General features: G+C 44.6%; 3 protein-coding genes and 1 long non-coding RNA gene across 8 annotated transcripts; 3 read left to right on the forward strand and 1 right to left on the reverse strand.

Annotated features, from left to right (window-relative positions):
- Positions 1–24,411: 24,411 nt before the first annotated feature.
- Positions 24,412–28,817, forward strand: LOC125521713 (replication protein A 32 kDa subunit C-like). The gene is made up of 10 exons (XM_048686776.1): positions 24,412–24,627; positions 24,723–24,860; positions 24,964–25,061; positions 25,161–25,202; positions 25,300–25,377; positions 26,532–26,610; positions 26,704–27,024; positions 27,279–27,361; positions 28,345–28,413; positions 28,494–28,817. Exons 1-10 carry the CDS (start codon positions 24,520–24,522, stop codon positions 28,576–28,578), a joined length of 1,101 nt encoding a protein of 366 aa, XP_048542733.1. The 5' UTR covers positions 24,412–24,519; the 3' UTR covers positions 28,579–28,817.
- A 1,985-nt stretch (positions 28,818–30,802) lies between these two features.
- LOC125525422 (probable receptor-like serine/threonine-protein kinase At5g57670) lies at positions 30,803–33,732 on the reverse strand. Its single transcript, XM_048690441.1, has 5 exons — positions 32,946–33,732; positions 32,675–32,838; positions 32,375–32,590; positions 32,092–32,253; positions 30,803–31,998 (listed from the first exon to the last, which is right to left on the reverse strand). The coding sequence occupies exons 1-5, from the start codon at positions 33,631–33,633 to the stop codon at positions 31,825–31,827; spliced, it is 1,404 nt and encodes a 467-aa protein (XP_048546398.1). The 5' UTR covers positions 33,634–33,732; the 3' UTR covers positions 30,803–31,824.
- Positions 33,733–39,576: 5,844 nt separating this feature from the next.
- Positions 39,577–44,397, forward strand: LOC125525398. Of its 5 annotated transcripts, none has more exons than XR_007291282.1 (6): positions 39,577–39,876; positions 39,960–40,168; positions 40,676–40,957; positions 41,029–41,215; positions 41,297–43,753; positions 43,831–44,397. It is a non-coding gene; the product is annotated as an uncharacterized LOC125525398 (long non-coding RNA). The 5 variants fall into 5 exon arrangements; XR_007291283.1 differs by having other exon boundaries at positions 41,297–43,727; XR_007291284.1 differs by having other exon boundaries at positions 39,579–39,876; positions 41,297–41,466; positions 42,095–44,397.
- Positions 44,398–57,404: 13,007 nt separating this feature from the next.
- On the forward strand, positions 57,405–62,634 carry LOC125523725 (VIN3-like protein 2). The gene is made up of 4 exons (XM_048688789.1): positions 57,405–57,607; positions 58,894–59,563; positions 60,426–60,733; positions 60,820–62,634. Exons 1-4 carry the CDS (start codon positions 57,586–57,588, stop codon positions 62,274–62,276), a joined length of 2,457 nt encoding a protein of 818 aa, XP_048544746.1. The 5' UTR covers positions 57,405–57,585; the 3' UTR covers positions 62,277–62,634.
- The last annotated feature ends 9,455 nt before the right edge of the window (positions 62,635–72,089 follow it).

The following is a 72,089-nucleotide window of genomic DNA, read 5'->3' on the forward strand; positions in this document are numbered from 1 at the left end:
CAGTCTCGACAAATTTCTATCTTCCGTAGACGACGGTTAGCATGATCGTATTTGAACTCACGTAGAATACACGTGTACTCAACCTTTGGGCAGTCGTCTGAGTTTTTTGGAAGTGGAACCCGGTGACGAGTGTACACATTCACAAGTTCCCACTCGCAGTTGTACCCAATATAAACAACCCAATCTCCGTTTGTGCCTGCCCAAGCCTTGCCCTCAAGTGATGGCATCTTAACATCATATGTATCATTATCAAGCGGCATCTACTTATCAAGCGGCATCAACTTACACAAGGCGATGCTTCCCTCGTCCCTGCGCCAATCAGCAGGGTCATAGGGAAGAAGATAGGGGAGATCAAACCGCTCCTAGACCCTTGGGTTCCTTGTAATGATGTTATTAGTTGAGTCGAGAATGGCCTTGAACGAACCTGCCATGCTAGACGAGGTGATGACGTCGCATCGATTAATGAGTTCCTCCACGGCATCATCATTCAGATCGAGGCAAGAATAATGGGGTCATTTCTGGCCTGTTCCCTCCATGGAGAAGACGATCAAACAATGGCAGAAGGAAGGGTGAAGGCAAATGGAGGAGGGGGAAGAGCTAGTGTGCGGCAGCAATTCCAAATCGAGAGGGAAAGGTGAAGAGTTGGTGGACGGTTGCCACAGTACACGCAGAGGCGCCTAGGGAGTGAACGGTTGCCACAGAGGTCACACACTGACGAAAAGGGCCAAGTGAACCACATGCGTATATCGCACACACCTTGATCTGGCTGACCGTTTCTTTTGTATTGCCTAATCACAAACCGTTCATCCGAGTGAACCGTATGCTGTATATCGCAGACACCTTCATCTGGCTGCCTCTTTCTTTTGAGTTGCCTAATGACAAATAGTTCATCTGAGTGAACCGTATGCTGTGTATCGCACACGCCTTCAGCTAGCTGCCCATTTCTTTTGTTCCTCCTCACAGCAAACAGTTAATTGAACTGAACCATATGCCCTTCATCGCACACGCAACTAAAATTTGAACCACGTTTTATGCATCCATAATTTCAAACGTTTTATACATTTTTGACAGTTTTCACATACCACCGTTTGCGATTATTGCGTCGCACGCAGTTTCTCGAAGGGTCTCTTATCGTAGTGTCGCGTTAGCAGCATCCAGCAGTAGTGTATACATAGTCTAGGACTATCGTAGACAAATCTTTCTTGATATAAATGAAACTAAGATGCAGGCACAATACAAAAAAAGAGGAAGCTCTGTTCTTTTAGAAAATACATATGCAGAACTAATGAATCAGTTTAGATGCCTGCTAAGTAGATTGCTCTGTATGCATATTCAGTACAGACCAAATTAAGGATTCAGATGCAGATGCATCATACATGTTCTAGCAAAATCAATTCATGTCATGCACTCCTATAAGCTACTCAATTGGAGTCTGGTTTGGAATAAAAATCAAGAGCTAGGTGCCTGCCAACAATAGTATCCTTCCCAACCACAACGCCACAGTGGCATTATATACTACAGTTTGATATCACCTTAGTAGTTCCAATCTAATCCCAAGGCTAGGTCACCCAACAAGAATCCAGCCTTGGATAAGACGGCGGGGAGTATAGAAAGATAGTATTTACGATATGTTGCTTCTAGTACTAATCAATTCATGAACCAGCTGATCTATTACCAAGAAAAGTCCACACGCATACACAAGAGAAATCAAGAGATAAGGCGGACATTGACCTGAGCAAGGTGGATGGGGGCGGACGCAGACTTGTGCAAGGCAGATGTAAGATTTCCCTATCAAATCTGATGCGCCTTCAGCTAATCATGGAGGGCAACTTGGGCCAACTCGCTCGATTTATCTCTGCAACTTCGGAGGATTTCGTTGGGATGAGGAAAAATCGGAGGGGAAAGTGGAGGAGTAGGTCGGAGTGGAGAACGTTGATTTAGGTATTTGTTGCAGACGGACTTATCCATCCGGAGAGTTCCGCGTATAATTCTTCGCGTGTTCCGGGTTTGCCGTCGAGGGCGAGCCGAATCGGCTCTCCTCGCGGAGCGAGCATTTTCTATTTGAGTGAGGGTAGCTGCCCCCAAAAGCTAGGATATATTTGCGCTACCAAACCGCAAGCCTAGCCTAGCAAGGCAAAAATGATTTTTGCCAAGGAACCAAACGCACCCGTAATGTCGGTCCGGGCCGCTTCATCCAACAATACCGCTGAATCAAAGTAAGATGTTGGTGCTAAGAAGTATGACTATTATTTCCCACAACTCTTTGTATTCTACTTATGCATATCATCTACGCATAGACCTGGCTCGGATGCCACTGTTGGGGAATGTAGCATGCAATTTCAAAAAAAATCCTACGATCATGCAAGATCTATATAGCAGATGCATAGCAACAAGATGGGGAGAGTGTGTCCACGTACCCTCGTAGACCGAAAGCGGAAGCGTTAGGTTAACGCGGTTGACGTAGTCAAACGTCTTCGCGATCCAACCGATAAAGTACCGAGCGTACGACACCTCCGTGTTCAGCACACGTTCAGCTCGATGATGTCAATCGAACTCTTGATCCAGCAGAGGATCGAGGGAGAGTTATGTCAGCACGACAGCATTGGTGACGGTGATGGTGATGTGATCCGTGCAGGGCTTCGCCTAAGCACTACGACGCTATGACCGGAGGAGTAAACTATGGAGGGGGCACCGCACACGGGTAAGAGAACAATTGATGTGCTTTGGGGTGCCCCCTGCCCCCGTATATAAAGGAGAAGGGGAGGAGGCCGTCCACAAGGGGCGCGGCAAGGAGAGGGGAGCCTACTAGGACTTCACTCCTAGTAGGATTCGCCCCCCCTTTTTTCCCTTCTACCGGAGGGGGAAAAGGGAAGGAGACGGAGTAGGAGAAGGAAAGGGGGTGGCGCCCCCTTCCCTAGTCCAATTCGGCCTCCTCCCTTGTGGGGGGGCGCACCAGCCCCTTGTGGGCTGGTTAGCCTTCCTCCTATGGCCCATATCTTCCATCGGGGGGTTCCGATAACCCCTCCGGTACTCCGGTATGTACCCGATACACTCCAGAACCCTTCCGGTGTCCGAATACTACCTTCCAATATAACAATCTTTACCTCTCGACCATTTCAAGAATCCTGTAATGTCCGTGATCTCATCCAGGACTCCGAACAAACTTCGGTCACCAAAACACATAACTCATAAATACAAATCGTCATCGAACGTTAAGCGTACGAACCCTACGGGTTTGAGAACTATGTAGACATGACCGAGACACCTCTCCAGTCAATAACGAATAGCAGAACCTGGATGCTCATATTGGTTCCCACATATTCTACGAAGATCTTTATCGGTTAAACCGTTATGACAACATACGTTATTCCCTTTGTCATCGGTATGTTACTTGCCCGAGATTTGATCGTCGGTATCTCCATACCTAGTTAAATATCGTTACTGGCGAGTCTATTTAATCGTTCCGTAATGCATCATCCCGTAACTAACCCATTAGTCACATTGCTTGCAAGGCTTATTGTAATGTGTATTACCGAGAGGGCCCAAAGATACCTCTCCGATACTCAGAATGACAAATCCTAATCTCGATCTATGCCAACCCAACAAACACCTCCGGAGACACCTGTAGAGCATCTTTATAATCACCCAGTTACATTGTGACATTTAATAGCACACAAGGTGTTCCTCCGGTATTCGGGAGTTGCATAATCTCATAGTCAAAGCAATATGTATAAGTCATGAAGAAAGCAATAGCAATAAAACTTAACGATCATTATGCTAAGCTAATGGATGGGTCTTTTCCATCACATCATTCTCCTAATGATGTGATCCCGTTCATCAAATGACAACACATGTCCATGGTTAGGAAACTTAACCATCTTTGATTAACGAGCTAGGCTTGTAGAGGCTTTCTAGGGACACTATGTTTTGTCTATGTATCCACACATGTATCAAGTTTCCGGCTAATACAATTCTAGCATGAATAATAAACATTTATCATGATATAAGGAAATATAAATAACAACTTTATTATTGCCTCTAGGGCATATTTCCTTCACGGACCGCCTCTTTGATCTATAAATACCCCCAATATTCCGGAAACCCTAGGGGAGTCGACGAAAAACAATTCCAGCCGCCGCAAAGTTCCAGAAACACCAGATCCAATCTAGACACCATCATAGAGGGGTTCATCAGGTCCATTGGTGCCTCTCCGATGATGCATGAGTAGTCTTTTGTAGACCTCCAGGTCCGTAGTTAGTAGCTAGATGGCTTCCTCACTCTCGTTTGATTCTCAATACAATGGTCTCTTGTAGATCCGTATGATGTAATTCTTTCGCGGTGTGTTTGTTGAGATCCGATGAACTTTGAGTTTATGATCAGATCTATATCTTTTTATCCATGAAAGTTATTTGAGTCTTCTTTGATCTCTTATATGCATGGTTGATTATAGCCTCGTATTTCTTCTCGGATATTTGGGTTTTGTTTGTCCAACTTGATCTATTTATCTTGCAATGGGAAGAGGTGCTTTGTGATGGGTTCGACCTTACGGTGCTTGATCCCAGTGACAGAAGGGGAACCGACACGTATGTATCGTTGCTATTAAAGATAACAAGATGTGGTCGATTTCTATATAAATAGATCTTGTCTACATCATGTCATAGTTCTTATTGCATTACTCTGTTTCTCCATGAACTTAATACACTAGATGCATGCTGGATAGCGGTCGATGTGTGGAGTAATCGTAGTAGATGCAGGCAGGAGTCGGTCTACCAATCTTGGACATGATGCCTATATAATGATCATTGCCGGGATATCGTCATGATTATTTGAAGTTCTATCAATTGCCCAACAGTAATTCGTTTACCCACCGTTTGCTATTTTTCTCGAGAGAAGCCACTAGTGAAACCTACGGCCCCGGGGTCTCTTCTTTATTATATTCGCCTTTGCGATCTATTTTCCTTTGCTTTTATTTTCAGATCTATTAAACCAAAAATACAAAAATAACTGGTTGTACTTTGTTTTATTTGGCGTTCGATCTATCAACTTATTACAACACTCTCACGTCCGTTAGCCAATTTCTGGCGCCGTTACCCAAAAGGGATTGACAAACCCTTCAATACGTTGGGTTGCGAGTATTTTTTAATTGTGTGCAGGTGTTGTTTACGTAGTGTTGCTTGGTTCTCCTACTGGTTCGATAACCTTGGTCTCATCACTGAGGGAAATACCTACCGTTGTTGTGCTGCATCATCCCTTCCTCTTTGGGCAAATACCGATGTTGTTCTAGAAGATATCAATCGCACACATTAGGGTGCGACGGAGGTCGACTGGGAGTTGAGCACCGTTGTGGTGGATCTCCATCAGCCGCGCGCGGTCTATGGCCAGTACCACCAATACCGGAGCCCTATCGGGGTTGAGATGCCACCAGTGTGGTAGATTGACGTCGAACCATGACATTGGCACGCCATGGTCCTAGAAAATAGTGGATTCATGTCCACATACCTTACTTGAGCCTTTATCTCACCAAGATCATTGTTATGCCTCTCATGCTCTTTCTCAAAGTCATGACCATCATCATTCATCGGTGAACCACCCTGAAACTCGTATTGGGGATCCACATTGACATAATCAACTTGTTTGTTCACATGTTGAATATCTTTCATCTCGAATTCATTTGGTTAGCTAACATGCGGTCGGCTTATTGCATTGACGACTTGCACTTCAACTGTTTGGTCAACAAGTGGGCGCACACGTCTAACTGGGCTCATATCATCTAACGAGGTTTGGTCAAGTCAACATGAAAGAGAGGTTGACCTTACTGGGAAACACTTCGAGTGATTTGACTTTCAAGGACGCAACAACCTCCTTATATGCACCCCATTCCAAATTTGATTTGATAGGCATCATCGTCTTAATCTGACACTCATCTCTCGTTCCAACATCATATCTTCCTACTAGTTGAACTTGGTCACTTGGATCCATCCAATCTAATATATTATGTGTTTCTTCCACAACCTTATCGTAATTAGGACTCGCAACAAATCTCAACACTTCCTCACCCCCATCAGCAATCTCGATAAATTGCTATCTTCCATAGACGACAGTTAGCATGATCGTATTTGAACTCACGTAGAATACCGGTGTACTCAACCTCTGGGTAGTCGTCTGAGATTTTTGGAAGTGGAACCCGGTGACGAGTGTATGTTGGAAATATGCCCTAGAGGCAATAATAAAAGTATTATTATTATATTTCTTTGATCATGATAATTGTCTTTATTCATGCTATAACTGTATTATCCGGAAATCGTAATACACGTGTGAATACATAGACCATAATATGTCCCTAGTAAGCCTCTAGTTGACTAGCTCGTTGATCAAAAGATAGTCATGGTTTCCTGGCTATGGACATTGGATGTCATTGATAACGGGATCACATCATTAGGAGAATGATGTGATGGACAAGACCTAATCCTAAGCATAGCACAAGATCGTGTAGTTCGTTTGCTAGAGCTTTTCCAATGTCAAGTATCTTTTCCTTTGACCATGAGATCGTGTAACTCCCGGATACCGTAAGAGTGCTTTGGGTGTATCAAACGTCACAACGTAACTGGGTGACTATAAAGGTGCACTACAGGTATTTCCGAAAGTGTCTGTTGGGTTGACACGGATCGAGACTGGGATTTGTCACTCCGAATAACGGAGAGGTATCACTGGGCCCACTCGGTAATGCATCATCATTATGAGCTCAAGGTGACCAAGTGGTTGATCACGGGATCATGCATTACGGTACGAGTAAAGTGACTTGCCGGTAACGAGACTGAACAAGGTATTGGGATACCAACGATCGAGTCTCGGGCAAGTAACATACCGATTGACAAAGGGAATTGTATACGGGGTTGATTAAATCCTCGACATCGTGGTTCATCTGATGAGATCATCATGGAGCATGTGGGAGCCAACATGGGTATCCAGATCCCGCTGTTGGTTATTGATCGGAGAGTCGTCCCGGTCATGTCTGCATGTCTCCCGAACCCGTAGGGTCTACACACTTAAGGTTCGGTGACGCTAGGGTTATGAAGATATGTATATGCAGTAACCTGAATCTTGTTCGGAGTCCCGGATGAGATCCCGGATGTCACGAGGAGTTCCGGAATGGTCCGGAGGTAAAGAATTATATATAGGAAGTGCAGTATCGGCCATCGGGACAAGTTTCGGGGTTATCGGTATTGTACCGGGACCACCGGAAGGGTCCCGGAGGTCCACCGGGTGGGGCCACCTGTCCCGGGGGGCCACATGGGCTGTAGGAGGTGCGCCTTGGCCTGCATGGGCCAAGGGCACCAGCCCCAAAAGCCCATGCGCCTAGGTTTCCACAAAAGGGAAGAGTCCCAATGGTGGAAGGCACCTCTAGGTGCCTTGGGGGGAAGGGAAACCTCCCCTTTGGCCGCCGCACCTAGGAGATTGGATCTCCTAGGCTGGCGCACCCCCCCCTTGGCCCTCCTATATATAGTTGAGGAGAGGGAGGACTTCATACCTCAGCCTTTGGTGCTTCCCTCTCCCCCGTTACGTCTCTCTCTCGTAGTATAGGCGAAGCCCTGCTACTGTGACGCCCTGCATCCACCACCACGCCGTCGTGCTGCTGGATCTTCATCAACCTCTCCCCCCCTTGCTGGATCAAGAAAGGAGGAGACGTCATCCGTTCCGTACGTGTGTTGAACGCGGAGGTGCCGTCCGTTCGGCGCTTGGTCATCGGTGATTTGGATCACGTCGTGTTCGACTACATCATCCCCGTTCTTTGAACGCTTCCGCTCGCGATCTACAAAGGTATGTAGATGCATCCGATCACTCGTTGCTAGATGAACTCCTAGATGGATCTTGGTGAAACGAGTAGGAAATTTTTTGTTTTCTGCAACGTTCCCTAACAGTGTACACATTCACAAGTTCCCACTCGCAGTTGTACCAAATATAAACAACCCAATCACCATTTGCGCCTGCCCAAGCCTTGCCCTCAAGCGATGGCATCTTAACATCATACGTATCATTATCAAGCGGCATCAACTTACACAAGGCGATGCTTCCCTCGTCCATGCGCCAGTCAGCAGGGTCACAGCGAAGAAGATAAGGGAGATCAAACCACTCCTGGACCCTTGGGTTCCTTGTAATGATGTTATTAGTTGAGTCGAGAATGGCCTTGAACAAACCTGCCATGCTAGCCGAGGTGATGACGTCACACCGATCAATGAGTTCCTCCACGACGTCATCATTCAGATCGGGGCAAGAATAATGGGGTCATTTTCGCCCTGTTCCCTCCATGGAGAAGACGATCGAACAATGGCAGAAGGAAGGGTGAAGGCAAATGGAGGAGGGAGGAAGAGCTAGCGTGTGGCAGCAGTTCCAAATCGAGAGGGAAAGGTGAAGACTCGGTGGACGGTTGCCACGGTACACGCAGAGGCGCCTGGGGAGCGAACAGTTGCCACAGAGGTCACACACTGACGACAAGGGCCAAGTGAACCACATGCGTATATCGCACACACCTTGATCTGGCTGACCGTTTCTTTTGGGTTGCCTAATCACAAATCGTTCATCCGAGTGAACCATATGTTGTATATCACACACACCTTCATCTGGTTGCCCGTTTCTTTTGTGTTGCCTAATCACGAACAGTTCATCCGAGTGAACCGTATGTTGTGTATCGCACACGCCTTCATCTGGCTGCCCATTTCTTTTGTTCCTCCTCACCGCAAACAGTTAATTGAACTGAACTGTATGCCCTTCATCGCACACGCAACTAAAATCTGAACCGTGTTTGATGCATCCGTCATCACAAACGTTTTATACATTTTTGACAGTTTTCACACACCACCGTTTGCGATTATTGCATCGCACACAGTTTCTCGAAGGGTCTCTGATTGTAGTGTCGCGTTAGCAGCATCCTGCAGTAGTGTATACACAGTCTAGGACTATCGTAGACAAATCTTTCTTGATATAAATGAAACAAAGATGTAGGCACAAGACAAAAAAAGAGGAAGCTCTGTTCTTTTAGAAAATACATATGCAGAACTAATGAATGAGTTTAGATGCCTGCTAAGTAGATTACTCTGTATGCATATTCAGTACAGACCAAATTAAGGATTTAAATGCAGATCAATCATACATGTCCCAGCAAAATCAATTCATGTCATGCACTCCTATAAGCTACTCAATTGGAGTCTGGTTTGGAATAAAAATCAAGAGCTGGGTGCCTGCCAACAATAGTATCCTTCCCAACCCCAACGCCACAGTGGCATTATATACTACAGTTTGATATCACCTTAGCGGTTCCAATCTAATCCCAAGGCTAGGTCACCCACAAGAATCCAGCCTTGGATAAGACGACGGGGAGTATACAAAGATAGTATTTACGACTTGTTGCTTCTAGTACTAATCAATTCCTGAACCAGGTGATCTATTGCCAAGAAAAGTGCACACGCATACACAGGAGAAATCAAGAGATGAGGCAGACACAGACCTGAGCAAGGTGGATGGGGGCGGACGCAGACTTGTGCAAGGCGGATGTAAGCTTTCCCTGTCAAATCTGATGCGCCTTCAGCTAATCATGGAGGGCAACTTGGGCCAACTCGCTTGATTTATCTCTGCAACTTCGAAGGATTTCGTTGGGATGAGGAAAAATCGGAGGGGAAAGTGGAGGAGGAGGTCGGGGTGGAGAACGTTGATTTAGGGATTTGTTGCCGACGGACTTATCCATCCGGAGAGTTCCACGTAGAATTCTTCGCGCGTTCCGGCTTTTCCATCGAGGGCGAGCCGAATCGACTCTTCTCCAGGAGCGAGGGTTTTCTGGCTGAGTGAGGCTAGCTGCCCCCAAAAGCTAGGATATATTTGCGCTACCAAACGACAAGCCTAGCCTAGCAAGGCAAAACGGTTTTTGCCAAGGAATCAAACGCACCCGTAATGTCGGTCCGGGCCGCTTCATCCAACAATACCGCTGAATCAAAGTAAGACGTTGGTGGTAAGCAGTATGACTATTATTGCCCACAACTCTTTGTGTTCTACTCGTGCATATGATCTACGCATAGACCTGGCTCGGATGCCATTGTTGGGGAATGTAGCATGCAATTTCAAAAAAAATCCTACGATAACGCAAGGTCTATATAGGAGATGCATAGCAACGAGACGGGTAGAGTGTGTCCACGTACCCTCGTAGACCGAAAGTGGAAGCGTTAGGTTAACACGGTTGATGTAGTCGAACGTCTTCGCTATCCAACTGATAAACTACCGAACGTACGACACCTCCGTGTTCAGCACACGTTCAGCTCGATGACGTCCCTCGAACTATTGATCCAACAGAGGATCGAGGGAGAGTTCTGTCAGCACGACGACATTTGTGACGGTGATGGTGATGTGATCTGCGCAGGGCTTCGCCTAAGCACTACGACGCTATGATCGGAGGAGTAAACTGTGGAGGGGGGCACCGCACACGGGTAAGAGAACAATTGATGTGCTTTGGGGTGCCCCCTGCCCCCGTATATAAAGGAGGAGGGGAGGAGGCCGGCCACAAGGGGCGTGCCAAGGAGAGGGGAGTCGTACTAGGACTCTAGTCCTAGTAGGATTCGGCCCCCCTTTTTTTCTTCTACCGGAGGGGGGAAAAGGGAAGGAGAGGGAGTAGGAGAAGGAAAGGGGGTGGCGCCCCCTTCCCTAGTCCAATTTGGCCTCCTCCCTTGTGGGGGGCGCACCAGCCCCTTGTGGGGTGGTTAGCCTCCCTCCTATGGCCCATATGGCCCATATCTTCCACCAGGGGGTTCCGGTAACCCCTCCGGTACTCCGGTATGTACCCGATACACTCCGGAACCCTTCCGATGTCCGAATACTACCTTCCAATATACCAATCTTTACCTCTCGACCATTTCAAGAATCCTTGTCATGTCCGTGATCTCATCCGGGACTCCTAACAAACTTCGGTCACCAAAACACATAACTCATAAATACAAATCGTCATCGAACGTTAAGCGTGCGAACCCTACAGGTTCGAGAACTATGTAGACATGACCACGACACCTCTCCGGTCAATAACCAATAGCGGAACATGGATGCTCATATTGGTTCCCACATATTCTACGAAGATCTTTATCAGTCAAACCGTTATGACAACATACGTTATTCCCTTTGTCATCGGTATGTTACTTGCCCGAGATTTGATCGTCAGTATCTCCATACACTACAAGAAATATGTCAACTTATGACCTTCTGTCAGTGACCCTCGAAGAAATGGTCATAAATTTATGACAATTTTAGACCAATTGGTCAAAAGCTGTTCAGGGGGCTCCAAACCCTAAACCATTGCGACCATTTTGGTCAGAAAGGTCGTAATTTCCTTACACGAAATGGTCACAAAGCAAACAGTGCTAGTCCGCTGCCTTATTTCTAGTTGTTAATGACCAATATAGATGGTCATAGCCTTGTAGATTGTGGTGGGTTCTGATGACTAGGCGCCATCTCATCAGTTTTGCCTATGTGTCATGTCCATGTGGCAGTTTTTGCCTTAGGTTGTGAAGCAACCTATATTTCTATCATTCCCAAAATTTCCAAAAAAATCTCATAAATTATTTGGGGCATATATTCATCAAATATGTAAAAATCCTTCCTTGCCTAGTTCAAAACTAATTAAACAATATTCATTTTCCTATTCTGTTCACAACAACACTTTATGAAGGAAGTGCTATTTATATATTCTTGATTGCCCTCGGAATTTTTTGGCACTCTTTCCTATCCAAATCATTACCGCATGACAAAATTAAGCTCCATTTTCCTAGCAAATCTTCCTCGGCAAATTTCCAAAGTTTTTGTCCACCTAGAAGCATTGTGAAGGAAGTACCTTTTTATATCTCTAAATGACATGAAATTTATACAATTCCTTCATATGCCCAAATTATCACCCTCCTCCAAATTGCAGCTCAGTCAAATCATCTATGTGAGCCCAGGTTCAATTTATATTTTATGGCCAAATTGGCACGTTGCAAAGCAAGTGTTATATAAACTCCTCCTATTACCCTCAAACTTTTCGGGCACTCTTCCATACCCAAATCATTGCCACATGATAATATTTAGCTCAATTTTCCTAGTAAATCTTTCTCGGGAAATTTCCAAAGTTTCTACCTCGAGAGAAGCTTTGTGAAGTAAGTACTAGCTAGGCTTACCCAAATGATCTGAAAATTTACCAGCGCATGACCATACCTAAGTAACTTACCTACACCAATTTTGAGCTCATTTCATTCATCCAATCTCTCTCACTAGTTTTCCCAAGTTTCTGTCCATAGAAGAGCATTGTGAAGGAAGTACTACTTTGGCATGTCCAAATGGTATCAATTTTCTACAATGCTTTCCTATGCCCAAATAACCATCCTCCACAAAATTTCAACTCACTCCATTCATTATTTTGAGCCCAGCTTCAACATTCATATTTTTGTCCAGCGTGGTACTTTGCAAAGCAAGTACCACCTAGGATCCTCCTTTTGAGCTAAAAATTTGTGAAGACATTCTCCTTAGTAGATGATCATCCTCAGCCAAAACTCACGCCCATTGGCCATGGGCATTTCCCGTACCGCTAATCAAACACTTGGCTACTAATTCATGTTTGAGCATCGATCGGTCTCCTCGTGAGAATCTTATGTTGTAATTTTCTTCCTAGCACCAACCTGGGGAGTGCCCAACCCACTAGACATGCCTAGGCCGCCCAGAACACATGGCAACATTACGGTCACACGGTGACCACGCGACGGGCATGCGAGTTTACGCGCTCTAGAGTTGGGGCCCTCGGCCACCGCCAAAACCTCGACGTATCGCCACCAAACCATGTATTTATGATTAAATAGGTCCTTATGTAACTAGAAATGATTTTTGGAAAAAATAAATAGCAAACTATGAGGCAGCTGCAGTTCAAATTTGACCCGCTTCCAACTGAATCGGTGGAAATTTGTCTTTTTCACGAGAGGTGGATCAAAACATTTTACACCCAACCATTTTGTCAACTGTGCATTAAATATGGCCTAGTATTTTATAAAAATGATTAGGTCCAATTTTGCAACAATTATTTGGTAGTTCCTTCACAAAAAACCTCCTTTCGGGCACTCGAAAAATGGAAAATGGTTTTTTCGTCCAACGAAAATGAAAACTTCCTTAGGCAACATTGTTTGCCATTCCAATATGCACCCTTGTGCACAATATGAGATCATTTGAACAAACTATGCCATGAATGTGGCCATAAGATTGATCATTTGGCTTGAAAGCCATTGATCTCCACACGTGATAGCTCGTTTCTGAGAACACTTTTTTAAAATAATTGTCGTATTATAAGTTTGTTATTTTTCCCGGGAACTTGGCCACATATAATGACACAATGCGAAGGTTTCCCAATTTTTTGATTTTTTTTGAATTTTTTATGCCCGTTTCAAAATGCGGTCAAAATGGCGGGAATGACCGTTCCTAGCTAGTGGTTGAATCTTGGATTTTTTTTGGAATTTCTCTGATTAAATAGGTACTTATGTACCTAGAAATGATTTTTGTAAAAAATAAATAGCAAACTATGATGCAGCTGCAGTTCAAATTCGACCCGCTTCCTATTGAATCGGCGGAAATTTGTCTTTTTCACGAGAGGTGGATCAAAACTTTGTACACCCAACCATTTTGTAAATTGTGCATTAAATATGGCCTAGTATTTTAGAAAAATTATTTGGTCCAATTTTGCAACAATTATTTGGGAGGTCCTTCACAAAAAAACCTCCTTTTGGGCACTCAAAAAATGGAAAATGGTTTTTTCGTCCAAAGAAAATGAAAACTTCCTTAGGCAACATTGTTTGCCATTCTAATATGCACCCTTGTGCACAATATGAGATCATTTGAACAAACTATGCCATGAATGTGGCCATAAGATTGATCATTTGGCTTGAAAGCCATTGATCTCCACACGTGATAGCTTGTTTCTGGGAACACTTTTTTAAAACAATTGCCGTATTACAAGTTTGTTATTTTTCCTAGGAACTTGGCCACATATAATGACACAATGCGAAGGTTTCCCAATTTTTTTATTTTTTTTTGAATTTTTTATGCCCGTTTCAAAATGCGGTCAAAACGGCGGGAATGACCGTTCCTAGCTAGTGGTTGAATCTTGGAATTTTTTTGGTTTTTCTCTGATTAAATAGGTACTTATGTACCTAAAAATGATTTTTGTAAAAAATAAATAGCAAACTATGATGCAGCTGCAGTTCAAATTTGACCCGCTTCCTGCTGAATCGACGGAAATTTGTCTTTTTCACGAGAGGAGGATCAAAACTTTTTACACCCAACCATTTGGTCAATTGTGCATTAAATATGGCCTAATATTTTAGAAAAATGATTTGGTCCAATTTTGCAACAATTATTTGGGAGGTCCTTCACAAAAAAACCCCTTTTAGGCACTCGAAAAATTGAAAATGGTTTTTCCGTCCAAGGAAAATGAAAACTTCCTTAGGCAATATTGTTTGTCATTCCAATATGCACCCTTGTGCACAATATGAGATCATTTGAACAAACTATGCCATGAATGTGGCCATAAGACTGATCATTTGGCTTGAAAGCCATTGATCTCCACACATGATAGTTCGTTTCTGAGAACACTTTTTTTAAAATAATTACCGTATTACAAGTTTGTTATTTTTCCTAGGAACTTGGCCACATATAATGACACAATGCGAAGGTTTCCCAATTTTTTGATTTTTTTTGAATTTTTTATGCCCGTTTCAAAATGCGGTCAAAACGGCGGGAATGACCGTTCCTAGCTAGGGGCTAGTGGTTGAATCTTGGAATTTTTTTGGTGTTTCTCTGATTAAATAGATACTTATGTACCTAGAAATGAGTTTTCTAAAAAATAAAGAGGAAACTATAAGGCAACTACAGTTCAAATTTGACCCGCTTCCAGCTGAATCGGCAAAAATTTGTCTTTTTCACGAGAGGAGGATCAAAACTCTTTACACCCAACCATTTGGTCAATTGTGCATTAAATATGGCATAGCATTTTAGAAAAATGATTTGGTCCAATTTCGCAACAATTATTTGGTAGGTTCTTCACAAAAAAAAACCCCTTTTGGACACTCGAAAAATGAAAAATGGGCACTTGAAAAACCTCCTCAATTATTGACGAGAGGTGGATAGACAGCTATTGAGACACAAGCATTTGGTCAATTGTACCTAAAATATGATCTAATATTATTGAAAAATAGAGTGGTGCCATTTTGCAACAAATATTGGTAGGTGCTTCAAAAAATATATACCATTTTCGACACTCCAAAGGTTGAAAATGTTTTTTTTGCAAATAAAACTCATTTTTGAGATCAATTTTTAAAGATATTTGTATTATTCCAGGTTTGTTATTTTTCTGAAAAACAAGTCTCACTTGTGACACGATGCTATTGTTCTTATTTTTTTTCTAATTCTATGATGTTATAAAATAGGTGACATGATTTAGCATATTATTTAATTGATTACGACCAATTTAGATGGTTATAAAATCATCAAAGTGTGTACTACACTGTGATTGGTGGAACCGTTTGTGGCACGGATCGATGAGATGGCAGACATCCTACCATCCATTGCTAGCAATCCAACGTCCATCCATCTGTCCATGCAAAGAAAGGAAAAAACCCACCGCACCAAACCCTACCTCTCTCTCACCTCTCGTCCCTTCCTTCCGCCCGCCGCCTCCCTCTCTCTGTCCCTGATCCAGATCGGCCTCTCCCCCACCCCTCGCGCCACGCCCTCCTTCCCTCGCGCTGGCACCGGCGGTGCCCTCCTTCCTTTCTATCACCGGCGGTGCCCTCCTTCCTTTCTGTCACCGGCGGCGCCCTCCTTCCCTCGCGCTGCACCCGAACCTCGCTCCCGCTCCCAGCTCTTCTTCCTCCTCCGCTGCAGCTAGGGTTTCGTCTCCCCGATCCCCAATCCCCGAAGCTCGGATCCAACAGCAGCATCAGCGATGGCGGCCGCGGGAGATCCTCTCCAAGGTCAAGCATGTCCAGGCCAAGCCTGTCGGTCGCCCTCGCGGGTGACTGCCTCCGCGGTGACGATGGCGGCCTCGTCGTCCCCAGAGGCCACGACGCCCCTCAAGGCCGACCTCCGCCACGTGAGTGATCCGTCGATCTCGTCCCTCCAACAGTTCGGTTCTCGCCGCTTCGATTTCTTTCGATTCCACAAGATATTGTGTACCACTTTAGTACATGCGTGCGTGTGAGCTGACTCTTCTTCTGCGTGGTTCGTAGGTGTTCCGGATGCACGCACGAGTTCGACCTGCACAAGCCACCGGTGCTGCAGGAGGTGGCGGATTTCTTCAGTGGCCACGGAATCGAGGACTTCACCTTCAGCAGGGGCAGGATGAAGGTGACCCATCTGAGTTACCTTAAGCCTGTGTATCATCTATATGAAATAATATGTCTATTAGTCACCAATAATAGGTCTATTAGTCACCAATCAAGGTGACTAATGTGCCACTGCTGACACACCACACATTCCAGTAAAATTGCACACAGATTTATCACCATAAAGGTATCCATCTCTGTGTCGACTAACATTCTTATTGGCACTATGTTGCAACTTTTTTCATATTGGCAAGCAGTAGCATTAGAAGGTCATCTTCATGACACGGTATTGTTGTTTGCTGAGTGAGTATTTGTGGACGGAGTACACTAATTTTTTTCCGGAACTGTTAGTCAGTAGCTTAGCATCACTGTAGAATATGTTAAGTAACAGTGAGTGAACAAATGCATTGCAGAGATAGCTCGTAGTCGAGACCTATCCTTCCTTTAATTATTTTTTGGGAATACGCACGAGTGTGCGTATCATGCATTAGAGAAGGAGCCTTCCTTTAATTCTTGAACACTAACATCTTACTCTATTCTATCTGTTATGCAGGTACGGCTCATGCAATGTTCACTTGCTTCGCCGTCAGTTGTCAAGGGTTGCTCATATCTGACAGCCCCGTAAATATTGTTAACGCCCATGTGGGCGCTCTCTTGTCTGGGATCTCTATGTGGAACTGATTTAAACACTGGTGTGTGATATGACTAGTTATTCCGAATCGGAGTGTGATATTGATATTATGAGTCAGTAATAATATATGGGCTTGAGAACATCCTTTTGTTGCTGCATTTGAATTTTTTTTCCTTCTGCATCTGCTTGTCTAGCCTGGGGTATATTTTTGTGCAACGCCGGTGCGACCATGTTGTCTCAGTTCCTTGTGGTATGCCATGTTTGCTGAGCTATCATTCGGCGTCATGTTAAGGGTTGTTGACAACTTATGCTTCCATAAGCTGAGGCACGCTTGCTGGATATCTGGTTTCTTTTTTGTCATACCAATGTGGCTTTATGAGCCAATAAGGTGCACTTGGTTACAGCTTGTGCTGCTGTAAGAACATGAATGTGCTTAGGTTGGATCTATTTTTTTGCGGGGTTGGATCTATTTGTTTTACCTGAGCTCGGGCAGTGGGCATACTTGTGCGATGATGGTCATGTGTATATGCGAAATAATAGGTCTATTAGTTACATTTATGGTGACCCATCTGTATGAAATAATAGGTCTATTAGTCACCAATACTTGAGTTAAGCTAACTCTTTACCTGCTATGCTATAGTAGGCCTTGTTCATATTTATTAGTGAAGTTTGCTTGTCCACAGTGATCCATATACATGCCATTTGTGTTTAACGTTCTCTGAAATGAAATAATAAGATTCACACTCCATGGACCAGGACGACCACCGGGACCTCCACGGCGATGATGAAGCCTGCACATGGTCGAGCTCGATGGAACAACAGTGCCTCGGTGTGGTGCAGTTGGGCCACTCCAGTGCATCGGGAACTCTACATGCTGCTGTCCTTTGTCTCATCATCTTAACTACTACAGTAGTAGGAGTATTTTATATGATGTTCATTTCTTGGCCACCCAGCATGTTTGCTAATCATCCATCTGCCTCATGTTATATGATCCCTACCTAGTAACTTCATTGTATGCAGACTTGTGGTGTTGGTTCAGTTTAGTCAAATTAATATATATACTGCTATGCTACTACTACTACTGTTGTTGTCTGCATTTAATCCTGATTAGTAGCTTCATCAATAAGTGGCAAACAAAACAATGTTGATTTTCATCTTATCTCCATGACAACCAATGGAGTTGAATTGCAGCATGCATGTCAAAGTTGGGTTCAATTCTTGGGCAATATATGGTAGTTTCCACTCTTCATGCCCAAGATTAGTATGCTGCAGCTCTCCCTCCTCACTCCGTACATCCAGGTACTAGTTACCCAACGAGCAGCCCTGCACCTCGCTGGATCTCGCCCAAACCCCGCTCATCTTGCTGCTTGTGGCAGGGAATACTCTCTGTTGAGTATTTTGAGGAATGAATATCTGTTAAGTATGGAGTTAGGATTATCTAATAATTTTTTTGCTATATATATATATATAACTGAGATTGCTAGCATCATTTACACAAGATACACCCTTTGAATTGAATTGATTGGTTCAGTTTCGTATATTCTTCACCCAGCCTTCTATCATGCTTGTAACTAGTGCTCTGCTCATGTTGTTAGACAGGATTTTCACTTCCTGCCATGCCAGCCTTCTATCATGCTTACAAGATTTTTCTTTGCACGGCAGTAGCACCAGTACCTTGCTACTGTTGGGAACGGAAGGGAGCTGTTCCATGCACTGAATCTGGGGAGAAAATCACCTTCGGCATGTACACCATCACCTTGGGCATGCTTGTGGCGCTACTGCTCGGCCTCAACATGTCCTGGAGTGCCATTAGCGTCGCCCTCACGCTCATATTCCTCGACTTCAAGGACGCTCGCCCCTGCCTCGAGAAGGTAATTGTCTGTCCATCCGTCTGTAGTTAAATAAGTTGTGCCCCATTGATGTCCTACTACTGTTAATTGTTACTACCATGGTGCTGATGCTGTTCAGAATATGATATGTGCCTTAATTCTAAGTTCTGATCTCTCTTAAGAGACACTTCTAGCTTTTCTGACTCAAAGTTGTTAACTTGGTACTGCATGAGTTTTACTACTGCTAACACAGAGAGTATTTACTACTGCCAACACAGAGATTTTGTATGCATGCTACCTGATGAGTGCTTTCTTTGTAATATTTCACCTTTATATGCATAGGTTTATTCGGTTTGAATATTGCATGACATGAAATAGATATTTACAGTGTTTTTCTCAACATGTTTTCACTGTCACTTGATATATACTTGCTTGTACTTGAAGCTGTGGGTTAATGTTGGTGGTTTTGTTCTACTTGGATGCATTGGTACCCATCATCGAGCGAACGGATGCAACAGCGGCAAGAAGCTCATGGATGTGTGCATCTAAAGCACACCATGGACACCATCCACTTCCTCATCAATGCTAACTCAATCCAGATCATCGTCGACACTATCATCCACAGGTATCTTCCTTGGTTCCCTTTATTCTCTCCTGCCTTTGTGATGTTAGTATGCGTGTGCTGACGAGTATTGTTAGATCTTGCCAGTTGAATGTATGGTCGTGATAGTAGAATGGTATTTTGTTTCAGGCGCAATGTGTTGTAGGGCAGTTTTTTGCACAACCTGCATATGTGCCATGCATATTCATATTGTGTCTCTGTTTCTTATATGAACTACTATCTCATTTTAACTAGCTCGACAACAAAAAGCATGGTACTAGCTGAATTTGTGTTATCATTCTAAATACATGTCCTTTTCTTGAATGGTCTATTCATAATATATTTGCCCCAGTTTTTCTCATTCTTCTCTGATTCATGTAACAGGATGACAGATGAAGCCATGTTGCTGTTTTGTTTGGTCTCAGCCCTGACTATCGCCGTCGAGCGAGTCCGGCGTTTTGTTCATCTGACTATGGTTCCAGCCCTGACTATCGAAGTTTTTGTCCTGTTGAAGTTGCATAGAAATATGAGAGAGTCCAGCGAGTCCAGGAGCTTGTGAAGTAGTACTATATTACACTTGTAGAGCTTGTAAAGTATTGTATTATACATGGCCGTTTGTAATGGCACGGATAGAGCTTGTATTATGTGATCTGGTTGCTCTTGTTTAAGTATTGTGTGTGTTTTTGTCTCCGCCAATCTAAATACTGCTTGAAATATGAAGAATATGAGTCTGATAGATGGGACCCACTTACCTGACAAATGGAAACCTGTTACCAGAACCTAACAATTGGGACACATCTGACTAGTGGACCCACTTATCTGACTAGTGGACCCTTCTTTTGGGAAAAAAAAGAAAAACTAAATTCGTTTAGACAAAAAGGCCACAACCCAACAATAAAAAAGGCTGCAATGTTGGGCTTGGCCCATGAAGCTGATCAAAAATTGATAGAAAAAATACATTAAAAAGGCCAAATTGTTGGGCTAGGCCCATGTAGAAAATCGAATTGGACCGGGCTGAATCTTGTGGCCTGGGGAGGTTGCTAGTGACCAAAACGCCACAGTAGACGTATTTTGGTCATAAACGTCTTCGACCATTCCAGAAGAAAGGTCGCTATAGTCAGTTTATGACGGCCAGCTTTTGACCTTATGTTTTTGGTCACAAAAAGGTCACAAATGGAAATTTGTGACCATTCAGTGACCAATAGTGGTGGTCACAAGTTGACATATTTCTTGTAGTGATACCTAGTTAAATATTGTTACTCGCAAGTCTCTTTAATCGTTCGTAATGCATCATCCCGTAACTAACCATTAGTCACATTGCTTGCAAGGCTTATTGTGACGTGTATTACCGAGAGGGCCCAGAGATACCTCTCCGATACTCAGAGTGACAAATCCTAATCTCGATCTATGCCAACCCAACAAACACCTTCAGAGACACCTGTAGAGCATCTTTATAATCACCTAGTTACGTTGTGATGTTTGATAGCACACAAGGTGTTCCTCCGGTATTCGGGAGTTGCATAATCTCATAGTCAAAGCAATATGTATAAGTCATGAAGAAAGCATTAGCAATAAGACTTAACGATCATTATGCTAAGCTAATGGATGGGTCTTGTCCATCACATCATTCTCCTAATGATGTGATCTCGTTCATCAAATGACAACACATGTCCATGGTTAGGAAACCTAACCATCTTTGATTAACGAGCTAGTCTAGTAGAGGCTTTCTAGGGACACTATGTTTTGTCTATGTATCCACACATGTATCAAGTTTCCGGTTAATACAATTCTAGCATGAATAATAAACATTTATCATGATATAAGGAAATATAAATAACAACTTTATTATTGCCTCTAGGGCATATTTCCTTCACGGACCGCCTCTTTGCTCTATAAATACCCCAATATTCCAGAAACCCTAGGGGAGTCGACGAAAAACAATTCTAGCTACTGCAAAGTTCCGGAAACACCAGATCCAATCTAGACACCATCACGGAGGGGTTCATCAGGTCCATTGGTGCCTCTCTGATGATGCGTGAGTAGTCTTTTGTAGACCTCCGGGTCTGTAGTTAGTAGCTAGATGGCTTCCTCACTCTCGTTTGATTCTCAATACAATGGTCTCTTGGAGATCCGTATGATGTAATTCTTTCGCGGTGTGTTTGGTGGGATCCGATGAACTTTTATTTTATGCTCAGATCTATCTCTTTTTATCCATGGAAGTTATTTGAGTCTTCTTTGATCTCTTATATGCATGATTGATTATAGCTCGTATTTTGTATCCAATATTTGGGTTTTGTTTGGCCAACGTGATCTATTTATCTTGCAATGGGAAGAGGTGCTTTGTGATGGGTTCAGTCTTACGGTGCTTGATGCCAGTGACAGAAGGGGAACCGGCACGTATGTATCGTTGCTATTAAGGATAACAAAATGTGGTCTATTTGTACATAAATAGATATTGTCTACATCATGTGATAGTTCTTATTGCATTAATCTGTTTCTCCACGAACTTAATACACTAGATGCATGCTGGATAGCGGTCGATGTGTGGAGTAATAGTAGTAGATGCAGGCAGGAGTCGGTCTACCAATCTTGGACGTGATGCCTATATAATGATCATTGTTGGGATATCGTCATGATTATTTGAAGTTCTATCAATTTCCCAATAGTAATTAGTTTACCCACCGTTTGCTATTTTTCTCGAGAGAAGCCACTAGTGAAACCTATGACCCTCGGGTCTCTTCTTTATTATATTTGCCTTTGCGATCTATTTTTCTTTACTTTTATTTTCAGATCTATTAAACCAAAAATACCTTGCTGCACTTTATTTTATTTGGTGTTTGATCTATCAACTTATTACAACTCTCTCACATCCGTTTGCCAATTTCTGGTGCTGTTACCCGAAAGGGATTAACAACCCCTTTAATACGCCGGCTTGCGAGTATTTGTTATTTGTGTGCAGGTGTTGTTTACGTGGTGTTGCTTGGTTCTCCTACTGGTTCAATAACCTTGGTCTCATCACTGAGGGAAATACCTACCGTTGTTGTGTTGCATCATCCCTTCCTCTTTGGGCAAATACCGACGTTGTTCTAGAAGACATCAATCGCACGCATTAGGGTGCGGCGGAGGTCGACCGCGAGTTGAGCACCGTGGTGGTGGATCTCCATCAGCCGCGCGCGGTCTGTGGCCTGTACCACCGATACCGGAGCCCTATCGGGGTTGAGATGCCACCCGTGTGGTAGATTGACGTCGAACCATGACATTGGCACGCCATGGTCCCAGAAAATAGTGGATTCATGTCCTCATGCCTTACTTGAGCCTTTATGTCACCAAGATCATTGTTACGCTTCTCATGCTCTTGCTCAAAGTCATGACCATCATCATACATCGGTGAACCACCCTCAAACTCATATTGGGGATCCACATTGACATAATCAACTTGTTTGTTCACATGTTGAATATCTTTCATCTCGAATTCATTTGGTTAGCTAACATGAGGTCAGCTTATTGCATTGGCGACTTGCACTTCAACTGTTTGGTCAACATGTGGGCGCACACGTCTAACTGGGCTCATATCATCTAACAGGGTTTGGTCAAGTCAACATCAAAGAGAGGTTGACCTTACTGGGAAACACTTCGAGTGATTTGACTTTCAAGGACGCAACAACCTCCTTATATGCACCCATTCCAAATTTGATTTGATAGGCATCATCGTCTTGATCCGACACTCGTCTCCCGTTCCAACATCATATCTTCCTACTAGTTGAGCTTGGTCACTTGGATCCATCCAATCTAATATATTCTATGTTTCTTCCACAACCTTATCGTAACTAGGACTCGTAACAAATCTCAACACTTCCTCACCCCTATCAGCAAGCTCGACATTCATAAATGCCTCCTTGTCAACATAATGAACATTCACAATCCTCTCCATCTAAAAAACAATGGAGCAATGACAAATGTACCATATGGCATCAAAATAAAGTTAGAATAATTTCTAATCCTAAGATTAACCCGAACGCAACCCTAAGCCCATCCACATCATAAATCACCACTATTTGACCAACCCTAAGCCCATATTCATTACTAAACATCACAAACTTCATATTATTTGAGGGAGAACCTTCATAACTAGGGTTAGGAGCACATCCATTCAAATACACAAACCCAACCAATCAAAACTTGAGAGATGAAGGAGGATACCTCAAGGGAAGGAAAAAAACACCGGATCCATGAACAAATGCCACCGATCTGGAAGGATTTAAAGGAGGATTGAGTGAAGGAGATAATGGGGAAGAGGGCTTGAACTCGGGATGGCCAGTGAGAAGGAGGAAGGAGAGGGGGGTGAGTGGTCAGTGGGGGCCTCACCAAGACCCCGCGACCACTTACCTATTCAGGCAAAAACGCCACGGTCCTTGGCGTGTGTGAAACGCCCGATGGTTTGGCGTTTCTAGCCACCACGTAAGCAGACGCCTCCACATTAGCCTGAAGGTGGGCCAGGCTAGAAACGCCACGAGCCATGACATGTCTAAAAAGAATTAAATCGTGAAATAATTTCTAAGAGAGGTCATTTTTGGTACTAAAGATCTATGAGCCTATTTGGTTCCAATAAGTCACCTGACTTATAAGTCAGATGACTTAAAATCAGTGACTTATAAGTCACGCCTATTTGATTGTCATCTAACTTATAAGTCACCTGACCACACCTTTCCACCTTGTTTTTTAATGTAAAGATGACGGGACCCACGTAAAAGGGGGTGACTTGTAAATTTTAAGTTGGGGTGGAGCGACTTATGACTTATAAGTTAGGGTGACTTAAAAGTTGAGTCCGTTTGGCAAAATAAGTCATTTTTTATATTTTTCGACTTATAAGTTGGTAACTTATTTGAAATCAAACAGGGCCTATATAAGGTCATAAGAGTGATTTTGGCCTAAAATCTTGCCACGACCTCATTTCTACCGCTCCACCTCACCACGAACGGTGTTCCCAATTTTTTATTCTTCCCGCTCAAACAACCGCCTCGATCCATTTCCCGTTCCTCCTCCGAAGCCGTCCCCCAACCCACGCCGACGCGGCGCCATCGTCCATCCATGGCCGCCGCCGCGTCCTACTTCTCCGGCACGGCGCTGATGCCGTCGCAGCGCGCGGGGGCGCCCGACTACTCCGCCGCCGGTGCGGCCACCCCTTCCCCCTCCAAGGTTCGTCCCGCGACCCTCTCGTGGTACTAGCCCTTCCGCGCGCCGTCTCCGCCTCCCCCTAGCATTAACTCCGTCCATCCGCGTGTCCTACGCAGGCGCGCAACCCCCGCTACTCCGGCTGCGTCCCCGCCACCGTCCTCCACATCTCCCGCTCCCTCGCCGCCGCCGCGGCGAACCACGGCGGTGGCGGTGGCGACCCCGTCTTCTCCATCGACGGCGTCGAGACCAGCAACGTGATTCCCCTTCGCGCCCTCAGAACGTCTCCTGGGACTTCATATCTGCTTGGCTTCGCCTAATTTTGTGTTCGTCTGGAAACCCCCAAACTCGTGCGCGCAGGTTAGGGTTTTGGGGAGGGTTGTGAGCATGTCGAGCAGGGAGACCGACGTGTCGTTCACGCTCGACGACGGCACCGGGAAGATCGATCTCGTGCGGTGGTGAGTTGCGATTTCTTTTACCCTTCATGTTTCAACTTTCAACTAGATCCGGTACTGCTGATGTGGTGCGGTGTGGTTGACGATTTTCTGGTATTGTAGGATCAATGACGAGACAGATGCTCGAGAAGCGGCTTTCATCCAGTATGTGATGTGTGATACGCTCTGATATGTGTTCAATTTTAGCTTGTTGGAAGTGTTCTGATATCCTAGTATGTTTGTCCGGCTTGTGTTTATGAAGGCATGGAGTGTACGTCAGGGTTCATGTGAACATCATGGGGTTTCAAGCTCAGAAGCATGGATTTGCTCGATCTATCCGGTAAGGGAGCTGGATTCCTTTAGTGTTGCTGTGCTGTGCTGGTACTCATCTATTTGTTGTACTAGAAAAGCTTTTGGTTGCTTCAGTTTTCTTATCTGAGCCATCTGACTGTTACTGATCTGGTTTGCAAAGTATTAAAATTAAAATCTGCAGCTGGTTTGTTTTCACAGTGCGATTCACTGGAACTTAACCTTTGTTTGGTTGTTCAAAATTGTGCTCTTGTTGTCTTCATTATTTGTCCACCTCCACACCAAGTTTTGTTTTGTTCTAAGATATTGACTGTTTCAAAGTTTATCTGTGGATGATATACTTAAATGCAGTTCTTGCAGAGGTTTTGTGACTATAGCATTTGAATGGAACAATGTCTTGTTTGTAATGTATTTATGGTTATTGTGAGTGCTGTGCCAATTAAACATCCTTTGAGGGGAAATGTGTGAGATACCGAGGATAAAGGTTTACATCCTGTGCTTTACTTGTCTATGTATTAGTGCACATGTTGCTCTCTTTTAAAATCTTGATTGAAGATTTTCAATTCTCAGAATAGTTATCTCTGTGTCAGTTTGTTCTAACTAGGTCTCTTGTACATAACTTCATGGATGACTTTGTTTGAAAGTATCATTGTTAAGTTACCGTTGTTTGTGGAAGATAACACTAATTTTACCTTTGGTTCTCTATTTCGTAATTTCAGCTGTGCTTTGGCTAACATGTCCATGGAAAGTGAATCTCAATACTAAGGTTCACCAGTCATGTTATGTTATGGTTACTGAATGATGCATACTGTCAGTAATGTTGTTCTGATTATGTATCCAGTGGTTCTTGTGCGTCTTCTCCCTCTGAGATATTCCTTTTATAAAATCTGAAGTGTACTGCAATCTGAACTACTGGACATATCACACAAGCTGGAAACTGAACTAGTCGATACTTGATACCTGCTTTGCTGTCTGTCCTATATTTCCACTTTCCATGGTTAAAACCCCATGAAGTAACTGTTCTGTGGACAGCTCATGATTGTAATTTTTGTTTATGAATATCTGAGGAAATTATATCTTGTTAATTTTCTGTTCTGGGAGATCTTATGTTTCCACCGGTTATTGTTTACTAACACTTCTTACTTTATTCTAACTCTAATTCTATTAACCTTCTTATATTTCCAGCCCAGTTACCAATTTCAATGAAGTGGTGCTGCATTTCATCGAATGCATGCACGTGCACATGGAAAATACTCAGACGAAGGTACAGAAAGCAAATATTATATTTCAGTCAGTGTTCTAGTATTAATTTGGTATGAGAGACACCATTAATGATCATTCTGTTTCCGTTTTAAAGATGCAAGGGCAACTCCCTCCAGCAGTTCAAACAAACGCTTATACTCATGTGCCTTATTCTGGTGGAATGAGAGAACAGCAAGTCCATTTTACTCCTCAAGTAAACCAACGGCAACTCCCACCTGCAGTTCGAACAAATGCGTCTACTTATGGGCCTTTTACTGGTGGTGCGAGAGAACATCAAGTTCATTTTACTCCTCAAGTAAATCATGGACAATTTCCTCCTCCCAGAGTTCAAACTAATACATCTACTCATGGTCCTTTCTCCGGCGGAGTGAGAGACCATCAAGTTCAGCTTGCTCCTCGACCTCAAATAAACCAAGTACGGAATTTTATGACAATTCAGTTTCATGAATTCCTTGGTAATGGGAAAGCGTACTTGTCTATACTTTTGTTGGTATATTTGATATTAATTTTATTATCGTGAGCTGCCGATTATATACTTGAGATAGCCAATTATCTGGTCTCTTCTGTAGCCTCTTTCTTTAGCGCCTTCTGTTTTATGTACCAGCTTATATCCCTAACTTGCCTTGTCTGTAAGCCTCTTAACTGACTGTGAGATATTTTCTTGCGTAGTTTGCAGCTTACTCAGGCACTGGTGGACAACAGTATGATCTGCAAAGAATGGTTTTGGAAGTTCTGCAAGCACCTGATATCCTGTAAGTTTAGTTTCTCTGCCAGAAGTGGTAAAAGGTTGCATATCATTATGGAACTCTTAGCTTCTGTTGTAATGGTTTGCTTAGTTAGGTGTACGTATGTTCACATTTTCCAAATTCTAATCCTGACCAAAGGTTATAAGCTGGTTCCAGCCTTTCCTTTGTCACATTGTCAGTTTATTTTGTATATTTGTAGGTCTGGTGTCTAGAATTGACCTTTTCATGGTAACGGGGAATGATCAGAAAGAGTAAAAAGGCTTGTTATATTTTTTCCATTGCCTTTTAAGTCCAAGTTGTGCTGCTTCTGCTTGAGTAAAGAAAACTTGATTGGTCTGTTAAAGCGGTGCCAAGTTGTGCTACAGTAGACTAACGGTATTGATAACACAAATATATCATGGAATGGTTCAAAACTCCTAATCATGCATAGAAAAACAAGAGTGCTTACTACTCCTAGTTTTCTGTACAAGCGAATCATTTTTTTTAACGTTCATTATTACTATGTACTCCCTCCGTCCCAAAATAAGTGTCTCAACTTTGTACTAGCTCTAGTACAAATTTATACTAAGCTCAAGACACTTATTTTGGGACGGAGGGAGTATTGCGCTCCTTAAAGAAAATTGTAGCCAGGTTATCGAGACGCACAATGGGTCTACCGATTGCATGATCCCTTTGTTTGAAGTGTTTCAATAAATAATTCAAGTGACAGGTTGAGCTGTGGCTGGATACTTCAGTGGTTTTGTTGTTTGAGGCATTCTGACACTTAATGGATCCCCGTGTAACTTTTCATGGCAATGAGTTCCACTTACACATTGCAGCATTGGGCATCCTTACCGCAATGTAGTATGCATCTGATGTCTTGCCTAAAAATCAGGAGCTCTTTTCTAATAATAGACCTGAAGCTGCCTCAACAACCAGGCTGATCCAGATCAGTATTGAATTGAAGAAAGTTTATTTAGGAGATATGTACTGACTGTTGCTTCCCGCAGACCCCTTGAAAATGGCGTACATGTTGATGAAGTGGCTAGAAGAACTGGAGCGCCAAAAACAAACATCATGTACTACCTCTAACTTTTTGTTTTTTCCAATTGCTGCTTGCATGATCTGAGTTTGACCTGTTTACAATTTTGCTGTACAGGGAGGTTATCAACTTACTTGCTGATACAGGGTTCGTCTGTTGGACCATTGATGACTATCATGTCAAGTCTGTGTGTAATGGTTGACCAACACAGTAATCTTCAGAACTAATCTAGTGAATGTGAGATCAGTTTGGCTATAGTTACTACTAATGATCTACGTGGAACACGATGTAAGTGCACTGTTGCAAACGTTCAGTGGTTTGACTCAGTCTTCCATTTGACAGTCGAGTAGGTGATACCAGTACCACCCCTTATATTGCTAAATACTCACGTTAGTACGTTGCTGTTTTACTGGGATATACTATGCAGTATGTTCATGCTTGTGTGCTTGCGTTATGTTACGTTACAACACTTTTCTAGTTTTTCCTGCTTATGTGACTGATCTTATCCTTCTGTTTACCTCTTCTTTAGCCTCTGCTGTTTCCAACTGATTTTATCCTTCTGTTTACCTCTTCTTTAGCCTCTGCTGTTTCCATGAGCATAGATTATATATGAGTACACTTCTGTTCGATCCCATAAACTTTTGCCTGGTAGTTTGCAGTTGAACTTGCTCCTCAAATGTACTATTCTGTCTTGTCCGATTCATTGCACCATGGAGATAAGAAACAACAGGGACTAAAAATAGGGGTTCGGTCTGACAATTAACACGCCAATTTGTCAGGTCAACCACTATTGGTTTTACTGGTTAGGGTCCTGAGTTCGATGCATTGTCTTCTAGTTTAGCTTATCGTTTCTTTTAGGTTGTCTTCCCAAAAGAAGTCTTATCTGCTTTGACCAATAATTGTGTACAAGAGCTCCTTCAGTTTGCCTACCCGATGTGCATTTCTCAGATGGTGTCTGCTGATCGTAGGCGTACACGTGCTATCCAAAAGCTAGTGTGTCAATAATTCTTAATCCTCCTATCCAACTAACACCAGTTTGCTAGTGCATGGATTAGTGTCCGAACCCTCTACGTGTTATCTTAACCCATCTGTAGTATACTTTTTCTGGAGGTCACCTATAATATTTCTTCATAGATTGAATATAGAGTATAGATGGAACAAGTCAATTACCTGGGTTAGGTATTCTGTGCTTCATGCTCTGCTATGTTTTGATGTTTGTTGGGTCCATAAGGTCTTGTTCTCCTGTCATTTCTTTCCTGTTTTATTATCAAAGGCAAATCGTTTCCTCCATTTTCTCGTCAGATGTTGATGTGCAGCTGTACATGCCTTCTTGCTCGACATGCTAAACCCCATTAAGTAGGCGAAAAATAGAACATGGCAGGTTTTAATCTTAAATTCAGTGAGTTGTATTTTATGCATTACTCTCGTTTGTCACATATTTGCTGAATTAATAAATATAGGACCAGCAACTAACTGGGCATGCTTATCTGGATTTTTGCTGATGATAGACAAAGACAATACTGGTCTATATTTTAATGGGATCCCTATTTTAATTCACGCCGGGAACATCTATAAATTCGCCTTAATGGCCTGCATTATCAACGTGTGGTCCTTGCAGTCAGTGTCTACCTTTCTGGAATCTGGCATTGTCAAACTACTTGCACTTCAGGAGAATGGAACGATACATCAAAAATAAAGAGTTGCGCATTTGATCATCTGTTAGCTCATTTCATTATGAGATGTCGGCACGCAAAATTAGGTAAATGAAAAGTATTTTCCTTGGCACGAAACGCTAAATTGCCCAGCAATTTCATCTACATTTACGCAAAGCATATGTCGCATTCTTTCGTTCTCGTCAGGCATTTTTGCTGGTGGCCTGTCCGCAGCCATCAACCATCGTCAGTTCTTGTCACGCATTTAGTTGGTGCGGCCGTGAACATCGATCATACGCTTTGCATGATGTGATGATTCCCGCAAACTAATCTTTCTTCTTCGTAAGATCGTGTCAAGAAAGAGATGGGCGGATTGATCGTGTCAATGCAGTGTTTGCCAGTGAACGTTTTTCGTGTTTCTGGTGATTAATTAGATTAGAAGAAAAACGGTTGCTGTTTTCTCGCGCCGTGCGTCTCCAGATCGCTACCTGCGCGCACGGGCCAGCCTTACGTTAGCCCACTGCCCAGTGCCCACGGTAGGTTTGACTCTGCTCTACTGAACACGCGCCCGCTGAATCCTTCCCGGAGAGAAGCGAGCAGGTGTGTAGTCAGATTAGGTCGGACTCCGCACGCCTGGATCAGGATTGGCCATGTAGCTGCTCGTCCTTGCTATGATTGGCCTTGGGTCACCTAATCAAAGGCCAATGAGAGGTGGGGTTTTGGCGACATTTTTTTGTGTGTGTTCCCCTTGAGATTCTTTTCGTGAGCAAATCCCTCCCTCGGTCAGTGGCAACAGGTGTAGAAAGAAACCATAGTATTCTGTCAGACGAGAGTTCAGAGCTCAGTCCAGAATGGTTCTGGCGGAGCACCAAAGCCAAGCACCGCACCGACCGAAAGGTGCCGTCCGGTTTGGGTGGACGCCACTACTATTCCTGAATAAACCCTACTATTATACCACCTGGCCAGTATTTAGGAGTGAGGAGCACGCACGCACGCACCAATGATCCGGTGACAGTGCGTGCAGCTACAGGCCAACGCGACTGTATCCCACTTTAGTACTCCCCTTTTCAGCACAGGTTGCTTTCAGTTTTTAATAAAAGAAAGAGAAGGAAGAGGTTGCTTGTCAACCAACCTCGCGTCGATACATGTTACTGATAAGCAAGTTGTCGCAGAAGACGAACACCTTGCATGGGAAGCTGCCCGAGGAGAGAAGAGAACACCTGCTGCACTTGCCCACACTCACGGCCACATGATCGACCGGTCCCTGTTCCCCTCGCCTTTTATGAGGAGCATGCCGCTCCATTCCGGGGTCCGTCCAAGAGGTGTGCAAGGAGCCAGGGCAGGGGCACAGCTCAACCTGTCCCGAACCGCCATGCCACGGCGCTGCACCACGTGTCGTGGCCACGAATGCGCTACCAGAGTAGAGTATACTGAAAGCGGCACGCACACCTGGCAACAACGAACCAACTGCATGCGTCCATACAACTGGAATCCAAGTACCCAACCCAACCCAACCGGAGCAGCCAGGTACCACTCTTGGTAGGGCAGGCAGGTCGGTCGGTCGGTCTCTTTCCCTGAACCGTGCCCGACAAAACCCTCGGTCTGCTTTGCATTACGCATTGCACGCGAGCACCACCATCTTTTCCGTCCGTGTCGTGGTCAGCATACGGGGGTGGTTTTTACTTGCCTCTCACAGATAACCTTTGTATTCACAACCTCGACAACGAACGGGGCAGGTGGGAAGGAGCAAAATTCTCAGCAAGCATCCCGGTCGCCTCACGCAATCTTAGCCCGGGCTAAGCGCTCGAGGCCGAGGACGTTGACAAAGGGGACGGCGTGCCGGATTCCTCCTCGTCGTCGTCGAGGTCGTCGAAGCCCCACATTTCCTCCCCCTCGTCGTCCCCGGCCGCCGGCTCCGGCATCGCCCACCGCTCCTCCGTGATCTCCGCGCCCTCCAGCAGGTCCAGGACCTGTTCGTTGCAATGCATGCCGCCACGATCAGATTGTTCGTCGCATACATTTTCAACTTGTCAACGTTGCTTTTACCCGCAAATTAAGCTTACCTCTGTCATGGACGGCCTCCACGTCGCCGACGCGCGGACGCACAGCGACGCCACGAACGCCAGCCGCCGGGCCTGCTCGGCGTCGTAGCCGCCATTGCCGCCGGCGAGGATCCTCGGGTCCAGCAGCGCCTCCGTCTTGCCCTCGCTCAGCAGGGGCCTCGCCTGCACTCGCATTGTTTGGACAAGATTAATTAATTAATTAACGAACGTGCGCTGCCGTGGAACGGAGGCTGGTACAACGGCCCAGGGCCAAAAATGTTTGGTTGGTCGGTTCGGCGCCCACCCAGCCGAGGAGGCTCCTGTGGGTGCCGTCCACCGGCTTGCGGCCGGCCATGAGCTCCAGCAGGAAGACGCCGAAGGCGAACACGTCCGTCTTCTCGTCCACGATGCCGCGCGTGTAGTACTCCGGCGCCAGGCACCCGAAGGTGCCCTCGATCGGCGCGATCGCCCGGTGCGTCCACTCCGTCGGCAGCCACTTGGCCAGCCCGAAGTCGGAGATCTGTTGTTACATGCGTCAGGGCTGCCGGAGCAGAGCGGAGGATCGATCGATCGACGATGGAGATGCGGCGGCTGAGTGACTGACCTGGGGCTGGAAGTCGTCGGTGAGCAGCACGTTGGAGGCCTTGATGTCCCGGTGGATGATCCGCCGCCGGCAGCCCTTGTGCAGGTACTCCAGCCCCCTCGCCGTGCCCACCGCCACGCCGTACCGCGCCTCCCACCCCATCGCCGGCGCCCCCTCCTCGCCGCCTGAGCATGCATTCATTCATCAATCAATCGACCCACGGTTCATTCAAGAAACATTGTTGGCATTAATGGCCGTGGTGCGTGCGGCGTCCGTTACGGGCGTGACGTACCGTGGAGGTTGGCGGAGACGGAGCCGCGGGCGGAGAAGGCGAAGACGAGGTAGAGGTCGCGGTCGACGCAGCATCCCAGGAGCGGGCACACGTTGGGGTGCCGGGCGTGGCCGACGGTGCCGAGCTCCGCCAGGAAGTCCCGCTCCCGGCGCTCGCAGGCGGACGCGCCCAGGAGCCGCTTCACCGCCACGGCCCGCCCGTCCGCCAGCTCGCCGCGGTACACCTCCGACGACCCGCCCCGGCCCACCAGGTTGGCCGCGCGGAAGCCGCCCGTGGCGCGCCGGACCTCCTCGTACGAGAAGCACTCCCACTCGGGCCTCCGCTCCGGCGGCGGCGGCGACGCTGCCTCCGTCTGCGCGCTGGCGTGCTCTACGTCGGGGGGCGCGTGGACGCGCTTGGCGCGGTGCGGCGAGAGGGAGAGCAGCAGCCTCTTGAAGCTGCCGCTGCCACGCAGGTACAGCGGCTTCATCGGTCGGCGGGCCTCTCCGGGGCAATGCGCGAACGCCGTCGTGCGGCTTCTTGGCTGAGCGGCGCGCGGGCGATCGACGAGGGCGAGCTCTGGTCTCGGGTGAAGAGGGATCGGAAGGAAGTGGAGGGAGGCGAAGTGGTGTAGGAAGTGGCTAGGGGTGCTGGGGATCGGGCATTGATGCGTCAGAGTGCTACGTAACGCCGCGCGCGTCGTGGGCATATGATCGCGACCGGGCGGGGCAGGGGGGCGTTTGGGTCCCGCTCCGGCCCGGCGCCCGTACCGTACGTGGACCGGTGGACGCGACCCTCCATGCACCGCGCCGTTGCAGGCAGCCACACGGCCACACCACCAGCAGCAGCGGTGACGCCTGAGCGTGGCTGTGGGACGAGTCTACCCAGGCCTAGGCGGGCGGGTGAAACGGAACGGGAGGGCAAGGCAGGCAGTTGCTTAGGGAGAAGGGAAGGAAGCGTTGCGTCCGCAGCAGGGGAAGGGAAGGGACTCTGCTTTCTGCTTCCTCTCTCTGTGACTCTGCCGCCGCGGTAGCTGCCGTTTCGCCACCGGCTCCAGTGCGCAAACGCACGCACGGTACGAGCCGCCAGCTCGTCTTACCGCCGCGACGTCCGCGTTGAGGCCGGCGACAAATGGGCATCCAGCCTCGGCCAAAAGATGCAGTGGAAAACGACGCGGTTGATGTTGAGCGCTTGTGCTAGCTGCATCCCTTTGTCAAAGTGCGTCCTTGGCGATCGCCCGTACGTGCTGCTGCGCCGTCGCAACCAAGAAAAGGTTGGCGCGCGTCTGCATGTCTTTTTTTCGAGTTTTAACTTCTAAGGCAGTTTTTTTAGGCAATTTTTTGGTGTGTGGCTGGACTTCGTTGCCCTGAGCCGCATGCGTGCCTGGGCCGGCCCATCTTGCTCGAGGCAGGACTGACGGTGCCTGGGCCCATGGTTTAAATGGGCCAGCGTCAACCGTTCGCTTGAAAGACTTGAATTTTTTTTGTGTGTGTGTGGTATATTTTTTGAATCATGTAGGAGAAAAGTGCACATGCCGTATTACTAAGCGGAAAAAACTATAGTGCAAATATTGAGGAACTGGCAGGTTTTGCTGCCCATATATTAAGGCGGAGAAAATGAAACAAGATGCAAACAGTTACAAGACCAAGGTAAGTGGTGGACATGTACCCCTTGCCTGAAAAAGGAAAAAAATATACAATGTAATCCGGTTCAGAACATTTACAATACAGTTTAGAACGACCTTGGGGAACCACAAAAGTCTTTGGAAAAAACTTGAAAAGAGGGACCAACAACAACTATAAAGAGGCTAATACAACATATAGGCTACTGAAACGTGCGACAGCTCACTCAAGCGGTCAAGCCAAAAGTAAAAAAAAAAAACTACAGCGGCTGATAATAACTCCAATTATAGAAAGAGGGGTTACATGGGTCAAACAACCCAAGCTAGCCATCGCCCATAAGTTAGCATCAGCTTATATCTGAACAAAATATAAATTCGGTTGACCATATCGTCGAAAAGTCTATCGTTCCTTTCTCTCCATATGCTCCACGAGATCATGGAATATTTTTTCTTCTCATGTCCTCATGCATCACGCTTAATGCCATATGGCACCAAGTGATCAGGGACGACCTCTTGCAATCCAACCTGCTGTAGTGCTTAACTCCAAAGTCAAAATTTCCTTCAAATTTATACGTGGCTAGCCAAGCCAACGCTCAGGTTATCAGGAGGTTCGCGGCCACTGACGTGTGGGTCCTCGTGCTGGTGCGTGGATTTGCCGGCGATGAGTTTCACTCAGCTGACTAGGTACGTGGGTACTCTTTTCACTTGGCAAGTGGGCCTGCTGGATGGCAGCGGACTGGCCGTAGCGGGGGTTGATGAACGGTGGGTGTGCGATTTGATTCTTAGGATCAGTTTATGTGTCTGGGCATTTTTTTTTTGAGAATTTGGGCTATGTTTCAACAGGAACTGCACCGCCTCGTCCTCTTGGTGGTTGTACTCTTCTAATTTTTCTCGTATGGAACGGGTACAACACAGTAGCTAGCCCGCCAGCAAGTAGCTATGGGCTGTCCAAGCCAATTTTTTTTATACTAATTCATATAAAACTACTCACAATTTTTAAAAATTCAAATTTATATAATTTTTAAATATAAATAATATTCAATTTTTAAAAGATGTTAAAAATATATAATATATAGCATGATTTTTAAAATTTATGTCATAAATTAATTTTAAAAACAACGTGTGGGTGCGTGCCACAGGCGGAACAGGGTTTGCCCTAAGTTGGTTGTTCGGTGGTCGTTGGTTATTCCTAGTTTGTTTGATTGTTGCAGTCCTTTTTATTCTTTTTTTAACACGGTACAATCGAAGTCGCTACATACACGAGCATATACTTACTCCTATGAACGAACACGCACACACACATCCTACTCTTATGAGCACCTCCGATAGAGTGAGCCGCATCGTAGTCGACGGGAACGTCTCTTCCCACTGAACGAACATTGCCGGAAGCCTGAAACAAATGCAGAAATAATGCGAGCACCAATGTCAAATCTAGGACTTGAACCATTGGGCTGAGGATATCACTGTCTATCTAACCATCCAACCACAGATTGGTTCGCGCAGTTCCCTCTATTCAGAGGAGAGATGTTATATGCACTTGGTTGAAAAAAAGTAAGCCCAACTCAACCATCATCACCGATGCAAGGAACTCACCATCTAAAATCGTATACATCGCATACACATTGCTTGAATGTAGCCATGCACAACGGGGCACACACTTCATCTGGTGTCATATTTATGTATGAGAGACCGTTTTATCTTTTATTTTTGCGAGGGGAGAGACCATTGTATTTGTACACGCATGCTCCTGACGATAGCAAGTTCACCATTCCCTCAAATTTTGGTTTGTAAAAATGTCAGGTACTAACCCAGACTGCAATTCTTAGCATTCAACTTACAGACCACACTACAGTGCGACATCCACATTGTGCAAACACAGCTGGAGTACATTGCATGTTGATTTCATGATTTGATCATGACTATGTGTGCGAGAAGGCGCACACCAAATCATAAGCAAGCATGTAAGTTAGGAAGAGTAATTTTCAGCCGGGATGTGGCGTATATAATGCTGCTGACGCAGCCCCGGCCCGGGAGATCTGCAATTTGACCAATGACACATGTGCGGGGTGATCAGTATTTTAGCACGATCAAAGGATAAAGGAAATTTAGACAGGACCAACTTGGGTTAAACCATCTTTATTCAACTCATATAATGTCTGATCGAACTAAACATGAATAGAAATGAACTAAAAAAGGTCAGGTGCAAAAGGAACATAGCAATTGGATGTTCCAAGGATTCAGCTCAACGACGCAGTTGGATGTTCCAAGGTGCTCTGTCGTGCAACAATTCGTCGATGATGAACGGACCCTCCCATGGCGACTTGAGTTTGTGGTCTGTCTTGTCTTGAATGAGACGTAAGACAAGGTCGCCAATGTTGAACCTCGATGGTGTCTGAAACTAATTGCCACAACCCGGTTACTAATGCCTCCTATTCCCATTGGTCGACCCATAAGACTCTTTGGCTTTTCTCATGTATCATCTATTTTTACATGTGTGACGCGTACTTGATGGACTAACCTAGTTTTGCAAAACAAGTTAAAAGAAAGTGAAACAATTGCACGATGTTATCTATTCCCGTCAAAACAAAGGGGCCTATATAATGGGGGGAGGGTGATTAATATTCACATAGGTGATGGTTGGTGAAGCACTTATTTTTCTTATTTACATGTGATGAGTTCCCCTTAAGTGACAATAGGTTTGTCATTAAATAATGTTGGGTGAAAACATTACAAAATCATGTGATGATGTGGTAAATGGCTAACATGCTACATACTACACCCTACAATGTAACTACATGTACGACTGAAGATTGATTGGACCCAGCTACGTGCAAAACAAGAAGTAAATACATTACCAACAATTGGGCCAATCCCTAGCAACCGATCGAACCAGTATACAACCATTTGATGGAATGTTTGGGTCACTTAGATAAATAGTGACAATCTGAGCCCTCTCTTATCTGCCTTCTTTTCGTCAGGGCTCTCACCCGACCAGATTTGTTTCTAAAAACATTTGCTCTTGTAACCTTTTTTAACAAAGAAGGAGACCCGAATCAGCTTTTCTTGTTCAAGGCTCCTCACCAGAAATGTCATAATAGATATAAGAGAGGTATGGCGCTTTGGTCAATTCCTCTTTGGCATGGCTAGTTCAATAGCCAAAGTTGCTCTACTAAAAGGAAGCGGGATTCAAGGATGTAATTATAGTTTTATTTTTCCCTGCCCTTCAAATTTGGCCATCTCTCATTTGTACAAACAAGATGACCTATATTCTCGATGCTAGTTATGTTGATCACTGCACAGTACTCCATGAACAGGTGACAAATGTTTTCCCGGGTGTGCCATATAAAACACATCGCTCGTTATGGGAAGACCACGTTTAGCAGGTGACCAGCTGTCCAAATCCTCTCATGAGTGACCAACCATAGATTTTTTTGCATCCAAGTGGAGCCCAAGACAACTAGATCACCTTTGTTGCGGGGTTAATGATCGAAGTGTTAAAATATGATGTGTAAACTGACTTTGTCGATAAGACATCCTTGGATTCCTACTTTCATGTCAAAACATCATTGGCCTTAGGATTTAGGTGGATCTTAGACAGAGAATTCCAGAGTTTAAGCACTTGCACAAAAACCCGGATATTTCACCAATCCTAATGTGGTTTGGTAAAACTTGAAATTGCAAGGATGGCTAGCAATGGTCACTAATTGTTTCATTGTTCTTTGAAGCAATCACACCGCCAAAGGTTCTAGTTTCGGCAATGACAAAGATAAAGAGCATGCATCCTAACTGCCCGACATAGTGACCATTACAATGTACGGTAGATGAACACGTCAAGCAAAGTTGGCTGCTAGTTTAAACCTCCACATATCAACTTTCATTGAAAAGATAAACACACCATGATACTGACGAAACAACTTCTAGTATAGATGGGCAAATCTCTAGTTTCGATGCTTGGGAGGTTGTTTTGTTTGGTATTAAAATTGGAAGGTAAACCAATCTAAGAAACAAGTTTCATGAAGTGTAGTTGATTTTCCTGTAAAGAGAGTAAAGTTGATTTTTGGTGTAGTTAACAGGAAAGCAAATAAACCAGACACGAACCCCATGTTCTAAGTTCTAGTCACAAGTTCAAAGTTCTAATCCAAAGAGTCAAATAATCCTAATTATCAACAAATTGAACTCTAACACATTCCTTTTATTTAATTCCTAACTCACTTACTCCTTCTGATCCATATTAATTGCCGCTGATTTTGTACAAAATCAGCGACAATTAATATGGATCGGAGGGAGTACTAAACTTAACTCCCAATAATCCATGTGCATTGAGATGCTCGCAACTAGTCATATCCCTAAGACTACCCACAGTGGGAGTAAACATAGGTAGTAACATCACACATATCTAGATAAAATAGATGATGTGGCAAGCAATAAATGAAGAAAGAGAGGAAAATAGTAACATAGCTAGTTACTAGTAGTATGAGTAAGACTAGCCATAATGGAGAGTAACATACAATAGTAACATACACATATTCCTATACTATGTTACTACATTCATAGTGGGTAGTAACATAAGCGTGGTAACATGCAAAGCTTCATTTATTAGGTTATAGACTCATATTGCATTGGGACATGTGATGTTACAGTAACTAGTAACTAGCTAAGTTACTACAACTACCTCTCTCCTCATTAACTCATTGTCACATAAGAAAATTTGCTGAGTTGACTCGATGTTACTGCTGAAGTTACTCCCACTATGACTAGTCTAACGCCACACATCGCAAGGCAAGATGAGTCTATAGCCTAATAAATGAAGTGTTGCATGTTACTACACATATGCCACTCCCTATTATAGAGGTAGTAATATAGATTAGTAACATATGCATGTTACTAGTCTATGTTACTACGAAAGCGGTGTTTCTGCTCACGAGCACACATGAGCTCGGTATCTGGGCGGTTGAATTGGCTCTGGCGATGCGATGCATTTATGGCATGAGCCAGATACGCGAGCGCTAGAAAAAGGAGTGGGAGGTGGAAATACAAATGAGCTGTGGGCCAGGGAAGGCGGAGGATACGTGGTGGTCGACGGCAGCTGGCCGAGCCATGACTCAGGACGACATTCCTCTTCCTGATCCGTGGATCAGAAAAGTTACTTTCCGTTATCTGCATCGACGGAATGGCTGGTAAGTGGTGGGGTTGGTGTGGTACAGTCGTCTTCTACCTCACCCTTCTGGATTTTGCAAGTAGAGAGAGAGCGCCGAGGCTGTGGAGAAGCGATTCAATCAGGGGGCAAGATCTGCCAGTGGGCATGGAGTTCCTTATGCAACCGATTAAAAGGTACCAAAAGGTCTCCCTTGTTTTTCTTGTTCTTTCTAATCCCATGGAGTTCCTAATGCAAGCTTGGACCGATTTCTTGTCAGATTTATGGTGCCTGAGGAGGTTAATGATTGTGAAATCCCTATGGAGCCCCTCCATTATCCTGTGGCGGCACGGAGCAGAATCAACCCCCATTCTATGGGAAGATTTGTGCGGTAGAGGCAGCCGCTAGAGATCAGAGGGAGGATTCCCCACAGGCCTCGGCACAGTCGGCAGGAAAGATGGATCCAAGAACTTCAGGATGGGCACACAGGTATGTTAGGAATCAAGATATTCAATCCAAAAATTAGTAGTGCAAGTCGGATTCAGCAAGTGCAGACATATGTGATTGACTGCTAATAATCAGAGTACAGACTAGGATGAATAGCAGCCAAGTGTGACGAATGAGGGATTTAGTTAGGTGCAAACTGGAAATTGAAAGATTTTTTTCAGCAACATTGGTAGTGACTGTCAAAAGGGGATTTTTCTGTCGAAATTTGCAGCATTGGTCTGAAAGCGTGGAGATAAGAGTGAGTTTATTTCAGTTCCAAGTGCAATTTGGCGAGGAAATTGTGAGCAAATTCCGAACTTTGATTGTTAACAAAAACTAGATGAATATGAAAGAGATCTAAGGGTTTCATCATCTGTACATTTTCTCCGTGGAATGGGGATATGTGGCGTTGTACTCACATCAGCAGTTGCATGTTGATTGCAGGGTTAGAGTAGGTCCTTCGTCAGCAGCATGAATACCATATCCTAACCATGGTATGCATCGTTGTAGGAGTTTTTTTGGTCGATGGTGAATGTTCCCTTCACAAATGGGGCACGGAAGAATCTATGTGGGAAAATTAGCCATGAGCAAAGCAGAGGACGATGTACGGAAGACGATGGAGGTTTTCGCGGATGTCGGTTCAAAAGATACACACTTCACCTATCGCTATGTTAACAAGGAGCATGATGTTCTTCCTCGCATCAACCTCTTTGATCAGGACAGTCTGTTAGAAGAATGATCAATATGGCTGCTGGCATCGGCAAGGATGTTACATCATACTCAAACTGCAAGGTATGGTTGTAAAAATATTGATAATCCAACTATTACTTTTATCTGAAGCCTTACATAATTCCATGCTACAGTTACACGATACTTTTATCTAAAGCCTTAGACAACCGCGAGACGAGCTCACAGGGCGAAAGTATATCTTCTGCCCTGGTTTCCAGACTAACCCATGCAACAGTGGTGTTGTTCCATACTGACCTGAAGCAAGTGTCTCTGAATTTTGATACATTCTTCAGTTCTGCATCTGGTCAAGAACTATCCAGGGTAGTTACCCCACACATGTACTAAAATACGTCTGCATTTAAACATAACGTGTTGCTAATACTTATTCATATGCTTTTGTAGGAATTCCCTTGTCCACAAAGTTCGTAGGTTTATACGAATATCAGGTGTTGCTCCAAAGGAACAGCTAGCCGGGAACACCCTTATGGATCATGAGTTGATGCCCATAATCCTATGCCGCTACTCCCAGATTGACATGGAATCAGACCTAGAACCCCCTACATCTCATCGAGGTACACAATTGAACCTTTATTCTCGGTGAGGGAGCACCTACATAATATGGTATTGCGAGTCTGTACTCATCAGCCTGATGATAGGACACCGTGTTTCTGATTGCGGGCACACCTGTACTCTTTATCTGGGCGGTTGAGGTGCATATTGGGATGTGGTGCATTAAATGCTGGCATTAGATAGAAGTGCTTCCATAAATAAGGAAATGAAAGAATACACCTGGGTTGTGGGCCAGGATGTAAACGAGGAGACGACGTCGGCGAAGGGTTGCAGAATTAGTCAAGTTAAAGCATGTAGGGTTGTGGAATTAGTCAAACCAAATTGGAAATCTGACAATTAGTGTGAGTGTTGTTACCCTGAACCCATCTTAAAGGACTTAATTTTGTTTGGAAAGATACTAACAACCAGCATTTGAGAGTATATATTCACTAATTCAGAAATATCACTATTGTTGCCTCTGCTTTATTTTTATTTTATTGCGGCAGACAACCAAATTGGAAATCAACCCATTAGCGTGAGTGTTTTTCTTATACTGAACCCATCTTAAGGGACTTAATTTTGTTTGTAAAGATGCCAACACCCAGCAGTTCGTAGAATATATGCACTTATTCAGAAATTTCATTGTTGCAGCTGCTTTATTTGGGGAGATAAAAATTCAGTTGAAGGATCTGATATTATACACAGTAGTGATAAACTTCCGTTGGCTCTCCCAGGATCACAGAATACCACAAAACCAACACCAACATATAAACTCTTGCTGGAGAATTTTTTGGTGACAATGCTCGAGTAATTACTAATTAGGAATGGTCGAATAGATCAACCGATTTTCATGTTTGGTACAAGATTTTAACATGGTGTTTTGTGGAATAGAGCGGTGTGTTTAAATACAACAAATAGAGTATCTTGAATTATCAATGTGTGATTTTAGTGCAAAGAGGTGACATTCTGTGTTTAATGTGACCTGAAAATGTGCCAATCAAACATGGATTACTAAACAGTTGGACAAATTAGTTGCTTAAATTTGCTTTAATTATATTTCCTTTTCTTTTTGAAGAGCTCAGTAACACTTGCTACAAGACCATCAGTTCCTATCAAAGTGGCACATGGTGTGATGGGAGATCCTATATATGACATATGCATATTGAGTACATTTTCGAGAACCATGCCAGCTTACTTAGCAAGGTCTGAAAATAATATAATGATCCAAAGTAAGTTAACACCAGGCGAACAAATTAAATATTATTATAGAACTCTGACCAATTTTTCTCTCTCTTAATGAGTGAAAGGAATGAATATTATCTAGCTAGCACAATGTTACCATAGCAGGAGGCACTTGTTGAGTCAGAGCACTATGACTGTATAGGGGAGGCCCAACTGGCAACGGGCAACAGGATGAGACGTCATGGTTGCACAAACAGAAGTCCAGGAGGAAGGGCAGCCGCTGCAATGACGGCAGAGAAGCAGCGATAAGGAAAGGAGTTGGGCCACAAGCATGATAGATCGTCAGACGAGTGGTAGTGTCCTGCGACTAGTGCACAGTTCCGGAAGAGGTGGTGAAAAGGGAGAGAGAGGGAGGAATTTATCTTTCTGGATCCATGTGAGAGGCACTGGAGGCCGGGATGGTAATTCAAAACAATTGAAACCGGAACACAAATTAGCGAGGACAATTTATTCAGTTTTCAGTAAACTAATCTACTAAAATGATTAAAATCTATCACCATAATCAAGTACTGAAACTATGTTTGCTGCCTTTGGTCAGTTCAAAAACTTATTAGTTCAGCACTTCAGGTAAATGGCCATTTAATTTGATGTGATAAAGAGATATAAACACAATTATACTGTTCAGCAATTATACTCTCAACAGGTTGAGTTTGATTATTTTGAGTAGGTTGGTTATTGTTCGATTTGAAGGGGACCATTCGCATCTATACAGTGTCCATCCTGATTACGGTGCTTGAGGATAAAATAGTTCCATAACAGCAGAGGGTAAAATACTACTTGCAGTGGGAATTTCTATGGGAATTTGTTTTCGTAGCTGATGCTGTCAGTGCCTATGTTGGATGGCTGGTGACTTTATGTCATCGACATGGAAGAAATGACCATGTTAGTGATGGACCCATGCGAGACATCTGAGCCTATTGAGGAGATGTGATATAAGCACGAGAACAATGCAAACCTCATCCTAGATGGCCTTCGGCATTGCATTCATGCAAACATTGCTGGGTGGCATGTGTCTGCTAAGGGCTGGACGATTAACTACAACGTGGGTTTGCATTTTAATTGTGATATGTAAGGCATTTGATGCAATTCACATTTGCCAGCCTTGTTCGACGACCCGGATATGGACTAATACCTTTTTTTCGCAGCAAGGACAGCTCTTCGTTCTGAATTACATCAGGGAAGTCGATCGGCTTTACCTAGAAAATCATCTCACACCGGTAAGCGCGTGGGTAAGGGGAGATGCACATTTCTCATGCCGCAGAAAGATTTTGCTCTATTAAAAAAATGTGCAGAACCGGCTACACTATCTCTGAAGCTCCATTTGCCCATGAGGTGATTTTGATGAGAGGAAACAGGGGTGTGCTGCCGGATTTCATGATCTTGGAAGTGCTGTTATGAGAAGTTAAGAGGTGATAGCAAAGGTAGTTTGGTTCTTGAAGATGCAAGTCTAGATGACAACCCCTAGGTTATATTTTGACACTTCGGGCAGTTGTTAGCTGCCTTGCCAGATGCTGCTGTGGTAGTGCCTGGATTCCGATGTTTGTTCAGCACTAGATACACTCATGTAAAGCAAGACCTATATTTTTGGTCTGGATGTGACCTGTTTAACTTCACCCCACATAGCTGGCGTGGAAGCTCTTGTGCTCACGGTGAACTTAAATTATGAGCCCTAAATGTACGAAGACATATCTTTAGGGCCTCTTTGATTCAAAGGATTTTCATAGGATTTTTTAAGGATTAGAATCCTTAGGAATTTTTCCTACGTTGGTCGTTTGATTCGTAGGATTGAATACTATAGGATTCTTTCCTAAGGATTCATTTGTACTACATTTCACAAGAATTCTAACATCCACTTCAACCTCTTGGAAGAAATCCTTTGTTTTTTCCATGACACAATCAAACAAACTCAAATCCTATAGGGATCCAATGGACATGCCATTCCAATCCTACGTTTTTCCTATTCCTGTGTTTTTGCAATCCAATGAATCAAAGAGGCCCTTATATTATGGTTAAGACTTTAAGTTGAAGCTGTGGATGGTGAGGAGTTTGTATGCAGGATGAGAGTTTGTGTAGGATGGTGATGTTACAATTTGAATGATGTCCTTTCATTACCGTATATTTAACATCATAGCATGGCACGAGGGGTAGTTTTCTTCAAGATTGTGGTTGTTTACTGAAGGAAATATGCCCTAGAGGCAATAATAATGTTATTATTTTATTTCCTTATATCATGATAAATGTTTATTATTCATGCTAGAATTGTATTATCCGGAAACATAATACTTGTGTGAATACATAGACAAACCAAACGTCACTAGTATGCCTCTACTTGACTAGCTCATTAATCAAAGATGGTTATGTTTCCTAACCATAGATATGTGTTGTCATCTGATTAACGGGATCACATTATTAGGAGAATTATGTGATTGACATAACCCATTCCATTAGCTTAGCACCCGATCGTTTAGTATGTTGCTATTGCTTTCTTCATGACTTATACATGTTCCTATGACTATGAGATTATGCAACTCCCGTTTGCCGGAGGAACACTTTGTGTGCTACCAAACGTCACAACGTAACTGGGTGATTATAAAGGAGCTCTACAGGTGTCTCCAAAGGTACATGTTTGGGTTGGCGTATTTCGAGATTAGGATTTGTCACTCCGATTGTCGGAGAGGTATCTCTGGGCCCTCTCGGTAATGCACATCACATAAGCCTTGCAAGCATTGCAACTAATGAGTTAGTTGCGAGATGATGTATTACGAAACGAGTAAAGAGACTTGCCGGTAACGAGATTGAACTAGGTATTGAGATACCGACGATCGAATCTCGGGCAAGTAAAATACCGATGACAAAGGGAACAACGTATGTTGTTATGCGGTCTGACCGATAAAGATCTTCGTAGAATATGTAGGAGCCAATATGAGCATCCAGGTTCCGCTATTGGTTATTGACCGGAGACGTGTCTCGGTCATGTCTACATTGTTCTCGAACCCGTAGGCGCACGCTTAAGGTTTCGATGACAGTTATATTATGAGTTTATGAGTTTTGATTACCGAAGTTAGTTCGGAGTCCCGGATGTGATCACGGACATAACGAGGAGTCTCGAAATGGTCGAGACATAAAGATTGATATATTGGACGGCTATATTCGGACACCGGAAGTGTTCCGGGTGATTCGGAGAAAACCGGAGAGCCGGAGGGTTACCGGAACCCCCCGGGAGAAGTAATGGGCCATATGGGCCTTAGTGGAGAGAGAGAGGGGCAGCCAGGGTGGGCCGCGCGCCTCCTCCCCCCTGGTCCGAATTGGACTAGGAGAGGGGGCGGCGCCCCCCTTTTCCCTCTCCCTCCCCACTTCTTTCCCCCTCCTAGTAGGAGTCCTACTCCTACTAGGAGGAGGACTCCTCCTTGGCGCGCCATAGAGGGCCGGCCGGCCTCCTCCCCTTGATCCTTTATATACGGGGGCAGAGGGGCACCCCTTGGACACACAAGTTGATTCCACGTGAATCATATTCTTAGCCGTGTGCGGTGCCCCCTTCCAGCATAGTCCTCGATAATATTGTAGCGGTGCTTAGGCGAAGCCCTACGACGGTAGAACATCAAGATCATCACCACACCGTCGTGCTGACGGAACTCTTCCCTGATACTTTGCTGGATCGAAGTCCGAGGATCGTCATCGAGCAGAACGTGTGCTAGAACTCGGAGGTGTCGTAGTTTCGGTGCTTGATCGGTCGGGCCGTGAAGACGTACGACTACATCAACCGCGTTGTCATAACGCTTCTGCTGTCGGTCTACGAGGGTACGTAGACAAAACTCTCCCCTCTCGTTGCTATGCATCACCATGATCTTGCGTGTGCGTAGGAATTTTTTTGAAATTACTACGTTCCCCAACAGTGGCATCCGAGCCTAGGTTTTATGTGTTGATGTTATATGCACGAGTAGAACACAAGTGAGTTGTGGGCGATATAAGTCATACTGCTTACCAGCATGTCATACTTTGGTTCGGCGGTATTGTTGGACAAAGCGGCCCGGACCGACATTACGCGTACGCTTACGCGAGACCGGTTCTCCCGACGTGCTTTGCACAAAGGTGGCTAGTGGGTGACAGTTTCTCCAACTTTAGTTGAACCGAGTGTGGCTACGCCCGGTCCTTGCGAAGGTTAAAACAGCACCAACTTGACAAACTATCGTTGTGGTTTTGATGCGTAGGTAAGATTGGTTCTTGCTTAAGCCCGTAGCAGCCACGTAAAACTTGCAACAACAAAGTAGAGGACGTCTAACTTGTTTTTGCAGGGCATGTTGTGATGTGATATGGTCAAGACATGATGCTAAATTTTATTGTATGAGATGATCATGTTTTGTAACCGAGTTATCGGCAACTGGCAGGAGCCATATGGTTGTCGCTTTATTGTATGCAATGCAATCGCGCTGTAATGCTTTACTTTATCACTAAGCGGTAGCGATAGTCGTGGAAGCATAAGATTGGCGAGACGACAACGATGCTACGATGGTGATCAAGGTGTCGCGCCGGTGACGATGGTGATCACGGCGGTGCTTCGAAGATGGAGATCACAAGCACAAGATGATGATGGCCATATCATATCACTTATATTGATTGCATGTGATGTTTATCTTTTATGCATCTTATCTTGCTTTGATTGACGGTAGCATTTTAAGATGATCTCTCACTAATTATCAAGAAGTGTTCTCCCTGAGTATGCACCATTGCGAAAGTTCTTCGTGCTGAGACACCACGTGATGATCGGGTGTGATAGGCTCTACGTTCAAATACAACGGGTGCAAAACAGTTGCACACGCAGAATACTCAGGTTATACTTGACGAGCCAAGCATATACAGATATGGCCTCGGAACACAGAGACCGAAAGGTCGAGCGTGAATCATATAGTAGATATGATCAACATAGCGATGTTCACCAATGAAACTACTCCATCTCACGTGATGATCGGACATGGTTTAGTTGATTTGGATCACGTAATCACTTAGAGGATTAGAGGGATGTCTATCTAAGTGGGAGTTCTTTAGTAATATGATTAATTGAACCTAAATTTATCATGAACTTAGTACCTGATAGTATCTTGCTTGTTTATGTTCGATTGTAGATAGATGGCCCGTGCTATTGTTCCGTTGAATTTTAATGCGTTCCTTGAGAAAGCAAAGTTGAAAGATGATGGTAGCAATTACACGGACTGGGTCCGTAACTTGAGGATTATCCTCATTGCTGCACAGAAGAATTACGTCCTGGAAGCACCGCTGGGTGCCAGACCTGCTGCTGGAGCAACACCAGATGTTATGAATGTCTGGCAGAGCAAAGCTGATGACTACTCGATAGTTCAGTGTGCCATGCTTTACGGCTTAGAATCGGGACTTCAACGATGTTTTAAACGTCATGGAGCATATGAGATGTTCCAGGAGTTGAAGTTAATATTTCAAGCAAATGCCCGGATTGAGAGATATGAAGTCTCCAATAAGTTCTATAGCTGCAAGATGGAGGAGAACAGTTCTGTCAGTGAGCATATACTCAAAATGTCTGGGTATAATAATCACTTGATTCAATTGGGAGTTAATCTTCCAGATGATTGCGTCATTGACAGAATTCTCCAATCACTGCCACCAAGCTACAAGAGCTTCGTGATGAACTATAATATGCAAGGGATGAATAAGACTATTCCCGAGCTCTTCGCAATGCTGAAAGCTACGGAGGTAGAAATCAAAAAGGAGCATCAAGTGTTGATGGTCAATAAGACCACTAGTTTCAAGAAAAAGGGCAAAGGGAAGAAGAAGGGGAACTTCAAAAAGAACAGCAAGCAAGTTGCTACTCAAGAGAAGAAATCCAAACCTGGACCTAAGCCTGAAACTGAGTGCTTCTACTGCAAGCAGACTGGTCACTGGAAGCGGAACTGCCCCAAGTATTTGGTGGATAAGAAGGATGGCAAGGTGAACAAATGTATATGTGATATACATGTTATTAATGTGTACCTTACTAATGCTCGCAGTAGCACCTGGGTATTTGATACTGGTTCTGTTGCTAACATTTGCAACTCGAAACAGGGACTACGGATTAAGCGAAGATTAGCTAAGGACGAGGTGACGATGCGCGTAGGAAATGGTTCCAAAGTCGATGTGATCGCGGTCGGCACGCTACCTCTACATCTACCTTCGGGATTAGTATTAGACCTAAATAATTGTTATTTGGTGCCAGCGTTAAGCATGAACATTATATCTGGATCTTGTTTGATGCGAGACGGTTATTCATTTAAATCAGAGAATAATGGTTGTTCTATTTATATGAGTAATATCGTTTATGGTCATGCACCCTTAAAGAGTGGTCTATTCTTATTAAATCTCGATAGTAGTGACACACATATTCATAATGTTGAAGCAAAAAGATGCAGAGTTGATAATGATAGTGCAACTTATTTGTGGCACTGCCGTTTGGGTCATATCGGTGCAAAGCGCATGAAGAAACTCCATACTGATGGGCTTTTGGAACCACTTGATTATGAATCACTTGGTACTTGCGAACCGTGCCTTATGGGTAAGATGACAAAAATACCATTCTCCGGTACTATGGAGAGAGCAACATATTTGTTGGAAATCATACATACAGATGTATGTGGTCCGATGAATGTTGAGGCTCGTGGCGGATATCGTTATTTTCTCACCTTCACAGATGACTTAAGCAGATATGGGTATATCTACTTAATGAAACATAAGTCTGGAACATTTGAAAAGTTCAAAGAATTTCAGAGTGAAGTTGAAAATCATCGTAACAAGAAAATAAAATTCCTGCGATCTGATCGTGGAGGAGAATATTTGAGTTACGAGTTTGGTGTACATTTGAAACAATGCGGAATAGTTTCGCAACTCACGCCACCCGGAACACCACAGCGTAATGGTGTGTCCGAACGTACTAATCGTACTTTACTAGATATGGTGCGATCTATGATGTCTCTTACTGATTTACCGCTATCGTTTTGGGGTTATGCTCTAGAGACGGCCGCATTCGCGTTAAATAGGGCACCATCAAAATCCGTTGAGACGATGCCTTATGAACTATGGTTTGGCAAGAAACCAAAGTTGTCGTTTCTGAAAGTTTGGGGTTGCGATGCTTATGTGAAAAAGCTTCAACCTGATAAGCCCGAACCCAAATCGGAGAAATGTGTCTTCATAGGATATCCAAAGGAAAGTATTGGATACACCTTCTATCACAGATCCGAAGGCAACACTTTTGTTGCTAAATTCGGAAACTTTCTAGAGAAGGAGTTTCTCTCGAAAGAAGTGAGTGGGAGGAAAGTAGAACTTGATGAGGTAACTGTACCTGCTCCCTTATTGGAAAGTAGTACATCACAGAAACCAGTTTCTGTGACACCTACACCAATTAGTGAGGAAGCTAATGATGATGATCATGAAGCTTCAGAACAAGATACTACTGAACCTCGTAGATCAACCAGAGTAAGATCCGCACCAGAGTGGTACGGTAATCCTGTTCTGGAAGTCATGCTACTAGATCATGATGAACCTACGAACTATGGAGAAGCGATGGTGAACCCAGATTCAGCAAAATGGCTTGAAGCCATGAAATCTGAGATGGGATCCATGTATGAGAACAAAGTATGGACTTAGGTTGACTTGCCCAATGATCGGCAAGCAATTGAGAATAAATGGATCTTTAAGAAGAAGACTGACGCTGACAGTAATGTTACTGTCTACAAAGCTCGACTTGTCGCAAAAGGTTTTCGACAAGTTCAAGGGATTGACTACGATGAGACCTTCTCACCCGTAGCGATGCTTAAGTCTGTCCGAATCATGTTAGCAATTGCCGCATTTTTTGATTATGAAATTTGGCAGATGGATGTCAAAACTGCATTCCTGAATGGATTTCTGTAAGAAGAGTTGTATATGATGCAACCAGAAGGTTTTGTCGATCCAAAGGGAACTAACAAAGTGTGCAAGCTCCAGCGATCTATTTATGGACTGGTGCAAGCCTCTCGGAGTTGGAATAAATGCTTTGATAGTGTGATCAAAGCATTTGGTTTTATACAGACTTTTGGAGAAGCCTGTATTTACAAGAAAGTGAGTGGGAGCTCTGTAGCATTTCTGATATTATATGTGGATGACATATTACTAATTGGAAATGATATAGAATTTCTGGATAGCATAAAGGGATACTTGAATAAGAGTTTTTCAATGAAAGACCTCGGTGAAGCTGCTTACATATTAGGCATTAAGATCTATAGAGATAGATCAAGACGCTTAATTGGACTTTCACAAAGCACATACCTTGACAAAGTTTTGAAGAAGTTCAAAATGGATCAAGCAAAGAAAGGGTTCTTGCCTGTGTTACAAGGTGTGAAGTTGAGTAAGACTCAATGCCCGACCACTGCAGAAGATAGAGAGAAAATGAAAGATGTTCCCTATGCTTCAGCCATAGGCTCTATCATGTATGCAATGCTGTGTACCAGACCTGATGTGTGCCTTGCTATAAGTCTAGCAGGGAGGTACCAAAGTAATCCAGGAGTGGATCACTGGACAGCAGTCAAGAACATCCTGAAATACCTGAAAAGGACTAAGGATATGTTTCTCGTTTATGGAGGTGACAAAGAGCTCATCGTAAATGGTTACGTTGATGCAAGCTTTGACACTGATCCGGACGATTCTAAATCACAAACCGGATACGTGTTTACATTAAACGGTGGAGCTGTCAGTTGGTGCAGTTCTAAACAAAGCGTCGTGGCGGGATCTACGTGTGAAGCTGAATACATATCTGCTTCGGAAGCAGCAAATGAAGGAGTCTGGATGAAGGAGTTCATATCCGATCTAGGTGTCATACCTAGTACATCGGGTCCAATGAAAATCTTTTGTGACAATACTGGTGCAAGCCTTGGCAAAGGAATCCAGATTTCACAAGAGAACCAAGCACATCAAGAGAAGCTTCAATTCCATCCGGGATCTAGTCCAGGTGGGAGACATAGAGATTTGCAAGATACATACGGATCTGAATGTAGCAGACCCGTTGACTAAGCCTCTTCCACGAGCAAAACATGATCAGCACCAAGGCTCCATGGGTGTTAGAATCATTACTGTGTAATCTAGATTATTGACTCTAGTGCAAGTGGGAGACTGAAGGAAATATGCCCTAGAGGCAATAATAAAGTTATTATTTATTTCCTTATATCATGATAAATGTTTATTATTCATGCTAGAATTGTATTAACCGGAAACATAATACATGTGTGAATACATAGACAAACAGAGTGTCACTAGTATGCCTCTACTAGACTAGCTCGTTAATCAAAGATGGTTATGTTTCCTAACCATGGACAAAGAGTTGTTATTTAATTAACGGGATCACATCATTAGGTGAATGATCTGATTGACATGACCCATTCCATTAGCTTAGCACCCGATCGTTTAGTATGTTGCTATTGCTTTCTTCATGACTTATACATGTTCCTATGACTATGAGATTATGCAACTCCCGTTTTACCGGAGGAACACTTTGTGTGCTACCAAACGTCACAATGTAACTGGGTGATTATAAAGGAGCTCTACAGGTGTCTCCAAAGATACATGTTGGGTTGGCGTATTTCGAGATTAGGATTTGTCACTCTGTTTGACGGAGAGGTATCTCTGGGCCCTCTCAGTAATACACATCACATAAGCCTTGCAAGCATTGCAACTAATGTGTTAGTTGTGAGATGATGTATTACGGAACGAGTAAGGAGACTTGCCGGTAACGAGATTGAACTAGGTATTGAGATACCGACGATCGAATCTCGGGCAAGTAACATACCGATGACAAAGGGAACAACGTATGTTGTTATGCGGTCTGACCGATAAAGATCTTCGTAGAATATGTAGGAACCAATATGAGCATCCAGGTTCCGCTATTGGTTATTGACCGGAGACGTGTCTCGGTCATGTCTACATTGTTCTCGAACCGTAGGGTCCGCACGCTTAATGTTACGATGACAATTTCATTATGAGTTTATGTATTTTGATGTACCGAAGGTTGTTCGGAGTCCCGGATGTGATCATGGACATGACGAGGAGTCTCGAAATGGTCGAGACATAAAGATCGATATATTGGAAGCCTATATTTGGATATCGGAATCGTTCCGGGTGAAATCGAGATTTTACCGGAGTACCGGGGGGTTACCGGAACCCCCCCGGGGGTTATTGGGCCTACATGGGCCCTAAGGGAGAAGAGGAAAGGAGGCAAGAGGTGGTCGCGCGCCCCTCCCCTCCCTAGTCCGAATAGGACAAGGAGAGGGGGGTGGCGCCCCCCTTTCCTTTCCCTCTTCCTCCTCTTTCCCACTTCTCCTTCTCCAACTAGGAAAGAAGGGAGTCCTACTCCCGGTGGGAGTAGGACTCCCCCTTGGCGCGCCCTCCTTGGCCGGCCGCCCCCTCCCCTTGGCTCCTTTATATACGGGGGTAGGGGGCACCCTAGGACACACAAGTTGATCTTCATGATCGTTCCTTAGCCGTGTGCGGTGCCCCCCTCCACCATATTCCACCTCGGTCATATTGTAACGGTGCTTAGGCGAAGCCCTGCGACGGTTGAACATCAAGATCGTCACCACGCCGTCGTGCTGACGGAACTCCTCCCCGAAGCTTTGCTGGATCGGAGCCCGGGGAGCGTCATCGAGCTGAACGTGTGCCAAGAACTCAGAGGTGCCGGAGTAACGGTGCTTGGATCGGTTGGACCGGGAAGACGTACGACTACTTCCTCTACGTTGCGTCAATGCTTCCGCTTCGGTCTACGAGGGTACGTAGACAACACTCTCCCCTCTCGTTGCTATGCATCACCATGATCTTGCGTGTGCGTAGGAAAATTTTGAAATTACTACGTTCCCCAACAGGAGGAACACTTTGTGTGCTACCAAACGTCACAACGTAACTGGGTGATTATAAAGGAGCTCTACAGGTGTCTCCAAAGGTACATGTTGGGTTGCCGTATTTCGAGATTAGGATTTGTCACTCCGATTGTCGGAGAGGTATCTCTGGGCCCTCTCGGTAATGCACATCACATAAGCCTTGCAAGCATTGCAACTAATGAGTTAGTTGTGAGATGATGTATTACGAAACGAGTAAAGAGACTTGCCGGTAACGAGATTGAACTAGGTATTGAGATACCGACGATCGAATCTCGGGCAAGTAAAATACCGATGACAAAGGGAACAACGTATGTTGTTATGCGGTCTGACCGATAAAGATCTTCGTAGAATATGTAGGAGCCAATATGAGCATCCAGGTTCCACTATTGGTTATTGACCGGAGACGTGTCTCGGTCATGTCTACATTGTTCTCGAACCCGTAGGCGCACGCTTAAGGTTTCGATGACAGTTATATTATGAGTTTATGAGTTTTGATGTACCGAAGTTAGTTCGGAGTCCCGGATGTGATCACGGACATAACGAGGAGTCTCGAAATGGTCGAGACATAAAGATTGATATATTGGACGGCTATATTCGAACACCGGAAGTGTTCCGGGTGATTTCGGAGAAAACCGGAGAGCCGGAGGGTTACCGGAACCCTACCGGGAGAAGTAATGGGCCATATGGGCCTTGGTGGAGAGAGAGAAGGGTAGCCAGGGTGGGCCGCGCGCCTCCTCCCCCCTGGTCCGAATTGGACTAGGAGAGGGGGGCGGCGCCCCCCTTTCCCTCTCCCTCCCCACTTCTTTCCCCCTCCTAGTAGGAGTCCTACTCCTACTAGGAGGAGGACTCCTCCTTGGCGCGCCATAGAGGGCCGGCCGGCCTCCTCCCCTTGATCCTTTATATACGGGGGCAGGGGGCACCCCTTGACACACAAGTTGATCCACGTGATCATATTCTTAGTCGTGTGCGGTGCCCCCTTCCACCATAGTCCTCGATAATATTGTAGCGGTGCTTAGGCGAAGCCCTGCGACGGTAGTGCATCAAGATCGTCACCACGCCGTCGTGCTGACGGAACTCTTCCCCGACACTTTGCTGGATCGGAGTCTGGGGATCGCCATCGAGCTGAACGTGTGCTAAAACTCGGAGGTGTCGTAGTTTCGGTGCTTGATCGGTTGGGCCGTGAAGACGTACGACTACATCAACCGCGTTGTGCTAACGCTTCCGCTGTCGGTCTACAAGGGTACGTAGATCACACTCTCCCCTCTCGTTGCTATGCATCACCATGATCTTGCGTGTGCGTAGGATTTTTTTTGAAATTACTACGTTCCCCAACATTTACGTGGTTAGAATTTTGAGTATACATGCTTTGCATTCTTGACAAAACCAGTACTGCAAATACCGGAGTGAACTTGTCAAAACATTCAGGTATGAAACATGAGGGGGTGAAAAATGATGATAATGAGATTAGGTAACAAGTAGGGACTGCATAATGTCTGGGTCAAAAGATGTATAGGTAAAGAGTTAATGTGGTAAAATATATTTCTGGAGTAGAACTGGTATGACTACAAGATTGGTCTGTGGTACATGGCCGAGAATTGCCAATTCTGGATTTCGTAAGCAAATACTATTAGGAAACCACTAGACAAATGAAGTAATGCCTACATATGGCATGGAACCCCTAAAAAACATATGGCATGGATACTGCGTAGGCTTGTTCGGTTAATCCTCCATGGTGGGTCTCTCTGCTAGAAGCTGGGCAATGCACCGACTGTCAGAGGAACAACATGAAGGTGACCATGGTGGGCGTCCGTGCCGGATCTGGTTCTGAGAACACACATGCATAACCTATTCTCCGGAGAGCCCGACACCCTCAAATGCTGGCTCCCGCCCGAATCTGTGATGCGGATGAGAGGCTGGTTGTGCATCCATGGCCCGTTCGTACTACTGGATGCCAGCAACGTGGTTCAGCAACGCCGGGTATGTCTCATTTGAACTCATGAATCTGTACAGACGAGCCTGAAAGTGGATGAATGGAGAAGGAGATTAATATTTGGTGGATCTATAATAAGGAGGACTAGAAACTTGGCAACCGAATCCAGCCTCACATGGCCGAGAGGATGGTGTAGTCATGTGGTTTGGGGAGATTTCCGGCATGGAGGGCAAGAGGGCGGTGGAGCGTGTATGGCCGTCGAGAAAGGAGGGGACAGAGGAAGGGGACGCCGGCTTTGACACACGCCGGTGGATCAGAATCTTGCACGGGACGGCTCAAATCGTGCGCGGCCGTCTGAGCCGGGTAAGTCAGGCAAACGACGTCCCTGCACACGTGTGGGCCACATGCGCAGAATAACTATGGAATACGTAATATATACCTGTGCCTCTACGCTGACAGGTGAGGATCTCGGAGGGAAAGGATGAGTCAGATAACGAGCACACCTGTGCTCGTGCTCAGAAGAGCACTTTCGACGTTACTACCCATTATAGCTAGTCTGAATTTAACTTCCAATATATTATTTTCTATTTTATAATTCATTTTAATATTATATTCATTCAAATCTCAACATTTCCACTACACTCATCTCAACAACATTTAAATGCATAATTTTAAATTTCATTGATTCAAATTGAGACCACATTTGCGCAAGAAATCCAACCCAAAGCAACAACATAGAAATCCGAAAGGCAATAATATATAATGTAGTTCACCATCACACTGCATGGAAACTTGATTAATATGCCGATCCATCACAGTATCATACGCAACCTTAGTCTATGAATACACAAGAACACCAAGGGTCTTATAACTAAATGGATCCTTGATGAATGCTTGCTAAATACACCCTTGAATGAATGTTTTCCAAAAATGCCCTTCAATGAATGTGTACTAAAAAGACCCTCGTCATGGGGGTTTGTGAACTCCGACGCGCATTCGATGGGTTTGTTGAGATGGGAGTTTCTGTCGTGCGCAGTTGTATTTTACTTTAAAATCATCCTACTAATCTATCGATGCCGCGATGGTCTGACACGACACCAGGGATCGATAATGACCCCTTGGTTGTTGCCTACTTATAGAATCTCTCACCTGCCCTTAATCTTAACCCTCCAGAACTCAACCCCCCGCGACTGAACTCCAATAATCTTTAGGTATTGGGAGGCCTGTAACTAGTGCAATGCCTAAATGTAACACCCAATTTTTTCTTTGCAAGCTACTCCCCCCTTCCATCTATATAGGGTCTAATGTGTTTTTCGAGGCTAACTTTGACCAAATATTAGAGAAATAATACATGACATGCAACATACACAAAGCACACCGTTAAATTCGTGTGTGAAAGGAGCTTTCAATGATATATTTTTCACATTGTGCATGTCATGTACTATTAATCTTGTCAATAGTCAAAGACGGTCTTAAAAAACGCATTAGTCCCTATATAGATGGAAGGAGGGAGTATTTTGAAAATATTCTTTGCTATTTCTCCCACCTTTTGCACACATAAGACCTCATTTCTAATTAACTTCAAAAACATCTTGTCCAAACTCAAACCACATTTGCGCAAGAAAAATTCAACCAAAAGCACAACAAGGAGTATATAGAACATTCAAAAGTAACAACATGGATCATAGCTCATCATCATACCCGCACTAAAACTTGATTGCCGGAATGATCCACCATAGTACGAAATGCAACATTATTCGCAAAAAAAAGTATCAAATGCAACATAGTCTGTAAATACGAGATAACATCAGGGGTGTTACAGCTAAAAAGGACCACACGATGAATGTGTGCCAAAAGCACCCTTTGCCATTGGTTTGCCAACCCCGACGCATTCGGAGGTTTGTGGGGTTTCTGTCGTGTCGTGTGCCGAAGTGAAGAGGCGCCGGAGAAGTGGCAGGCAGACAGACCCGCCATGTGAGTGAGAGTGAGAGCGAGAGCCGGAGAAGCGAGACCACTCCTCTCCTCTCCTCTCCTCCGCCCCCGTCCCCCTCCACGATCCGCGGCTCCACGCCATGGCCTCCTCCCTCTACTCCGGTCAGCGCCGACCCCGCGACCCCCCCGCTTCCCCCCCCTCTACATTTCCGCCTACTTTTTTCCTGGGATGTTTTTTTTTTCCTGGCCAAGCTCTATGGAGGTGCCCGCAATCCGCCGGCGGGCTCGTCAGGCGGCCGATTCCCGACGCGATCGGCGACGATCCTGTTCTGCATGCTCTTTTGGGAGGGGGGATTGGCCCCTGCCCCCTGGGTCGGCTGCGAGCTAGGGCTTGTCCTCGAGAAGCCGAAATCGCGCCGATTCTCGCCCGCGTCTGCCCGTTTCTGCCCGGTCCGGTCGCGGATTTGAGGCCGTGCGAATCGCCATGGTTGCGATTCCTGCAATGTGCGTGTAGAATTTCGCCGCCCGGTCGCAAACTAGGGCTCGTCTGTGGGTAGTCTGTCAGTGTAGTACACTAGTACTGTAGTATCGTCACCTTGATGAAATTGATGGGCAAGAAACGAGAAAGGTTTGCTCATTTCTCGATGCTCTGTTCGTGTGCGTGCGGTTATCGTTCCCGCATTGTGTTTTCTCTGCTTTTGGTATATGTCATTTGCGCATTTACTTGTCAGGATTCAGAAATGCATATATGATTTTTACTGTCCATAACCCATTTGAGAAGGGGTAAGGTTGGTCGGTTGCGTGCCGGGTTTCTTTGCTGCATTAGAAGTTGTGTCAGGCAGAATTTGCTGACCGTTGAATGGATATTGGAGTTACCCAGCACATGATTCGTGTTATAATGTGATCTTATTGCAATTACATGATTATTATTGATTTTCATCAGCATTTGGGGAGAAATGCTATCCATTCCTTCTCAGTTAGTGTAAATTGCTCGGCAAGGACATGATCTCATTGGCCACATCCAGTGAGTAGTGCACATCACATATTTTTTATGCCTGCATACATGATTAAACTCAGGATAATGCACATTATCACTGAAGATACATAAATAAATCATTTTTGGACCATGTTTCCTTTTACTTCATAACGTCTTCTTTAGAAGAATAATGTATACTAAAGACGCATTGCACATTACTGATTCTGCTTCATATAACATGTTCTCCTTTTAGTATAAGACATTATGTCTAGCCCGCAAGCTTATATGTATTTAGTGTACCTTTAACTTAAGGCAACCAACTATTATGTTCTTGAAGAGATCTGCGATACTCCTACTGTTTATTTCCTCCACTATATGTTGGATAACAACATATTGTTGGTTACCAGTCTGCCAATACTTTGAGAATATTCCGAATTTTTTTGTCAGAAACTGTAACATTTTGGTTCTCCAGGATGTATTGCTGATCCAGATAGATGCCGCTTGCTGAGTGTCGATGCAAAGAGAGAACTTGTCCTTCAATTATCGAAGTGTCCGCATATTGCACTTGGATTGCTACATGAATGGACAAGCCATGATATCAAGCAGATTCTCTTCTCTGTGTTATGTAGAGAAAAAAAATATGAAGGGGTATCAAAGAAAATAATGCTAAAGTATCTCTTCCAAGCTGTGAACGGGGAGCCTTCTGGCCGTGGTAAACGTGTATCCAAGTCAGACCCTGAGCAAAACTCAAGCACTCTCCAGTTCTCTCACAAAAAACTGAGAAAGAATGATGCTACACTGCTTCCAGTTATTGCCAGCACTCCAGTAACAGCTGGTGTAAGTGCACCAACAAACAGTGCATGCCAAAATTCAGCTTGCAGGGCTAGTCTTAATCCAGCGGATAAATTTTGCAGACGTTGCTCATGCTGCATCTGTTTTAAGTATGACGACAATAAGGATCCTAGCCTCTGGCTGTCCTGCAATTCAGACCAACCCTTGCAGGGAGAGTCATGTGGTTTGTCATGCCACTTGGAATGTGCACTCGGGGATGAAAGATCCGGAATTCTGCAGAGTGGACAGTCAAAGAAACTTGATGGTTCTTATCACTGCATCCACTGCGGGAAACAAAATGATTTACTTGGGTATTTCTCTGAAACACTTTCCAGTTATATGTTTGTATTCTAATGTTAGAATTAGTCAGACATATCTGTTTCAGTACTTGGGCTCCCAGTCTTACTTGTTAGCTGCCTTATCGCATCATTTTTGTCCTCGCAAATCTCACAATGATTGACAAATTCAGAATGGGTCAGCTTTTAGCCTAAAATTTACCATATAAATAACCAGTGTAACATATATGTTGTGTAGAGTTGGTACGCGAGTGTCGCAATAATGTCTCTTTAGTTGTCGATCTGAGCTGTCTAGATTCAGTACAGTGGTTAAGATAACTATTTGTTTCTGCTACTATAAGATTATTTCTCATTTATATGTTAGGCTTTTTAGTTATGGTAATTAAGTGAAATAAAAAGAGTGGGGCCAAATTCTTACTATGCACCCACAGTAACTTCATTTTTTTAACAGCGTGGTTTATATTTTCACCTTGTGATTTATACTTGTTCGTAAGCTCCCATCAGGCCGTACTTGTTCGTAATCACCCCACCCTGATTCATAATTTTACTTGGGGTGCTAGAGTGTCTTCCTTATACCTCTCTGTTTGTGAATAATAGTCAGGATACCCTTGCTATGTATGCTTCCATAAAGATAATGTCAAAATGGACGGAAAGAAACAGTAGTACTTGGCATGGTTGAATAACAAAGTTGGTCGGGGATGAGTTATTTTCTCAGCATTTTATCTGTAAACATCTGAATGATAAAGCGTTTTCAGGAATTTGATTTGTTTTTTCCAGTGGGAAATGGTCCTATCAACCGGAAGACCTAATCTGTATATTAGAGAGAATGCAAGCAAGTATAGTTATTAAGGATGACCATGTAATTTCATTTTCTCAGGTGCTGGAAGAAACAACTATTGATAGCAAAAGATGCTCGGAGGTCTGATGTGTTGTGCCATCGGATATCTCTTTGTCATAAGCTCCTCGCATCCACTAAGAAGTACTTGGTCCTCCATGAGTTTGTGGATACAGCATTGAAGAAGCTGGAGGGCGAGCTTGGTCCGATTACTGGCCTTGAAGATAAGGGCCGGGGAATTGTTGGTCGTCTTGTTGTAGGTGCTGAAGTTCAGAAGCTTTGCAGCTGCGCCATAGAGACTCTGGAATCTATGTTATCTGGTGCATTAACAGCTGAGTCACAAACCCGGAGTAAGTTCCATGCTTCCTTTTTTTCCCTCATGCATGTATGCCTGTAATTGAAATGAATGCTTATGCACATATCACTTGTAATTCAGGTTCTTCTGTGGTACCATCCAACTTCATAAAGCTTGTGGATATATCCCATGAATCTGTCACTGTAGTTTTTGACCTGGATGCATGCCCCATGCTCTCTCAAGGTTTAACTGGCTTTAACCTGTGGCACCGGAAGGCCAGCGAGGAACATTATCCCTCAAACCCAACAGGCATAGTACCGACGCCATCGACAATGCTAGTGGTCAGAGGACTTGCTCCATGTACGTGCTATGTCATCAAGGTTGTTGCATTCACCAACTCAAAGGAGATTGGGTCGTGGGAAGTCAGGACAAATACCATTAACTGCCCCAAGGAAATGGATGCAAAAGATTCGATGCCAGGGGATGCTGGAAAAGATCTGAATAACACAAGCGCGAAGACAAACAGCAGTGGTCTGTCAAATCCTTCTTCTGAAGACGTGGAATCGTACAATGACAGTAGCACTTCTACCGATCTCAGCAGGTCGCCGGAGAGCGACGTTGAATACTGGACAAGTCTTGAAAAGGCACCTCATCGCCGCAATGAAGCCGCCGGTGACTCGCGAGATCTTCAAACAGGTGTTGCTGGGGGAACTGAAGTCGACAAGCTGGAGGAAGCTCCTAGGGGTTCACCATCAGCTCTAGACGACGACGACGACGAAGAGGAACCCAGTTCAGCTGCTGAAGCAGCTTTGCCAAAGAGGCCGTCAGAGTTGATGGTGTGCAGCCGGGAAGCTCTGAAGCAAAACCTGGCGACGATCTGCTCAGGGATTGCATCGCAGGAGCACACTGGAAGCGAGTCGGTTGCTCCACCCGAACACCACGGCTCACCGCCATGCGTCACGCAGGAAGGGACTGAGAACCGCAAGGGGGTTTCTGCAAGGTCAGTTCAAGCAAAGTCCGATGACCATATTCCTCAAGATGACAGTTCGAAGGCTGAAACGGAGGACCCTGGGAGTCTGTCATGCAAAGGAACCCCTGCTGGGAAATCCGAGGGCGGTGGATACAATGATGATGGACCTTCAGAGCCCCACACATCTGCTCAAGCGCCTCCTCTTCGGAAGCCGTCGAACTTGCCGCAGCGTCGCGAGCAGGGGGTCTCACCGGAGAACGCGCCGGGTTCGCCGGTTCCTGTAGCAGGGAATGGGAGCAAGCCAAAGAACGACGGCCGTGTTCCTCAACCTTGCCCTGTGAAACCTGTGCCAGAGCCAGGAAAACCCGAGGACGCGGCGCGCACGGACACGGACGCCTATGTGTACTGTGTCAAGGTGATCAGGTGGCTGGAGTGCGAGGGCTACGTCGAGGCCGGCTTCAGGGTGAAGTTCCTGACGTGGCTGAGCCTGCGGGCGACCCGGCACGAGAAGAGGGTGGTCAGCGTGTTTGTGGACGCCTTCATCGACGACCCTGCGAGCCTCGCCGGCCAGCTAAGCGACACCTTCTCCGAGGCCATCTACAGCAAGAGGCCGCCCATGGCGCCGTAGACGTAGTCTCTGCGTGGAACTTGAGCGCCGTTGGGAGCAACGGAGATCTTCTTTTGTGAATGGAAAGATAAGGGGAGTTTCTTCTTCTTTTGGAGTGACAAAAAGATAAGGGGAGCTGCCATCATCTACTGTTAGATATAACTAGCTAACCCTTGCACCAGTTTCTCACTGGAACCTTATGCACTGTATAACCGTTATGTTTTGTTAACTCCCCATTCCCCTCCATTGAAAGTTAAACACACCTTAAGCAGCATGAAGCACCAGGAACTTTGCAATCTGGGACAACGCTTGTTTCGAAATCTTGACGTGTTTTTGTAAGTGTGTGCTGCTTGCCAAGTTGAAGTTTGATGATTTTCAAGTTTTTTTTTCCTTTCCATTTTTTGACAGCTTGATGATTCTCGAGCTGAATGTGCTGGCCAAGTATCAGTGTTGGTTTGCCTCGCATGTTCTCAGGAAGATTTGATCCAGCGTGAGATTCTGAGATCACTGTCTCTGGATACTGTAGAAAATAGGACCAGACGTTTGCAGTGATGATCATATAGTAGTGCTGTATAGTGCAGGGCTGCAAACACTTCCTCACCTTCCAACCATAGGAACAAGTTTCTTTCCACTACCATAGGAACAAGTTTCTTTCCACTAGCAAAACTGGTCTTAACATCTGAAATCTGAACTATACTATAGGAACAAGTTTCTTTCCACTAGCAAAACTGGTCTTAACATCTGAAATCTGAACATCGCTCTGGACAATAAAAAGGCCATGATCCTTCCTCACCTTCCAACCATATGGCATTGAACATCTTTCATCGCATCAAACCTCCGGGTCTACAATGATCCGAACCCTAGTCAGCAAAGTGGCTGAACTTGTTATGGTTATGTCCACCGTCCTGCTTGACTGGCTCATATATGTATCTTCACCAGCACTCCCTTCACTCAGCACGGCAGGCTGCTTAGGCTCCATTGGTAGCCTTATGCTTTCCGAGCTCAACATTGCAGCAACGTCAGTCATGGTGGGCCGATCTGCTGGATCTTCCTGAGCACAGAGCAGTGCCACCTGAGCACATCGTGTTATCTCAGCGACTTCATATCTGTTCCCTAGAGACGGATCCACGAGCTCATGCAGCCTTCTGTCCTTCCACAGACACCAGGCTTGAAATGTTTTTCAGTAGATTAATTTGATGTTACAGAATTGCAATGTGAATCCAGACTCATAGATTAAATATTAGCACAAACAGTCATGAGTATAGAATTGTGATAGTTGCTGCTTGAAATCCATTTATGTTCACTTACATCTCGTACAAGATCGCCAACGGTATCCCCTCGCTTGTCGAGTATGGTGTTCTTTCGTCCGCTAATGGTCTCCAGAACCAAGATGCCAAAGCTGAAGACATCTGTCTTCAGTGAGTAAACTGCTCGAGATGCATACTCCGGAGCAATGTAACCACTGGAAAATAGCGGAAAAAGCAGAGACCAAAACTGCAATATTAGCACATTTGAACACAGAATAATGGAACTTGTAATGACTGAAAAACCAGGAAGCAGGCAGCTTCATATACCTAGTGCCCACCACCCTGCTTGTACGCTCTTCTGTTACGTCTGAACAGAGTGTTTGAGCTGATCCAAAATCAGAAATCTTTGGGGTCATGTCACATTCCAAGAGAATATTATTCGGTTTCAAGTCCCTATGGACAATATGTAACATAGAGTGCTTGTGCAGGTAAACAAGCCCCTCTACCAACCCCTTGATTATTTTGAGTCTCTTAGACCAGTCTAGCAATTGTCCTTTTATCCTGTCTGTGGAATATTGAAACAGCAAGCCTTTAGATAACATAACTTTTACATATATTCTGCTCTAAATCAAATCATCACAGTTTAAAGCAATTACAACAGAAAACAAGAACATAGCAGATCAGTAACTGTCAATAAGTTTGTTCACATATTTACTCAGAAGCACGTCTTAAAATAACGAAAAAACTAACGCCCACACATGTGGTATTTTGCACATCGCCCACACGCCTCCATCATCACTCATTTTGCCACATATGAACAGATGACATCAGCAGGAATCTTTTTGGTTTCGGTTTAAAAATGTTTTATCTCCTAATTAAAAAATCAAATTAAAAATCTGTTTTCATCATTAAATTCATCTCGACGAGATCTTCAAAACTAGACCCCATGTTGATATGTTTCGACGAATTTTTTTTGCCCAAAAGTTGGCATGATGTTTACACTGTAGTTGCCATAGTGATTAAACTAAAGTTGCCATGTGGCAATTTTAGTTTGTAGAGCATGACAATTTTAGTTTTTTGATGATGGCAATTCAAGTACTTTGACCATGAAAATTATTTTTTGTATGAACCGTGGCAATTTTAAGTGCATGTATCATGGCAATTTTAGTTTATGGTTCATGACAAGTCTAGTTTCTTAATTCCCTGTTTTATAATATGTCAAAATTTACTTTTAAATTTAGAAGAAAATATCTGAAACATATCATGTCAACTTCAGTGTAAATATCATGGCAATTCATGTGCAATAGACATGGCAACTTTTAACCCCAAAAAATTCGTCGAAATATAGTGATATGAGATCTAGTTTCGAAGATCTCGTCGCGAGGGATTTAATGGTGAAAACGGATCTTCAATCGAATTCTTTATTTAAGAGATAAAACATTTTAAAAACTGAAAATCCAAAAAGATTTACACATGCATGCATGCGGTGACGTGGCTCCCCTTCTTCGCCATAATCCGTCCATGCACGCGAGCGAACTCTCTCTGGACGGCCGACCGGCAACCGCACCCACGTCCAAATTGAAAGGTCCCAAACAAATCCACACACGCCGGAGGTCTCTTCGGTCCTCTGCGTCACGTCATCCAGCTGCAAACATGAAGTGATGACGATGATCATATAGCACAATCTCAAACAACATACATAGGTAGAAAAACGAGTATTGAGATTTTTATCTTACCGAGCGGTATAGGTAAGCTAGGCCGGCGGGCCCCCAGTTGTACCCCGCATCCTAGTCCTCCAGGAAGCCGAGATACATCCATAGGGCGCAATCCTCCGAGTAGTCTTGAAAGATGACCTCCGTCAGAAGGTACCACAAATAGGCCCTCGCGTACTGCTCCACGGTCCGCTCATCGGCATCTTGCGGGCATACGGACCGGTTCTCCAAGAGCCACTTGAGCCGCACACCGGATGTTCTATTCCCCTTCATGGGAGGGCAGTCGCCGATCAGGGCGATCACCCTCTCCTGCCAGGTGGCCCTCTCCACTCGCCCAGTCAGAGCATGGCCCTCGATGGGCAGGGCCATGATCATGCCAAAGTCCTCGAGAGTCACTGTCATCTCACCACAGGTGAGATGGAAGCTGTGCGTCTTGGGGCGCCACTGGTCGATCAATGCCGTAAGAGCTGAGTGGACGAGCGTCGGTGACTGTCTTTTGAACTGAAGAACGAAACCCAACATCCGTGCTCTCCTGAAGTACGGAGTGTAGCACTCATCGTACTGCATCTGCACGGCCTTCATGTGGCCCCTCATCCGCAATGGGGGGAGCATCTGTCAAAATGTAAACGGAATTGTTAGTAACTAATTTTTTCATAATAAACAATACAACAATTTGACGATAGACATTACCACTCCGTTCTCCATAAAACGGGAGCGGTGACCATTGTCAAAAGCATGATCAAGCACGGTGTACTTCACGCCGATTTATGGCGCAAGGGGGGCGCCTATAACAATTAGAAATGATGTCATTTTCAACCAACTTGTATCATTTGAACAAACATGAACATATCAAGTCCAAATATAAATGAATCATATTCAACCAACATTCATCATTTATCATATATTCAACCAATATAAATGATCAATGTAAATGAATCATATTCAACCAACATCATTCATTCAACAACATTCCACCATCATTAATGCACTTGTTTATTCAATATTTATAAGAAAATTGCATATACATTATTCACCAAAATCCATCATATGACCATTTGTTTAAAAAAATGCATATACATAATTCAATCATATGTACGCAACTACTTACAATCCCTCCAACATCAATCATATCACCATTTGTTCAAAAATAATGTTAATCTCCAACTACCTTCGTGATGAACTAGGGTTTATATCAAAACTACATATAATCTCCACAACTAGTTATTAGAGTTCATATTCAACCATATGCATCATACAGAATCAACCTAAGCAATCCTAGGATAAAAACAAAGTAAGAAAATAGGTTTATTTGCACCAAATAATGCATCAAATCGAAAGTGTTTCGAGTAGAACTAATTGGAGGGATTGAAAGAGCTTACTTTTTCCTGTCTCGGATCCATCTCGATCCGCAAAAATGGTGGCCAAATGAAGAAGATCGGAGGGGAAGTGGAGGGGATGAGAGAGAGTTTGTGCTCTCTGTTCTTGCGGCACAGCGCGGCTGGGGAGAAGAAGATGGGGGCTGGTTGGTGGGTGGGCCCCACGATCCGACCCCGCAGGCTTATAAGGTTTCAGCACCTACCTCCAGAGTCTACAGCGGTAGGGCTACATAGCCTACCGCCGTGAGCTCTGGCGGTAGGAGGATGACAGGAGACGGTTCTGTCTACTTGAGGCTGACGTGGATGAGTGGGCTACCGCCGCTCCATGTGGTGGTAGCCTGTATTTTCCTACCGCCATGGTCCCTGGCGACAGGTAAAAGGGTCAGATCCCGAAAAAGTTTCAAACAGGGGTCAGATCTCACTTATTTTTGCCAAAAGGGTCAAAACACAAAATTTTGCCTCCACTCGGTGTCGCTGCGGGAGCTTGTCATGGAGAACATCTTGACACGCCGAATCGACATTGTTTCTCCCATCCTTAAGCAATTGACGCTGTCCTTACGGGCCGATGATCGACAAGGCATCATGGCAGTGGCTCTATCACAATGGAACTGTTGTATTTGGTCTTTGGATCCTAGAGAAGCTGAGGCTACAGACGACAGAGGGACGAGGACAACTCCCTTCGCTGCTCATTCATGCCTACAATGTATGTCTCCTCTTTTGGTCAATTTACTGATATCATTCACCAGTTAAACTTAACTTTATGAATGATATGTACATATGCAACAAATTGTTTTTTCAGAGGTGGTATATTTTTTCCAATGAGGGAGCCAACTTTGCACAAGAGATAGAGAAGCATATGGTTGCTGACTTCTTTGCTTTGGAGCTACATCTGACAACAACAGGCCATGTTTTTGGAGGATTTGTGTTGCATCTTTTTGGATTGATTCGGATCTGCAGTGTTATACGAAGACTTAAGGTCATCTGAGTCGGACAGAGATCACGGGTAATGCTCCGTCTGCTTTATATCTCAAATTCTCAATAATACATTTTCTAACCATTCACATCTTTGGTACTATTAGGGGGGGAAATCATGCCCTGCAAATTGTCCTTGTGAGTTTACAAACTGGAGGACCCAAATTATCTCCTTGACCGCCCTTGAAGATTTAGAAATTGATGGCATCGAAGCAGAGGATCACGAGCTTGATTTCTTGAAATTGATATTCCGTTCTGCACCAATGCTTAAAACAGTGATTGTGAATCTGTCAGATGAGATCTCGTCGGGTGATGATACAATCACGAAAGTATGCGACATCTTCAGGGGGTACCCTTCTTTTTTTCGAAAAGAGGGACGTACTCCCCGGCCTCTGCATCAGAATGATGCATACGGCCATCTTATTAACCAAATAAAGAAGTGCCAGCAAGGTTCCAAAGTCTCCAAAAGTAATGAATAGCAAAGAAAGCTCACATAGAGCTAAAAAGAGGCTAGAAACACCAACTAGCCATGAACAGACGCCACAACCGGCTGGCTAAAGCTAGGTAGGTAAACTAAATGCCTATCCTATTACATGACCGCCATCCAAACCGGTTGAAGATATCCCGAACTACCATCTCCCAGCGGAAAGATCCAGTAACCAAATGCTCCCTGGCCTCCGTCGGGGTGAGTAGCGACCACGAATGGATCAATGCCGTAGTTCACAATATAACCTGCAAAAATTGGATACATGATATTCTGTTAAAAACCAAATCATTTCTGCAAGTCCAGATAGTCCACAGCAAAGCGCAAACTCCAACCCGAATGTGTCTCGCTAAGTCAGGCTCAATCCCATTAAGCCATGTCCCAAATAACGCGTTAACAGAATTCGGTTGATTGATATTAAAAGCAATGTGGACCGTCTGCCAAAGCACTTTGGCCAACGGGCAATCAACAAAAAGGTGCTTGATTGTCTCATCCCGATCACAGAAACTACACCTAGTAGGTCCTGTCCAATTACGCTTTATCAAGTTGTCCTTGGTTAAAATAACTTGTTTATGCACAAACCACATAAACACTTTTATTTTCAAAGGAATTTTGACATCCCAAACATGCTTGGAGGTAGGAATGGAGTTCGAATTAATAACATCAATATACATTGATTTAACAGTGAATACTCCAGACTTAGTCAATTTCCAGCGTAATTCATCGGGTTGTTGAGAAAGCTTGACCTCCATCAGTCTCCTAACTAGACGGAGCCATTCTTCCCAACGATTGCCCGCTAGCGTCCGCCGGAACCGAATATTAAGGGGGATAGATTGAAATACCGATGCGACGAACACCTCTCGTCGTTGAACGATACGGTACAAAGACGGATATTGAATGGCCAAGGGTGTCTCGCCGAGCCAAGTATCCTCCCAGAAACGTGTACTAGTGCCATTTCCAATAACAAACTTCATCCTATTAAACAGAGATTGTTTGACTTTCATCAGACCTTTCCAGAAAGGTGAATCTGTCGGCCTGACTGTAACTTGGGACAAAGTTTTTGTCTGGAGGTACTTGCTACGAAGGATTTGAGCCCACATGGCATCATTCTCCGTAGAAAGCTCCACAGCCACTTGCTAAGAAGGCATCTGTTCTTAACTTCTAGGTTCTCAATACCGAGGCCCCCTTGGTCTTTCGGTCTACAGATGATATCCCATTTAGCGAGCCGATATTTTCTTTTAAGCTCATCACCCTGCCAAAAGAAACGCGATCGATAGAAGTCCAGTCTCTTCCTAACACGAACTGGTACCTCAAAGAACGATAGGAGAAACATAGGCATGCTCGTGAGCACCGAATTTATTAGGATTAATCGGCCTCCGTAGGACATGAGCTTACCCTTCCAGCAACTCAGTTTCTTCTCAAATCGGTCCTCGATGCACTTCCACTCTCTGTTTGTCAGCCTACGATGGTGGATGGGAATACCTAGGTAAGAGAAGGGTAACTCTCTCAATTCGCACCCAAACAATTGCCTATAAGCCTCCTGTTCGTCTTTGACTCTACCAAAACAAAATAGCTCGCTCTTATAAAAGTTGATCTTTAATCCGGTCAATTGTTCAAATAGGCATAACACAAGCTTCATATTTCTCGCCTTGGCCAAGTCATGCTCCATAAAGATAATTGTATCATCAGCGTACTGAAGGATGGATACACCTCCATCAACAAGATGAGGTATCAAACCACCTACTTGACCATGTTCCTTAGCCCTTCCTATCAAAATTGCTAACATATCCACCACAATGTTAAACAAGATAGGGGACATCGGATCTCCTTGTCTTAGGCCTTTATGTGTCTGAAAGTAATGACCTATGTCATCATTAACTTTAATTCCCACACTACCTTTTTGCGTAAATGATTCAACCTGGCGGCGCCAAACTTCATCAAATCCTTTCATACGCAATGACTGTTGGAGGAATGGCCATTTGACCTTATCGTACGCTTTCTCGAAATCCACCTTAAAAATTACTCCATCTAACTTTTTGGAGTGGATTTCATGGAGCGTTTCATGCAAGACGACTACCCCTTCAAGGATATTTCTGTCCGGCATGAAAGCAGTTTGGGACTGTTGTACCACAAAATGCGCAATCTGTGTGAGCCTATTAGTCCCGACCTTGGTGAAAATTTTGAAACTAACATTGAGGAGACAGATCGGCTTGAATTGCTCAATTCTCACAGCCTCCGTTTTCTTAGGAAGCAGTGTGATAGTTCCAAAATTCAAGTAAAATAATTGAAGCTGTCCAGCGAACAGATCATTGAACATAGGTAGCAAATCCCCCTTAATAATGTGCCAGCACTTTTTATAGAACTCGGCCGGGAATCCATCCGGACCGGGAGCCTTATTGTTTTTCATCTGTGAAATAGCATCAAACACCTCCTTCTCTGAGAACGGGGCAACCAGAATATCATTTTCGGCAGCTGATAACTGAGGCACATCCTCAGTCCTGGACTCGTCGAGGGACACACAATTATCCTCCGGAGGTCCAAATAACTGCTTATAATACTCGGTAATATATGTTTTTAGGTTATCCTGTCCTAAAATAGTGCCCTCATCTTGTTCAAGCTGAAAGATACGCTTCTTTCTATGCTTACCATTAGCTATCAAATGAAAGAATTGAGTATTCGCATCCCCTTGGACTACTTTGCGGACTTTAGCACGCAAAGCCCACTTCAATTCTTCTTCGCGGAGCAGTTCTTTCAACCTCTTCTCCGCCTCAGTTTTGACCTGAAGCTCAGCTGGCAGTAAAATCGTGGATTCGGCCTTTATGTCCAGGGCCTGTATAAGAGAAAGGAGTCTATCCTTTTCAATTTTATACACACCACTGAGGTGCTTAGCCCAACCCCGCAAGAAACTTCTCAAATGCCTTATCTTATTCTGCCAACGCTTGATCACAGTCGTGCCTCCTGCACCTCTATTCCATTCCCTGGCAATCAAGTCCAAGAACCCCTCGCGTTCGAACCATGACATCTCGAAAGAAAAGGTGTTCTTGTTACCCACGTGGTTCGGCTCCCCTGAGTCTACGAACAAGGGTGTGTGATCGGATATTCCTCTCGAGAGAGCTTGCACCGTAACCAGAGGGAACTTCTGTTCCCACTCCACGCTCGCAAGAACTCGATCAAGTTTTTCATAAGTTGGGTTTGGCAGAGCATTAGCCCAGGTAAACTTTCTACCAGAAAGCTCTATCTCCCTTAGATCCAAGCTTTCAATAATGGTATTGAACATAAACGACCATCTGCCGTCAAAGTTATCATTGTTCTTCTCCTCTCTCCTCCTGATGATATTGAAATCACCTCCAACTAAAATTGGAAGCTGTTCTGACCCACAGATTCGAACAAGGTCCGCTAGAAACTCCGGTTTAAGCTCGGGCTGTGCGGCACCATAAACCGCCACCAAAGCCCAATTAAAACCATCTATCTTAGACCTGACTCGAAACTTCACCGCAAAGTCGTCCATCACTACACTTCGGACTTCAAGCGAATCACATCTCACACCGAGTAAGATACCACCCGATCTTCCTCGCGGAGGGATGCAATGCCAATCGAAATCAATACCACCCACAAGAGAAGAAAGAAACTGGGGCGCAAAGTTGTCTCTACCAGTTTCCGATAGAGCAATGAAATCTAACCGCTGCTCTAAAGATGTCTCGGCAAGGAACCTTCTTTTAGCCAAGTCCTTCAGACCTCTACTATTCCAGAAGATTCCTCTCATATTTCATCATGAAATTTTTTAGTGGTTCGAATCCTAGCACTCCTACGAACTGCGGAATCGGGATAAATCTTCTGTTTCCACTTACGCTTTGGTTTACTAGGCTCTGTCGCCCGGTCCTCATAACCGGGTTCACTTATACTACTAGCATCATTCTCTAGGGGTACATCATCTTCCTCAGAGTCATGATTGGGGGGTGCTAGATCCACACACAGATTATCGAGCACTCTAACCCCTAACGCATCAATCTCATCATCATTCATTGGTTTAACCGCTGCAAGAT

Source organism: Triticum urartu, chromosome 7 (genome assembly GCF_003073215.2).
Source record: "Triticum urartu cultivar G1812 chromosome 7, Tu2.1, whole genome shotgun sequence".
Taxonomy (NCBI): Eukaryota; Viridiplantae; Streptophyta; class Magnoliopsida; order Poales; family Poaceae; genus Triticum; species Triticum urartu.

Coding starts and splice junctions, on each gene's coding strand:
- LOC125523725 (XM_048688789.1), top strand. CDS start 57,586: ATGGCCTCCTCCCTCTACTCCG. Junction 57,608..58,893: donor GGCCTCCTCCCTCTACTCCG/GTCAGCGCCGAC, acceptor TTGGTTCTCCAG/GATGTATTGCTGATCCAGAT. Junction 59,564..60,425: donor AAACAAAATGATTTACTTGG/GTATTTCTCTGA, acceptor TCATTTTCTCAG/GTGCTGGAAGAAACAACTAT.
- LOC125525422 (XM_048690441.1), bottom strand. CDS start 33,633: ATGCCCACGACGCGCGCGGCGTTACGTAGCACTCTGACGCATCAATGC. Junction 32,839..32,945: donor CGTCTCCGCCAACCTCCACG/GTACGTCACGCC, acceptor ATGCATGCTCAG/GCGGCGAGGAGGGGGCGCCG. Junction 32,591..32,674: donor CCGACGACTTCCAGCCCCAG/GTCAGTCACTCA, acceptor ATGTAACAACAG/ATCTCCGACTTCGGGCTGGC.
- LOC125521713 (XM_048686776.1), top strand. CDS start 24,520: ATGGCCGCCGCCGCGTCCTACTTCTCCGGCACGGCGCTGATGCCGTCG. Junction 26,611..26,703: donor TGGAAAATACTCAGACGAAG/GTACAGAAAGCA, acceptor TCCGTTTTAAAG/ATGCAAGGGCAACTCCCTCC. Junction 27,025..27,278: donor CTCGACCTCAAATAAACCAA/GTACGGAATTTT, acceptor TTTCTTGCGTAG/TTTGCAGCTTACTCAGGCAC.